This window comes from Capsicum annuum, chromosome 4, assembly GCF_002878395.1.
Source record: "Capsicum annuum cultivar UCD-10X-F1 chromosome 4, UCD10Xv1.1, whole genome shotgun sequence".
Taxonomy (NCBI): Eukaryota; Viridiplantae; Streptophyta; class Magnoliopsida; order Solanales; family Solanaceae; genus Capsicum; species Capsicum annuum.
In genome coordinates this window covers 163,135,375-163,207,463 of record NC_061114.1, presented here as the reverse complement: position 1 = coordinate 163,207,463, position 72,089 = coordinate 163,135,375, and the positions used below count along the sequence as shown (strand labels likewise).

The window sequence follows — 72,089 nt, the reverse complement described above, 5'->3', positions numbered from 1 at the left end:
TAAGTATATTGATACTGAATTACTGATAACTGAATGATTGTATCTGATAGTCTTGATTTTGTGGAACTATACTGAGTTTCGTACTGAATTGAGTGACTATGTCTGGCAGTCCTAAATCTGTAGAACTGACCTGAGTTCTGTACTGAGACTAAATCTGAAACTGAGACTGTGGGTAGTAATCATCTAACCGATATGCCCCTTTCTAAATAGATTGGGGTCTAACCTGTAACCCTAGTTGGAAGGGTATTAGTACCGTGCCACGAGTAAAGACAAGCTGAGTCACCCTCATCTGACAGGTGCTCTGAACGAGAATAGTGGTACCCTCAACTGGCAGGTAGACCACCTCATCAACCCTCAAGTGCCAGGTTAATATCTTAACCTATGCTGGCTACGTAGTTCTGGAACACAAGGACTGCTTCTAAGGCCCACACCCTTTACTGGCAGGTGAGTCTTCCTCCTTGGGTTCACTCGGTGCTGAATCTTACTCCCAACTGAATAGACACTGGACTAATTTCTAAACTGTTCTAAGATGGACTAAACTATTACTGATCATACTGTTTAACTAAACTGAATTGAGTTCACTGAGTTCCGTTGACTGATGGAATACTACTGAATTCTATTAACTGACTGAATTTACTTAGGTCTGAACTGAATACTGAACTGGAATGGATTGATACTAAGTCTACTGAGTTCTTCCTGAGTTCTGTAAGTGACTGAGAGTACTACTGATCATGACATGATTGATATTATCCTGAGACTGACCATGGTTCTAGGTAATCAGCTAAATTGTCATGTATTAAATACCCCCAGGACTCGATGGCATAAATTATAAGAAATAGAAAAATCTTAAAACATGATAAATAACTACTAGATCATTATTTATTCATTGGGACATTCTAGCAAACACTTGCATAACATGAACTTGAATACATGCTAACATGATATAATTTCATTATTTACTTCTCATGAACAACTCATCAAACACTTGGAAGGCATTGTATATGCACATAGTACTAATCAACACATGAGAATCACAATTTCAAGACTTTAACATGGATTCATATGATAATATATACATAATTGTTGTTTTTACATAAATCTTAGACTTAATCATGGAATATAAATCCAATCAATATTATAATCATGAATACACTTGAATCCAAATCATGGAAAGAATGAAATTAAGATTTGAAGTTTAAAAGAGTTTCTTGGACTCCAAGAGTGGAAGGGACCTTTTGATGAACATTTGACATACCTTGGTTGCTAAATTCCTAAAGATTAATGGTGGAATCTTGAGCCTTGAATTTTAAATTTAATCTCTTAGGGTTTTTGTTCTTGAGTGTTTTGAGAAACAATGAATATAATTTGCTAACTAAGGGCTAAATCTCGTGTTATGGGGGCTGAAAGATGTGGGAAAAAGACCCAATTACCCCCAAAGACGCGGCTTTTTAATGACTGAAAATTAAACCATTGACGTGCAGACCGACGCACCGCGCCATTGGAATCGACGCGATAGCCAATGCACCACATCGAGTCCATGCGGCTCACTAAAAATTGCAATTGGGAGCCAAGGAAAATATTGATCAACGCGATGGCTGACGCGCCGTGCCTAGATCGCATCGATACACTATTTTGGATTCCCAAACGTGGTTCAAACAAGGTCAAAAAAATATAAAACTCATCCAAAAAAATCTACTGACATTCCTGATCATGAATTAACCTAAAGATTGACATTTTAAGGTCATAGATGTCATGAAATAGAGTTGCCAACTTACGAAGGCCAAAATGACACTAAGTTTTAATACTTAGCTAAAATTTTCTAAGTCTGGGACATCTTAGCAAGCTTGAAAGACTGAGTTAAGCTTAGAATTTTTGGGGTCTTACAATATCCCCCCTTTGGAAACATTCATCCTCGAATGAGATTGATTAAACTGAGACTACTGATAGACTGAATTTAGACGCTGAACATGCACAACTGAAGCATGATTCCATGACTGAAATTACTGATATACTAAATTATCATACTAAACATGCATATCTGGTGCATGAGTACATAGCTGAACATGATTCATAAATGCATGATTGAGTATGCAACGTTAATTGATACTACGTTGGTAGCTATATCTGAACATGAGACAGAGTAATTTAAAGGAAAATTATTACATTGGGCTGTATTTGAGTTTGCTGAGAAAAAGTGAGGGTACTTAGTCCACATGTCTGCTTCTGCTTCCCAAGTAGCTCCCTCAATGGACTGATTCCACCAAAGAACTTTGACTAGAGAGACTTTTTTATTCCTCAATCTGCAAATCAGATAGTTAAGGATTTCGACTGGAACCTCTTCATAAGAGAGGTTGTTCTGAATGGCTATGCCCTCTATAGGGACTACAACTGCTGGGTCACCTATGCATTTCTTAAGCAAGGAGCAAATCAAACGGAGCCATCTGAATGCTGGAATGATAGTTGTTATTATATACGAATTCAATCAAAGGAAAATGATCAACCCAACTACCTTTAAAGTTTATCGCACACACTTGTAGCATATATTCTAAAGTCTGAATGGTCCTTTCTGCTTGACCATCTATCTGGGGATGAAAGGTTGTATTGAGGTAAACTCGGATATAAATGAAAGGTGAAATGGGTACCCCTATCTGAGATAATGGACAATGAAACACTGTGCAATCTGACCAACTCCCTGATATAGAGTTTGGCATAATCCTCGGCTGAATAAGAAGTATGGACTGGTAGAAAATGAGCTGATTTGGCCATCCTGTCTACGATGACTCAAACCTAATCATGCTATCAACGAGTACGAGGCAAACGCATCACAAAGTCTATGTTCACTTCTTCCCACTTCTAGGTGGGAATTCTGAACTCCTACATGGACCCACTAGGCTTCTGATGCTCAATCTTAACCTGTTGACATGTTGATCACTTGGACACAAACTCTGCAATGTCTCTCTTCATCCCACTCCATCAATAGATCTCCCACAAATCATGGTACATCTTAGTGTCCTCTGAATGAATAGAGTAGCGTGCACCATACACTTCTGCAAGGATTCGCTGCCTCAAGTAATCTACACGTGGCACACATAGCCGACCCTGGTAGCGCAACACACCATCTTCCCCATAGGAGAAAACCTTTACTTTCTGATATCTAACTAATTCCTTCAAATTGACTAGACGGGGATCCCTATCTTGCTTTTCCTTTGCCTCAGAAACCAGGGATGATTTTGAACTACTCAGCACCCATAAACTACCCTCTACTGAATCGACTAAGCAAACACCTAGTCGAGCAAGCTGATGAACCTCCTAAACTAACTTCTTCTTACCATCCTCCACATGAGCAAAACTTTCCATAGACATCCTACTGAGAGCATCAACCACTACATTGGCCTTACCCAGATGATATAGGATGCTTATGTCATAGTCTTTCATCAACTCCAACCACCTTCTCTGATGGAGGTTTAAATTTTTTTTGAGAAAACACATATTATAGGCTCTTATGATCAGTGAACACATCAACATGCACCCCATACAAATAGTGCCTCCAAATATTTAAGGCAAATACTACTTCTACTAACTCAAGATCATGAGTAGGATAGTTCTTTTCATGGGGCTTAAGCTGTATAAATGCTTAGGATATAACCTTACCTCTCTACATCAAAACATACTTTAAACCGATTCTAGAGGCATCACAATATACCACAAATCCATCTAAACCATCTGGTAGGGTCAAAACTGGAGTTGTAGTGAGGCCAGTCTTCAACTCCTAAAAACTCTTTTCACAAGAATCTAACCATTGGAATTCGACTTTCTTCTGAGTCAATTTGGACATAGGGTATACAATAGATAAAAATTCCTTAAAAAACCATCAGTAATAGATAGCCAAGCCCAAGAAACTCCTGATACCTGATGGAGAGATGGGTCTAGGCTAGTTTCTCACTACTTCGGTCTTTTGGGAATCAACTCTAATTCCATTAACGGAAATGATATGGCTAATAAAAGCTACAGACCTTAGCCAAAATTCAGACTTACTAAATTTGGCGAATAGCTAATGGTTTCTAAGAGTCTGTAGTACTATTCTGAGATGGTCTGCATGATCATGCTCACTGCGGGAGTAGACAAGAATGTCATCTATGAAGACAATGATAAACATGTCCAAGTACTGCTTAAACACATAGTTCATCAAGTTCATGAAGGTTGCTGGGGCATTGGTAAGACCAAATGACATGACTAAGAATTTAAAGTGACCATACCGAGTTCTGAAGGTTATTTTTGGGATGTGACATTCTTTGACTCTGAGCTGAAGATAACCCGATCTGAGGTCTATCTTGGAGAAGTAACTGGCACCCTAAAGTTGGTCAAACAAGTCATTGATTCACTTGTTTTTTACCGTGACTTTATTTAGCTGACGGTAATCAATTCATATTCTGAGAGAACCATCTTTCTTATGCACGAATAAAACAGTGCGCCCTACGGGGACACACTGGCTTTGATAAATCCCTTATCTAAGAGATCTTTTAACTGTTTTTTTAATTCTCTAAGTTCTATAAAAGCCATTCTGTATGGAGAAATAGATATGGGCTGAGTATCTGGAAGAAGGTCTATTCTAAAGTCGATTTCCCTTTCGAGAGAAACTTCAGGAAGATCTTTGGGAAACACATCTAGAAATTCACATGCTACTGACAATGATTCAAGAGTAGGGGTTTTTGAACTAGAGTCCTGGACTCGTACGAGATGGTAGACACATCCTTTAGATATTATTTTTCTCGCCCGAAGGTAAGAAACAAGCTGACCCCTAAGTGCTGAAGTACTACCCTCACTCTAGGACGGGCTCATTTGGAAACTAAAACTGGACAATTCTATTTCTGTAGTCGACTGAGGCATAGCAGGAATGAAGCCAATCCATGCCGAGAATAACATCAAAATCAGTCATCTCTAATTCAACTAAGTCTTTTGTAGTGACTTTCATAGATATCATAACCGGACAGTTCTTGTATACCGGTCGGGCTATGATATATTTACCCACTGGGGTAGAGACTAAGAAAGGCTCTACAAGAATTTTGGGACTGACTCTGAAATCAACTGCTATATATAGAGTAACAAAGGACAAAGAAGCTCTCGAATCTAGCAAAGTATAGACTTGTAAATAAAAAAACATGTAACGTACCAGTGACCAAATCAGGAGAACTTTACTAATCCTATCAGGACTAAAGAACATAGAGTCTGTTTAGGCGTTGCCCACTGGTGGCATTAGAAGCAGCACCCTGCTGATTCAGGCGATTGGACTGAGCAGGGGGATGTTTATACTTACCCTGAGAACCTGACTGGGGGCAATCTCTAACTTTGTTTCCTGGCTTGCCATACCCAAACACACGTTACTGCCCATTCTGCAGATACCCTAGTGTTTTCTGCTATATTTCTGACAAAGGATATTGGTTTAGGTGTTGCTGATACTACCCTGGGGTTTAGGGCCTAATGCCCTATCTCTGTTGCCATATCTAAATTTTGACACTAGAGCACTTGCTGAGGATAGAGCTGGAACTGAGGATTTTGGGTGGAACTGAGAACGATTCCTACCCTCTGACTTAGGCTGAGCAAAGTTGAAACTACCTATTCTCGTTCTCTTTTTCTCTCTCTCCTTTTCCCTATTCTTAGCCTTGTTTATCTGCTGAGCATGGACCATAAGCCTAGATATGTCCATCTCCTTAATCAACATTGCGGTCCTACACTTTTTGACTACACTATTAGATATGCCAGACACATCCTTACTCATCCTGGATCTGCTATCTGCCACAACATGAGGAGCATATCTGGCTAATTGAGTAAATTTAATAGAATACTCATTCACTATCATGTTGTCCTGCTTCAGCTTTATAAACTCCAAAACTTTTACTTCCCTCAACTCCAATAGGAAGAACCTATCTAGAAAAATAGTGGCAAACTTCCCCCCATTCTATAGGCCTTGTACCGGTAACCCTTTATGTTTTCCATTGTTTGAACTATGAGTGAGCCATATCCTACAACTGATATACAGCTAACTCAACACTCTCAACAGCGATCACCACCATAATATCAAAAACTTTCTACACTTGGTCAAGAAATTCCTGAGGGTCTTCATCTGACTTAGACCCAGTTAAATATGGAGGGTTCATTCAGGTAAAGTCCCAAATTCTTGCAGCAGCAGTATTGGCCACTAGTTTGGCTAGAACAGTAGCTGAACGTTCATTCTGGGCTGCCACAAAATGAGCTAGGGTGGTAAAAGCTACTCTAAACTCAGCATGGAAGACAGGTTCGTCAAGAGGATCTGGCTGAACGGGTTGGTGTTTTGGCTGGTCTCCCGTTCCTTTTATCTTAGTCCTCTTTGGAGGCATGTTCTGTAAATGGAAGAGAAACTTGGATTAGATAAAAAGTTTAACTAGAGCTCATGATCACTCGTACGACATGAATATTAAAAGAATGGAAAATTTTCCTAAAAACATCTAATAGCCTCTTTCCTATAAGTGTGGTCCGCTACGGCTTTCAGAATTTCTAGGACTCAGTTGAACCTTAGGCTCTGATACCAAGTTTGTAATACCCTAAGACTGTACCCCAGGCGATCACGGTGCTTATAATCCCGAAGGACCACAAGCTAACCCATAACTGGTACCTGTTGTAATAGATAAATAATAATACTGTAATATGCAAAAATTAGGTAGAAAATATGGTATAACAATACAAAATTAAAACATCTGTCTGAAAATACTCTAGCCTAAAAAGCCTCTAAACTGCCTAAAATATGGATTTGATGGGACAAGTCCCCAATGAACTTTGGCTACTGAAATAAAACTAAAATAATGAAATAATAATCATGTCCTCGAACTATGAGGACTCACCACTATCTATGACTACTGAGAATCTATAACTTCTAGGGATAATCGGGAGCTCGTGCATCTGAATCTATGATATAAAACATCATAGTGCAAAAAAAAGGTAAGCGTCAGTACTTTGAATGTACTAGTATGCTAAGTGAGGTAGGATGAAATGCATGGGTTTATATGCATGAACAATACTGATGAATAACATGAATATAACTGAATGAGAGTACATACATGAATACATAAACTGTAACTAAGATCATGATAATACTAAATACTGAGTCTGAATACTGATTAACTAATATTTAAGTATACTGATACTGAATTATTGATAACTAAATGACTGTATCTGACAGTCTTGATTCTGTGGAACTATATTGAGTTTTGAACTGAACTGAGTGACTGTGTCTGACAGTCCTAAATCTGTAGAACTAAACAGAGTTCTGTACTGATACTGAATCTGAAATAGAAACTGTGGGAGGTAATAATCTAACTGACATACCCCTTTCTAAATAGATTAGGGTCTAACCTGTAATCCCAGTTAGAATGGTGTCATTACCGTGCCACGGATAAAGATAAGTTGAGTCACCCTCAGCTGCCAGGTGCTCTGAACAAGAAAGATGGTTCCCTCAACTGGCAGTAGACCAACTCATCAACCCTCAACTAGAAGGTTGATGTCTCAACATACACTCGTTATATAGTCCTGTAACACAAGGACTATTTCTAAGGCTCACACCCTCTACTGGCAGGTGAGTCCTCATCCTTGGGTTCACTCGGTGCTGAATCATTCTCCTAACTGAATAGACACTAGACTGATTTCTATACTTTTCTAAGTTGGACTGAACTGTTACTGATCATACTATTTAACTAAACTGAATTGAGTTCACTGAGTTCCGTTGACTTATGGAATACTACTGAATTCTATTAACTGACTGAATTTACTAAGGTCTGAACTGAATACTGAACTAGACTAGATTGATACTGAGTCTACTGAGTTCTATAACTGACTGAGATTACTACTGATCGTGACATTACTGATACTATCTTGAGACTGACCATGGGTCTAGGTAATCATCTAAATTGTTGGGTATTAAATACCCCCAGTACTCGATAGCATAAATTATAAGACATGGCAAAATCTTGAAACATGATAAATAACTACTTGATCATCATTCATTCATTGGGATATTCTAGAAAACACTTGCATGACATGAACTTGAATACATGCTAACATTATATAATTTCATTATTTACTTCTCATGAACAACTCATCAAACACTTGGAAGGCATTGTATATGCACATAGTACTAATCAACACATGAGCATCACAATTTCAAGGCTTTAATATGGATTCACATGATAATACATACATAATAGTTATTTTTACATAAATCTTGCACTTAATCGTGGAATATAAACCCAATCAACATTATAATCATGAATACACTTGAATCCAAATCATGGAAAGCATGAAATCAAGCTACTTGAAGTTTAAAAGAGTTTCTTGTACTCTAAGGGAGGAAGGGACCCTTGGATGAAAACTTGACATACCATGGTTGCTAAATTCCTGAAGATTAATAGTGCAATCTTGAGCCTTGAATATGAAATTTAATCTCTTAGGATTTTTGTTCTTGAGTGTTTTGACAAAGAATGAATATAATTTGCTAATTGAAAGTTGAATCTCGTGTTATGGAGGCTGAAGGATGTGAGAAAAATACCCAATTAACCCTAAAGACGTGGCATTTTAATGACTAAAAATTAAACTATCGACGCGCAGACTGATGCACTGCATTATTGGAATTGACATGACCAACACGTTGCGTTGAGTCCATATCGTTTCACTAGAAATTGCCACTGGAAGCCAAGGAATATATTGATCGATGCGATGGCCGACACGCCGCACCAAGATCGCATCGATACATTGTTTTGGATTTCCAAACGTGGTTCAAATGAGGTCCAAAAAATATGAAACTCATTTGGGAACACCTACTGACCTTCTTGATCATGAATTAACCTAAAGATTGACATTTTAAGGTCACAGAGGTCATAAAATAGAGTTTCCAACTTATGAAGGCTAAAATGACACTAAGTTTGAATACTTAGCTAACATTTTCTAAGTCTAGGACCCCTTTGGCAAGCTTAAAAAACTGAGTTAAGCTTAGGATTTCCAGGTCTTACACGAACCCCAAGGTAGTTTGTGGCTTCTGCTTGTTTTTTCCTATTTGACCCTTTCATTGCTTTGGTTTTGTATTTCTGACTTGCATGGATAGATAGTTTGCTTTCTGAGGTAATCAAATGAGTGTTGGATGAGTTTTTGAGTTTTGAAACTTAAGAAGTTTGATCAAAGTCAAAAGTTGATATTTGAGAGATTGGATTCTAGTTTTGATGGGTGCACTAGATTTAGAGGGTGATTTTTGGTCTAGGTAAAGGGCTGAACCAAGATGTGATGGCAATTTACTAAAATAATTAATGGGTAACGATGAAAAGATAGTTTAGAGTCTTACCCTATGTTGAAATATTTAAAACCACCTATGGAAACACTCAAAACCGAGTTCTCTAGCTTTAAAATGGATAAAATGAGGTTTTATTGCAAAATCTACATTTTTAAAAGTTGCAGTGATAGGTTTCATGCCATTCACAGTCAATCCATCACGATCGTGAGTTGATGACTAGACCCACCGCGATCGCAATAGACCGCTTACAAAAATAATGATCAAAATTTGACCCGATCAAACCCAGACTAAGTTACTACAGCGAATGTGATCTGCACGCAAATGTAACACTTATCATTGTGAACGCAAAGACGAGAAAGACTTTTTTCTTCATAAACACGACCTTCTTTGCGAACGTGAAGAAGGAATTTACTACACTAGATGACAGATGAAAACAATTCCAGCTGATATATAACTCTAAAATTTCCATAGACGAATCCTCGTATCGCATTTGGGAACCCAGAATACAATCTATACTAGACCAAATTCAACATGTCAGACTCAAGGATGCCATCAAAATTTCCAACTGAGATCGCTATCAACGTATGTTAACCAAAGTCAACTCTAGTAATAAATTCTAACTTCTAGTTTAAACACTCAAAATCACACTGAAAGCCCCATAACCCATACCAACCATGCTACCAAACTATTTTTGACATTCTGATGCTAATGAAATTGATGAATTCTAGTACAGTGCTCGAATTTTCAATTGTTGACCAAAGTAAATCATACAGACTTAGAAACCTTTCAAAACCAAAACTGACTTAAATTATCAACTAAATGCCTCGAGAATAATGTCATCCGCATTCATATTCCATGAATATCAGCAATCACGAAGAAAAGTAAAATAGTCAAATCACACAGGAAACTAAAATTCAAGGTATGTGTCGTTACAGTACATCCATTTCAATTATTAGTTGGCTTTTCAAGATGTCTTTTAATAACCTTTTTAATGGGTGTGCCACACTCCAAAAGTTCTATTCAATTATTTTATACTAAATTCAAGGTAGTTTTGCAATTCCGCTACTTCTAATCAGTTAGGATAGAGCTTGAACAATTAGATCATTTTATATTAGCTTGTTAATAAGATATAAAAGTACTCAAATAGAGAAATAGAAGTGTTGCAGTGGGTTTCTCCTCAACTCTGGAACCTGTTCCCAGATGAACTCAACCAACAATAACTAGGAGAAAGCAAAAACTATAAAGTGAGTGGAGAAATTAAATAGAAGACATAAGATTTTTATGTGGAAACTCCTTGCTCAAGGGAGAAAAACTACGATCTGCCTCCAGGATTTCTAAGCTCCACTATATCCAAGCAACTTCTTCAATACGGACTCCAGACCTTATGATTAAACTCTTAATCCTTAATCTTCTATTAATAACTCTATAACAAAGAAAACACGAACAGTTTCTCTACTTCTTCAGCCTCCAGCTAACTCTAACTAGACATACCAAGCTAACTCTAGCTTGAGAATCACCTAACTCTAGATTATTACAAGAAATGAGGTTTACACCATAACACTTAATAACAACCATAACTTTAATTAAAAAAAACTTAATAACAATCATAAGAAAATGTAGGCAAATATTTAAGAGCACATTTACAAAAATTCAAATACAACTTGATGAACCATCAGTTTCCTATTGCAAAGTGGAATCTTTGATTTCAGCTTCATAGAAATATTTAGTTGTAAGAATATGGAAGCAACGGTTTTCTTGTTTAGGAAGATGAGCAATACATAGTATGGCACAAGATAACCTAGGAGAGATCCTACTGGCTGTGACAAAAAGGTAGCAACAACTTTTTCACTAAGTTTTGTACTTTACGTCATCTGTGATAGTTGACTGTGATAGTAACAGGCGAGCCCACTAGTTCCCTAAGCGATAGCAACTTTATCATCACACAATCTCCAGGAAACAGGTCCCAGCATATAAATTGTCAATCATCAAAACTAAGGACTTAAAAATTTCTCCTTTTTTGATAATGACAAACCCATGCAAGCATTTATCTTTAAACATCCATACAATGTACATCCTACACAACAGGACATATAAACACAATCCATAAGAGTTTCCTCTATCACTGATATCTCTAGGCACTCTTTACCTTATTCTCCCTATCTATGAGCATTATGTTCCCCCTATCTCCGCTCATTCCAAATCAACAATATGAACACAATATGCATAACTATATTTTAACCTCCCCCTTTTGGCATGATCAAAGAAGTTAAGTAGTAAACCAAGCATAGATAAGCAACATGCTAATTCAAATCCATTGATACAACACTTACACGAACAATGAAATATCATATAGAAATAAGAGAAGTGATAGCACAAAGAAAATTTTATTCATTCATTGATCAATACCAAAGGTCATTCAAAAACAATAACCATAAAACATCATAATAATTGTGCCAGTTACACAACAAAGACAATAAAGAAAAAGAAGAATAAATTTTAATAGGGCTTAATAGTATGTCTAAGAGGGGAAATAAGTAAGGACCAGGTTAGAAAAGAGTCAGAAAGAAGGGTCGGAAGCTTGAGACAGTTGCCTAAGGAGTATGGTCATTCTTTCACTTTCTGCAGCATGATTATTAAGAATTTGTTATTTCAATTCTTCATTCTTGGTAGTCAAGGCTTCAAATCTAGCTTCAAACTTCTTCACCCTCTTATGTAGGGAAGCATTTTCATCTTTCAACTTTTCACTAGAACTGGTTCCCTCTTCTCATACTTTTACTGATGTTGCCTTCAAATAGCAATCTTAACATCCTTTTGGATTACCATGGTTGTCATGATATCCAGCTCTTTTCTCAGACCCTTCTGCATATTATAAACTCAGATATAATAGACTTGGATTTCCCACCTCCCCTTCTATAAATATATTTTTTTAGGGTGGTGATGTTGAACATCTTTTTTAGAAAATCAGCCTTGCCCTTACCATATTTAATATTAAAGTAGGCAAATACTATGTTCAGCCAAAAACTATAAGTTAACCCTTATTTGCCATCTTTTACAGTCATGACTGTGTTGATGTGTTTAATGACAACTGTCGGAAGGTTTACTTTATGGTATGTAGAAAATACTTCTATGAAGTACATAACAGGTCCAGTCACAATAGTCATCTTCTCACACCTAGGAAGTAGGACCTTATTCACCATCTCAAACAACAATTGATATTCCCCTTTGAGAGCCTTTTTGTTGATATTTTTAATGTTCAAGTCATCAAGTGTACCATAAATTTCCAGAAACTTTAGAGACCACTCTTCTGATCTTATGGACCTAATTTATTTAGTGGGAGCCCCAAGTATTTTAGAAAATGTATCTTCATCTAATCCCATATCTGCTCTATTGACCTATAATGTTAAATACAAACCATCATCAGAAATAGTCAAGTTATGATAAAACTTCCTCACTTCCTCTTCATATAACTAAGGCACAAACAATTCAAACAAGTACTCTTAGTGCTAAAACTTTACCCAGCCAATTAACTTCCTCATTCTTGGGACGTCAGCCATAATTGTATCAAAAACTCCCTTTTAAGACTTACTGAGTCTAAAGTACCTTTTGCCTTGTCTCCTTAGACAAACCTTTCTCTTTTCCAGATGAAGCAATAACCTTCTTTAAGGAACCAGTGCCCTTGCAGAAAATTCCAGGAGTTCTTGAGGTTCTGAATGATTTGGAACTAGGACGTGGTCCCTTACTAACATCCTCTTTAAACCTTTTCCTTTTACCAGCAGTTGTTGACACTAATTTCTTAAGTAAAACCCCCTTTCCCTTATTAGGAGATATAATTCCCTTTCCTTTAGCCTTTTTTCTTGTGGCTTCTATAGCTCTTTCCATATCAGAGTCAACATTATCACTATTGGGTACACTTTCCAAACCCATTTTAGCAGTATGCTCTACCACAAGATGAACCTTTCCTTGAAGAAAACTGAAAGCCTGATCCCATCCTTTGGGCTTGCTATTCATGGGAGGCAATTATCTCATTTACACCTTGCTCTCGAGTGGAAGCTACCTCGAGTAGTTCTTGTTGCATCTCTCTTTCACGTATCAACAGATACCACTCTTGATCGAATTCTGCCTGTATATTTTTTTTCAAATTCTTACGACTGTTGGTAGCGAAATGCAGCAAGTTCTGCAGTGTATGTCCCCTAGTTATGGCCAACATGATTTGTCATAGAAGTGCAACCTCAATATCTGTCAACTTAGCTCTATCCTCGTCAAATTACCTCTGTTGTTATTCAATTCTTTCCCTGGATCATTATAAATTAGCATTTAGCACCTGAATAGTGGACTACCTCCAATCGTGCTTGTTTAACTCTCGCCTTATTTTTTGCATCCTTATCTACTTGTTGTTGAATTAAGGTTGCCCTAGCATGCTCTAATTCTACTCTTAAAGGTTGATTGACATCATGATGTTCTCGCATAGCCATCTCGATCCCTATCCTTATTACAACCTCTTGATCTATGGGTCCCATAACCGATTTTTTTGACTGGTGAAGGTGGTTGTGTATCAAACTATTCACAGTAGCCTGGGTGTACTTATCCTTTCTCATGTTCTATGACCATTGTTTCAATTCCCATAAGATGAAAACCATCCCAAATATACTATGCCAACCCCTCTCGAAGGGGAATCTCTTATCTGACATCAAACACAAACTTTTTTATATTTTCTATTATGGGAATTATTTGACATCTGTCGAGCTGAAGTAGAACCCAAAATGGCACATAAGTTTACGAGCTCTGAGATAAGATATAAAGTTCCCTCTAGGTGCTAAAGAATGCCTCTCCCATTCTATCACTGGATAATACCCCTCCCATTCTATCACCGGATCATTCGAAAAAGAAAAGGTGACTCTTCGGGTTCTATAATTTAATGTGGCATAGCACGAATGAAGCCAGTCCATCCCTATGATAGCATCAAAATCAATCATATCTAAGTCTATGACGTCTTCCACGGTATCCCGACCATAAATAATCACCACACAATTTCTATACACTCTTTTAGCCACAACAGAATCACCCACCGGAGTGGAAACAGAGAAAGGTTCTAAAATTTCATCGGGCTCAAACCCAAAACAGACAGCCACATAAAGGGTCACATAGGATAAGGTAGACTCGGGATAAATTAATACATAAGCATCACGGGAAAAGATTTTTAACATACCGGTGACTACATCTAGCGAGGCTTCTTCCTCCTGGCAGTTGGACAAAGTATACAGTTGATTGCGACCACTCCCACCAACTGAGGTGGCACACTTTTAGGGCGGTGGTTGTGTAGAAAAATTTGTATATGACTTAGCTCCACCAACATTCCTCCTAGTGGAGGGATAATCTCTTTGAAAGTGACCCGACTTAACACATGAATAACACACCAGCGTGCCCAACTGACACCTTCCTAGGTGTTGCTTTTCGAAAGTCTCACACCACAAAAAAAGATAATACTGCTGAGACACACTGCCATGTGGCTGAGTATCCTAAGCTTTGGATCCATGAATAGTTTGAAAACTCTAAGATCTTCTATCAACTGGGGGTCTGGGCACTGGGGCGCCAGCTTAAGACTGTGCATTACTCCAAAACTTCTTCTTTTGCTATCTATTCCCCCAATTACCACTCTGTGGCTAACTGTGGTTCAGATCCGTTGTTCTGGCTCTCTTTGTCTGTCTGTCCTTCTCCCTAGACTCAATGATTCTCTTCTTCTGCTCCTCTACCTGCTGCATATACATTGACAGCCTAGAGAAGTCCATGTCCCTGTTCAGCATAGCCCCCTTATATTAAAGTACTAAGTTATCTAAAAGGTCGGATGTAAATTTTCTCATTCGGGCTCTCATATTACCAGCCATCTCCGGAGCATAACGAGCCAATTGGTTGAACTTTAGAGTGTACTCCTTGACACTCATTTTTCCTTGTTTAAGGTTTATAAACTCCTCGGTTTTGGCCTCTCTTAACTCTAGGGGAAAGAACCGATCAAGGAAGGCTTCACGAACTCGCCCCATACTGTGGGCTCAGTATTCTCACCTTTAGAATCCTCCCACTCATTATACCACTGGTTTGTAACTTCATTAAGATGGTAGTCTTCCAATTCTACCCTTTATACCTCATCTACATGCATTACCTTGAAGATCTTCTCCATCTCATCCATAAACTCCTGTGGATCCTCCTTTACTTTGGTCCTCAGAAATTTAGGCGGGTTCATTCTCATGAACTGACCCACCTTAGTATCCTTAGATATAACTGATACAGACCCAACATCTTTCGACCGTTGAGTCTATGTGGCTACCAACTAAGCAAGCATGTGAATGGATTGTCTAAATTCTGCATTCGATATGTCCCTCTAAGAAGATTGAGGACGATTAACATTTGTTCTTGGAGCTCAAGGAGGACTGGTCGGAACTGAAGGTACTCTCGGAGTAAGGACAGGTTTTAGGGTGTGCGCTCTATTACGAGTTTGCATCCCATGGGTGGGGAAGACTTCATCATCCTGAGTATTCTGATTGTTAGAACGACGAGGAGGCATGACTATTTTCTGAAATACAATAGATCACTAATTAGGGGACAATTCTAATTTAGACTCTAACCCACAAACTAAATTACAAAGAGGGGAAATACTTTCCTAAATGCCTAGTAGCCTCCTGCTTATAAGTATGGCGTGCTACACACCCATAAACAAGACCCTACCTGACGTGATTTTGCAGACACCCTGGGACCATGAACCGTGTTTTGATGCCAAGTTTTTCATGACCCGAACAAAGGCCAGGACATGACAGATATCCCAAACTAAAAAGGTTCGGTGTCCTACTCTATCTGGTAATCATGCACAATATTCACATAATAAAAGAAGATGCAGAAATATAATCTGATACAGAAACATGGTCATACTCTGGATTACGTTTAACAATAAGGAATGAAATCCAAAAATCACTAACAAAATCTGGAATAGTCTGTGAAATCTCTACTACATGATATAAAGATAACTGTCTGAAAAGCTGGGACAAGGCCCACAGTAGACCAAAACTATAACTGATAATAAATGTATGAAAATAACTAGGCCTTCTGAAATATAGAAGGCTCACTAACTAGACCCTGCACTTCTGTCTAAAGAAATCTACTGCTTATAAGGACCCCCAGACTGTGCCTTAGAACCTGAAGGTAGCGAGGGTCAGTACAGATATACTGGTACACAGAGCAATGTAAAACAAATCTTTTAATATAAATAAAATAGTTGAGAGCTAGTCATAAAACATCCCATACGATATAAGTTCCAAAATACATAGGCATTGGATAATCATAAAAAACCTTTCTGTCAGTGCAATTTCTGATATTTGTATTACTTCTTAGTTAGGTGATACACCCCTACAATTCTAAAACCCCACGGGCTATATGGATTCCTCCATTGACTCGGTGAGGAAGCCCCCAAGACAAGTGTGCCACAAGGGTTGGAGTGTCTGAGTCTAATACGCCACAGGGCACTAAGCCAGCGTAATATAATATACTCGGATCGACAAATCACGATTTTGGACAATGAGTTTTTTGAAATCATTCCTTCTTCGGGGGACCACCTATCATCTATTTATGCCCAATTTTATCCATTTCTAAACATGTATCATTCTGAAATCTTAAGTTATGAAAATCGGGTTTCTATGTTTGTCTGGGTCTGTTATGGCATTGTCTATTTTGGTATCGTCATACCAAGACTTTGCAAGTCATATTTTCTGAGCCATAATACAATAAGCATGATCTTTTTATTAAAACATAGTTCAGACTACCCAAACATGCAATTCGCATAAGAGATTTCATGTTCCGAAAACAAAAGTCAAAGCTAGGCAAAAGTTCTCATCCTTTCAGTAAACAAGTGGTCGTCATTTAATCTTTAACAAACCATGCAACTCTTTTAATTATATGATTATGTTTAATATTTAGCAACATAAACAACCCTCTCTCTTTTGGAATCAAAATCATTAACCAAATATAACATTATTCAAGACATTTCATGACATGCTTTTCAAGATGCATTCAAACGATTTTATAGTATATCATAAGTAAATGAAAATCATCACAAGAGAGGAATTTTTTTCATGAATCATGCTCTCAATTCAATCATCAACCTTAAAACACATGCTTACATATATATAAAATTTCAAATCAATTTTGGGGGAAGGCCTAAAGGCCAAACAATATCATCAACGCTTCTAAAACATGAATATGTTCATAAATCCGAAACTCTTTTCATAAAAGCATGATTTCTATTCCCATGAAATTTTAGGAAAATCCCACGTACCTCAATCTCAGAAAAAATAGATGATCCATGAAGCCTATGGTGTAGGGATTCCAACTCTCTAATTATCTTCTAAAATCTACGGTTTAATCTTGAGTTATTTGGGATTCTTATTTGAAACCCTAGAGAATGTTCTTGATGGTTTTTGATGAAAATATTAATAATGAGGTCATTTGGGATTAAAATCTCATGTTTAAGCTGATAAGGGGGTGGAAAATACCTTATGTACACTTAATGAGATGGAATAAAAATATAATTGGGAGCTCAATTTTATGGACCACCGTGATATGCCACAATCGCGGTGGCTCACTGGAAATTGACGAATGGGATTCTTAGGGTCATCGCGATGCAGAGCCATCGCGTTGATCCACTGGTTGGGACCTGGAGCTTCAGCGCGATGCGCCATAATCACGCTAGGCTACTGGAATTTGAAAATTGCTAAATAGACCCACTCTGTGACACGCCAATCACCAAAATGATGGTTTTTTATAATTAGGATTTAAATTAGCCATAACTTCTTGCCCGGGTATCGAATTTAGGAGAATCTTATATCGACGAAAAGCTCATTAAATTTTCCATATGATAAAAAGGTCAAAATTAGGGAAATTATATATGGTTTAAACTTTACTCAATTTGAAAGCCAAAAATAAGACTAAGTCTCTTTGATACTATTCTAGTCATTTAACTCTAATAGCATATTACCACGAGCTAACGCATGGTCGATTTTGTGGGGTGTTACAGTAGGAGTCTCTTATGTTTTGAATTTACACGTATATCAATAAGATCTTAATCATATATCTCAAATTTAAGGTAATTATCCATAATTGCTATCAAACTTAATTTTCCAATCCCTAGAGGACCATACAACAAGTAGCCACGTTTCTATGCTTTACCAACTTTTTTGTAAAAATCCTGTCTTTTAACAAACCTCTCAAGGTCACTCACAATTCTTTCCTTAATATATCTGTCTATGGCCAATGTATCAAATGTTGCAGGATGATCTAGCTTGATAGAAGTCCATATGTAATCTCTCAAACTATACAAGTATCTCATCCTCATGTGTTTACTATTCATAGTGAAAATTTGGAGCGTTTTCTTCTCTTCTTTCACCTTTTTTTGATGCCTTGAGGACTAAAGGGAAATAGGATTGAAACACCATAGTCTTGTATTTGTTGTGAAAAAAGAGCTTAAAGTAGCGAATTTCAGCTTGAGATGTCGATGATTGACCTACAGAGTAATTGGGCTGCTTTGATTCAACATGCCTTGTAACTTGCCTCCATTTGAACATAACACCATTGAACTTATCCAAGACTTGTTGGTCTTTAGCTATCAAGGTAGATATCTTAGTCTCCTTTACTGGCATGCTCACTTTGTAGATACCAGCAGAAATATTGAAAACCTTGCTGCCCAAATATATTTCAGCAGCCTTATAGATTTGGTTACAAGCTAGGCCATCAAATTCTTCAATGATCAAAACTATTTCATAAGAAAATGATTTGAAGAAGCCATGGATGCTCAAGTAAGCATAGTGTTGGAGTTCATAAGGGATAAGGTCTCAGGCTACGAACCAAACTACCATGGCTATAGCAGCTATGGAAGCTGTGGAAGAAATAATTATTTTGGCTGACAGTATGTTAATATCAGATAGCACACTTGAAATCATATTTCTTGGAAAATGGTATCGATCGTTTGGTCGGATAATTGCTTTCTTTATTTATCTGATAAAAAATGGCTTGATCACTGGTTTTCTCTCTAATGAAAACAAGCTCTTTTTGCGGGACTTCCTCTGTCCCTATTTATGTAACTTCTAAACTTTTGTTGTGAATTTGGACACAAAAATTTGAAGTTTTTTTTTTATTTTTTTATTTATAGATATTTAAAACTATTAAATAAATCACGACAATTAAAAACATAGATGTTTAATCTTAGTGTGCCATAAATTAAAATAGGAAGTATATTAGTTATCCACATTGTTCTCTTGAAAGATAATGTCGTTGAAAGCAATGCATTGGAGCTAAAAGTCATTGTATTTGACCAATGAGCTAAAAGTCGTTGGAAAACCAAGCATGCTTTTGACTTGTTCTTGGGTTTGTTTCTCTTGGAATTGCACGACTTAGTAGATGCCTCCTTTTAAACATTTGTTAATATAGGAGTATTTTTTGGTTTTAATTTGAAAAAATTAAAATTAAATGTTTCTTATTTTATTAGAAAAAAGAATTTTATCGTTATCTAAATAAAAATCAATGATAATTATTTTGATCATATATAAATCACTTATATTATCCATTAAAAAATACATGAGATTATTCAATTCGAATTACTAAAATGAGATTAAGAAGAAAAAAAATTACTTCCACTCTTTTTATTAGTTAAAGGGATTTTGAAAGAAATAAAAGAAAAGATTTTAGAATAATATATATTTCTTTAAAAAGTGTTTAAAAAGATTTTTTTTTTTAGAATTGGACTTTTTTGACCCAATTAAATAAAGATAAGGGCATTCTTTGGCCAGATTAATAAAGAAAAGAATCTTTTGGGATCAAAATATTAAGGTATGACATTTTTGTTCAATTCACGTAGGGCATTTATCCTTTTCTGAAGTGAGGGTAATAACTTCAAAAATAAGGCCAAAACTTATAAAATAGTCGAATTCAACTCCCTTATTGATAACATGCTTCAAAATTATGCATATTCAATTACAAAATCTTAGCTAGGAATTTAAAAATAGTGGTTAGTAACTGATAACAACTATACAAATTTAGATTTCATGGCTATTTATAAATCGTAGAATTTTTTTGCCAAGAATATTAAATTTTCAAAGCTAAATTTCTCATTTTTGTAATAATAATAAAAAAGTGTGGCAATAATGTAACGGACCCCAAGGTTGTTTGTGGTTTCTGCCTGTTTCCCTATTTGACCCTCTTATCGCTTTTGTTTTGTATTTATGACTTGCATGGATAAATAATTTGATTTCCGAGGTAATCAAATGAGATTTTGATGAGTTTTTGAGTTTTGAAACTTATGAAGTTTGACCAAAGTTAACAGTTGATATTGGAGAGATTGGATTCGAGTTTTGATGGGTCCACTAGATTTAGCGGGTGATTTTGGGCCTAGGTGGAGGGCTAGTTCCCGAAATTTACAATTGAAAAACCAATATATGATGGTAATTTAATGAAATAACTAGTGGGTAATGATGAAAAGATAGTTTAGAGATTTTTTCAATGTTGAAATCTTGAAAACCACCTACGAAAACTCTCTAAAACAAGCTCTCTAGCTTAAAAATGGATAAAATGAGGTTTTGTCTCGACATATACAATTTTAAAGTTGCGGTGATATGCTTTATGCCATTCACGGTCAATCCATCACGATTGTGAGTTGACTGATCCAGACCCATCGCGATCGCAATGGACCACTTACGAAAATGATGATCAAATTTTGAACCTCTCAAATCCTGACTAATTACAGCATGCGAGTGGGACACCTATCCATGTGAACGCAAAGACGAGAAGACTTTCTTAGTCGCAAACACGACTTTCTTTACGAACATGAAGAAGGAATTTACTACACTATACGATAGATGATAACAATCTTAGCTGAAATACGACTCTAAAATTTCCATAGATGAATTCTCGTATAACAGTTGGAACCCTTGGATAAAATTTGTACTAGAACAAATTCAACATATCAGACTCAAGGACGCCGTCATAATTTTCAACTGAGATCGCCATCAATGTATGTTAACCGAAGTCAACTCTAGGCATAAATTCTAACTTCTGGTCTAAAATTGCACCGAAAGGCTCAGAACCCAAACCAACCATGATACCAACCTATTTTTGACGTTCTGAGGCTAATGAAATTGATGAATTCTAATACAATGCTCGAATTTCCAACTACTGACCAAAGTAAATCATACCAACTTAGAAACCTTTCAAAACCAAAACTCAGTTAATATCAACTAAACGCCTTGAGAACCATGTCATTCTTATTCCAGTAATATCAAAATGCAATTATAAAAAAGAGTAAAATAGTCAAATCACATAGGAAACCAAAAATCAAGGTATGCGTCGTTATATTACATCAGTTTCAATTATCAGATAACTTTTCAAGATGTTTTTAAATAACCATTTTAAAAGGTGTGCAAAAGTTCTATTCACACTACTAAAAAAAGGGAAAAACCGACCACAAAATCGATCAAAGTGTGTGGTCGATAAAGTAGTGGTAGTTTGTTAAAAACCGACCATAAGTGGTCGATTTTTTTTAAAATATATATATATTTTTAAAATTTATTATTATTTTATTAAAACTTTAAAAAATAATTTTAGAAAATAGAATCGACCGCAAGTGGTTGATTTTTTATTAAATTAAATATTTAATTTTAATATTAAACCGACCATAAGTAGTCGGTTTACTAATAAATTAATTAATTAATTTAATAAAATATCGACCACTTGTGGTCGATTTTCTGCAAAAAAAAATTCAAAAATCGACCACTTATGGTTGATTTTTCTGGGATTTTCTTTTTAAAAAATAAAAATCAAAACTCAAATACAGCATGCAACAACAACAATGCAATACAGCAGTAACCAAAATACAGCAATAACAACAACAAAAAACCAAATGTAAATACTTTCAAAAGTGTACAACACATACAAAATGTCCAACAAAAGTGAGTATCAAAAAACTACAATAATAGTTTCAAACAACAAAATGTCTAAATTCAAAGTACAACACATACAAAAAAAAAAACTAGAAGTCATCATCATCGAATTCATCCTCGTGTTTCATATCCTCATCCGTACTGAAATCATCCAGGGGGCCTAGACCTTTTGCATCCCGAACTGCATCACCAGGACATGGAGGAATAACCCCCACAGTTTGAATAAAAGAGCTGAATTGCTGCTGCAGCATCCTAATTTGTGATGATGTTGCCTCCTTCGTCTTCTTCTGCCTCTCTCGCTGTTTAGTAGCAAACCTCTCTCTTGTGCAGCAAGCTCTTTAGTGAGTTTAATAACCATATTTTCTACTCTTTCAATGGTTTCTCTATCAACTGAAGAGCTAGAGTATGCAGCATCGGACAAACACCTAATATTATCGCCAAAAAAATATTTGTGGTATCCGTAGAAATGGCCTCTATTTGCAGGACCCACAACTTTTGCCCATAAGTCCTCCTCTACATGTTGGGGTATTGGGTCACCTGACTTTTAGGAGGCTGACTATTACGATACTCACCAACAAGACTCGTATATTCGTCCTATATTCAAAGTAAAGTTAATACTAAAAGTCAAAAAATATTAAAGTAGTTATAATTGAAAAATATCAACTTTGAGAAAAAGATTCATAAATTTAAAATTTATTTCTTATGTAGACAGCTTTTGCACGAGCTTCAACCCATACATCTTCATCAGTCGGGTTCTTTTTTTTTCTCAGATGAGTCTCCTCGAATAGCTCATCAATTGGTATTTCCCTACCCTTTTCTTTTTCCTGCATATGAAAAAATTATCAATGTTCAAATAATAAAAAAATTTAAATAGAAACAAACAATTAAAACTGTAAAAGTTACATACCATTTTTCCAGCACAACAAGAGTACTTCTGGCACCCGTAGTATGTAGGGAGCCACCCTTGGATGATGCCCGGGATTTCTTTCCTTTTTCTCTCAACAATTGGTATTCTTGGCTACTCCAATAATGAAGATACAGTTGCCATCTGACTTCAGGAATTCACTTATGTTTTACCAATTTAGTTCGAGCATCTGGCTCTACATCTTATGAAAAAGTTCCTCTTTATAAGAAATGTATTTTCATCATCCCACCAGTAAAATTTCTACAATAAAAATATAATATTCAATCTTTTGTTCGAACAAAGTGTTAATAAGTAGTCGATAAGTTAAATCCTTACTTTAAATTCTTCAAACATTCTTTCCTTGTCAATTTCTGGAATCTTTTGCTAGCTGGTCCAGTAGCCATTTAAATGCCGAGAAATGCATATTCACGCCTTTTTTCCAACTCCAGCATCCGGCCTAACCTACAACACAAGATCAAACAGTAATTTCATAGAGCATAATAATACAGTAATGAAAAATGAATAACGTTATTATAGTTAGAAATCTTACCCTCTCACAAATAGAACAAGATAAATCCTCTCAGAATCATCTCTGTCTCCTGCCTTCCTATTAAGTGATGGTGGATGGACTGGCGTTGGCGGATCTGAAGAACCAGATGGAGTGCCTCCAAGTTGAATATCCGATAACCTAATAGTTCCAAAAAAATCACTGTGCGAAGCTACGTGACTACTGTAGGAGGGTATCAATGATTATAGATGTCTGGATGGGCCAACGGCCATTCGATAGTACCGTGCTGGCGGTGGCACGGTCATAGGAGCAGAATGAGTCAATGTAGATCCATGAAGTGGACCTACATGCATTGGAGTAGGTATCGAATCCTCGGATGACCTAGAATATGAGGGTCGTGTTGTCGCGTCAGCAAACCGACCCTCAGATATATGAATACCTATCGGTCGTCTATAAGGCAGAGGTTGTCTTCTCTTTTTTGGTTTCGTAGTATCAAATTTTTCCTTACCCTTGTCACGTCTGCCTGACATCTAAATTATGTTAAGTTAACAAGTAGTTAGTTCCTACAAAATGAATATTTAAGAAAACATTCCAATTAACTAATTTCAAGTTACTAATTCACATTTTAAATCGCTCCAACAACACGAGATATAGACAAGAATATTTTTATTACTATATAAATCATGGAAAAGTGAAAACAACAATCTTAAATAGTATATTACATATCAATCTTAAACAAAAAACATAAAGGTAAATATATGGTATCATAAAGACATCAATTTATAATAAATACAACCTACACAACTAATCCTCCTCTTCTGAAGACTCTCCACTAAACCGTTCTCCCTCTTTGAAGGTTTCCTCATCTCCTACCCACTCAGACTCTTCTTCCATAATATTAACTTCTTTAAATATATTTTTCGGGTGATTCAAACCGTCCACTAATTCAACTTCCATTGGCTGGTGATCAATCTGCATTTCATTTTAATATGCAGTCTCCAGCACATTCTCAACTTCCACCCGATCTATAGGCTTTGTTTTGATTACAGCCCACCAATCAAACTTGTCATTGTGCAACGGATAAAGAGCATAATATACTTGTTTAGCATTTTGCGCTAGAACAAATGGATCGTAAATAGAATACGACCTATTGTGCTTCACTTCAATGATGTTAGGCTCCTTATGTACTCTTGTGCCTCTTGTGCTTGGATCAAACCACTTACATCAAAAGAGGACAATTTTTTTATTGGAAAACTAGCATACTCCAGTTCTAAGATCTCGTGTATGATGCCAAAGTAATCAACATCATCATTACCCTTAACCCAAATGCCACTATTGTTTATTTTTCTTGTTCTAGAGTGTTGTTTGGTAGAAAATTTAAACCCATTTACTTCGTATTAGGACATTGCATTAGCTTCAACTGGACCCAAAGAAATATCTCTCAAGAGTTGATTGTATACGGCTGCATTTGGTGAATGGTGTACCTAAAAATATTATACATATATATATTTTAGTTGAGGAATATGTAAATGTTTAAACTTTGTAGAAATATTAGTACACTTACGAACCTCATTTTAAAACCATTTTGCAAAGGATGCATACACTTGATTTTCGTGGAATTGAGTCTTAAATGAACTGAACATCCAACATGCGAAACACAATTAGTTACTTTTAGGGAATGAGTAAACAAATAAAATATGTTAAAATTTTAATCTCCTTACTTCAGAAAAGGCTCAATTTTTGGGCTATTCAACAAGAGATACAAAGTTGCTGATTTTCGCTCCATGGGTGTGAGCCAGCGAGGTATGGTCTTTTTATCCTTACAAACAGATTCATTGAAAATTGATATCAATTGCAAATGAGGATCATTCACATCATCCTGATGATGATTCAGTCGGTTTCTTGAATAAGCAACTTCATCACGAAAGTAGTATGAACAAAATTGAGAAGTGTATGTTGTAAGATATGCCTCAACTATAGAGCTTTCCACCCTATTTTTGTTTTTGGGACCCTTTTTCAATTTTCTAATTGCCCTGTACAATCTTAAGGTTAGATATTTACTATATTTAAAAAAAGATATGTACGAATTTAAATATGTTGCAAATGCTTACCGTTTGAATGGATACCTCCACCTAGTTTGAACTAGACCGCCTAGTCGAGCTTCATGCGCAAGGTGAATGGGAAGATGTTCCATCACATCAAAGAACCCTGGCGAAAAAATCTTCTCCAGCTTGTTGGTGATAACAACAATATTACTTTTCATTCACGCTAGATTTTCTTCTTTTAATGTGGTGGTACATAAGTCTTTGAAGAACAAACTGATCTCTGCTATTGGTTTTCATATGTTTTCAGGTAAACCAATAAAAGTAATTGGAAGTAATTATTCCATGAAAACACGACAATCATGTCTTTACATTCCATGCAAGATTCCTTGTGCCATATCAATCCTCTTTCCCAAATTTGAGGCATATCCATCGGGCATCTTCAAACTTTGAACCCACTCATATATTTGATGTTTTTGATCCAAATTGAATGTAAAACTAGTCTTGGGCTTAAGAAAATCATAGTTGGGCCCCTGCTATAAGTGTAATTCTCTGCAGTTGCAATATTCTGGTAAGTCAAGTCTGGCCTTAGGATTATCCTTTGTTTTGACGGTGCCATCTATAATTGTGTTGAACAAGTTGTCAAAATGGTTTTCTCAGTATGCATGACATCAATATTATTTCTAAGTAAATTATCTGGCTAATATTCTAACTCCCAGAATATACTTTGCTTAGTCTAGTTATGCGAAATTCCATATCCATCAAGCCTGTACAATCATTCCTCACTGGCTTTAGGCAAATCCTAAACTATTTCCCAGACGTCATGACCAGACAGCCTTGGAGGTAGACTATCATGTTCCCTTCTATTCCTTCTGAATGCATTCTTGAGTCTCCTAAATTCATGATCAGGTGGCAAGAAACAACGATGACAATCAAACCATGAATTTTTCTTGTTATGTCTCAATGTGAAAGATTTTGTTTTTTCCATGCAGTATGGACAAGCCAATTTTCCAGCTGTCATCCACCCAGAAAGCATTCCATAAGCAGGAAAATCATTAACAATCCACATTAGATATGCACGCAAATTGAAATTCTGTTTAAGTGAGATATCCCAAGTTTTAACCCCCTCATGCCATAAAATTTGAAGTTCATCTAATCGAGAAGAGACCTTACTTTGACACCAATCTTTTTGTCTTATAAAAAGAATCAGGAACCTCCAAGACAGGGTTAACTAACTATTTAATTAGGTCTATCATTGAGTCAATTCCTCCTTCAACAATATTCTAGTCAAAATCAATACTTAATAATCTAACAGAAATAGACAAACGATAATGCGAACACCCGTCAAACAAATGATGACTAGCAGCACGCAATTGTTCATAGAATTTGCCCGCTTTGCTATTAGGAACATCTTCGACATTTTCCCTAAAGTCGCCCCCGTGTTGCATCCCAAAAGTATCGTGCACCATTTCTGTTATCCTAGTATCTTGATATTTACTATGCCCTGTAGACCTACTTCTTTCTCCAACAACAAAGTTATTTTGGGCAACATCACCATGAATACCACGTAATCTAAAAAAATCCTCGTGAAACCCCTTTCTATAAAGATGTTCCTTTACAACTTCTTCACTTACAAGATTTATACCATCACATCTAACACAAGGACAACTAATAGCCCCAAAACGTGTCCAAACATTAAGTTTCTTAGCATGTTCAACAAATCTTTTGACACCTTCAACAAATTCCTCTCTAATACCCATTCTATTATCATTGTTCCGTTGATATATCCAACATTAATCAATATCCATCTACGCAATCAAAAAAAATTCAACCAGCTATAATCAGGTTCAATCTACGCAATCAAAATATTTTCAACCAACTAAGTCGCCTACCAAAATGCATTCAAAATAAAAAAAATCCCCTTTAAAGTCCCTACACTTAACCATTTTCAACCAACTAAGTATCAAAATAAAACCACATTCAAAACACAAACCCACTTTAAATTTCCTACACTTAATCATTTTCAACCAACTAAGTCACTTGCCAAACCACATTCAAAACAAAAAAATCCCCTATAAAGTCCCTACACTAAACTATTTTCAAGCAACTAAGTCACCAACCAAACCACATTCAAAAAAAACAAAACAAATCCCCTTTAAAGTCCTCACACTTAACCATTTTCAACCAACTAAGTCGTCTACCAAACCTCATTCAAAACAAATAAATCCCCTTTAAAGACCCTGCACTTAATCATTTTCAACCAACTATGTATCAAAAAAAAAACACATTCAAAACACAAAATCCCCTTTAAAGTCCCTACACTTAACCATTTTCAACCAACTAATTCACCTACGAAACCACATTCAAAACAAACAAATCACCTTTAAAGTCCTTACACTTAACCATTTTCAACCAACTAAGTATCAAAACAAAACCACATTCAAAACACAAAACCAACTTTAAAGTCCCTACACCTAACCATTTTCAACAAACTAAGTCACCTACCAAACTATATTCAAAATAAAAAATTGTCTTTAAAGTCCCTACACTTAACAATTTTCAACCAACTAAGTATCAAAACAAAACCACATTCAAAACACAAAACCCACTTTAAAGTCCCTATACCTAACCATTTTCAACCAACTAAGTCACCTACCAAACCGCATTCAAAACAAAAAAATCCCCTTTAAAGTCCCTACACTTAACCGTTTTCAACCAACTAAGTCACCTAGCAAACCACATTCAAAAAAAAATTCCCTTCAAATTCCTCACACTTAACCATTTTCAACCAACTAAGTGTAAGACCCCGCAAAATTCCAAGCTTTACTCAGTCCGTTAAAGCTTAAAAAGAGGTCCCAGACTTAGAAACTTTAGCTAAGTGTTTACACCTAGAATCTTTTTAGCCTTCATAAGTTGGCAATCTTATTTCTCGACCCATAAGACCCTTAAAGTTCGATATTTAAGTTGATTCATGATCATCTATGTCAGTGGCTATTTTCAGACGAGTTTCAGATTTTTTGGACTGCATTTATACAATGTTTGGTATCCCAAAATAGTGGACCAACGTGATCTAGATGTGCCATGTCGCCTATCACGTTGGTTAACATTGTTGCAAGTTGCCAGAGTCAAAAGTACTGAGGCTCGATGCGATCATGACACGATGCGTCGGGTATCGCATCGATGCCATCGACGCGCCGCATCGACCAGCATGTCGACACCCAATTTTCCAGTCATTAAAATAGTCGTGAACCCAGGGTTATTTCAGTCCTTTTCCCACTCTTATATAACCCTAAAACACGTGATTCAACCATATTTTACCCGAACTATAGTGGTTTATCTCAATTTTTTTCAAGAATAAGTTTAGGGTTTCCAATTGAAGATCTAAATAAAAGAAAATTCCACTGTCAATCTTCGTAAAATCAAGAACTAAGGTATGTTAGATATTGATTCTTGGGTTCCTTCCACCCAAGAAGTTTAAGAATCCTTTTCTAAATTCAAAGATTATATATTTATGAGTTTTCATGATTCATGTGAATTGAAATTAAAGTTCATGTTGTTATTGAGTTTAAATTCATGTTTTATTTACAAAGTTCCAAGCTTTGATCCTAGTTTGTGATATTTATGTTATGTTCATGATAAACCTCTTCAAGATGCATGTTGATTGATGTAACCATATTAATTAGGTGTATTGAATAAAGTATGCACCCTATATGTTTGATAAAATGCTTATGTGACAAAAATAGAGTCATTATAGCATGTTGACAAGAAATCCCTAATTGTGTATAATTTAATGCATGCCAAGTGTTTGTTGAAAGGCCTTAGTGAATGAATTATGATATGTTGCATACATTCCTACTCATGTGCATTCCTTACTGAATGAATTATGAGATAATAGTATGCACTCCCTATACATTTACATGTTTAAGACTTCCAAGTGCTTGAAGAGATGCCTCATCGATTCTGTTGTGAATGATAGCCTATTGCCATGTTATGTACGAGTTGTCCTGTCTTGTATTATTTATGTTATCGAGTCCTGGGGGTATTTATACCCGACAAATTAGCTGCTTGTCTAGATACAATGTCAGTTTAATAATAATCTCAGTCATGTCATGATTAGTAGTACACTCAATCAGTTACAAAACTCAGTAGAACTCAGATAGTTATAGAACTTAGGAAATCTCATTAATCTCAGTATCAGTATCATTCTAGCTTCAGTTTGGTAATTGATTCAGAACTCATTATATTCCATCAGTCAGTGGAACTTAGTGATTCAATTTAGCTTAGTCAAACAAGTACAATCAGTAACAGTTCAGTCAAGCCTAGTATGAATTAGTAATCAGTTCAGTGTCTTCCAATTAGGAGTAGGATTCAGCACGAGCAAACCTAGGGATTGGGGCTAACCTGCTAGATAGGACTGAGGTCCCTAGAAGCAATCCCTAAGTTCCAGAACTACATAGCCAGTATAGGAATGAGATGTCACCCATTAGATAGGGGCATACTCGGGGATCACCCGCTAGTACAGGACTGATCTCAAGGGTCGCCCGCTAGATTAGGAATGACCCCATAGTAGTTGTCTTTACCCGTGGCATGGTACTAACACCCTTTCAGTTGCAGTTATTGATTGGACCCTACTAGTTCAGATTTGGGGCATGTCGGTTAGATGACTACCTCCCACAGTCTCAACTTCAGAATTAGTCTCAGTAAAAGAACTCAGCTCAGTAGCATAGATTAAGGACTGTTAGATACAGTCACTCATTAGTATTATCAACGGATTTAGAGATCACCCGCTAGATATGACTGATCTCAGATTTAGTCAAATAGTATTAGTATTAGTACCAATATATTCAAAGATCACCCATTAGATAGGAATGATCTCAAATACAGTCAATTACTATAAAGTACCATTAGATTTAGAGATCACCCACTAGATAGGACAAATCTCAGATTCAGTTAATCATCTTCATTATCAATATATTCAAAGATTACTCGCTAAATAGGACTGATCTCTACCTCAGTTAAACAAATATCATTATCAGTAGACTTAGTTATCAGAAATCTAGTTATTAGAATTCGGTATTCAGTGTTCCTATGATTTCAGTTATAGTTTGTGCATTCATACATATATCCTCAATCAGTATACTCAGATTATTCAGTCAGTATTGTTTATGTATATGAACCCTTGCATTTAGCCTTACCTCATCTAGCATACCAGCACATTCCATCATATTAAAACATACTTTTCTGCGCTATGGTATTTTATACCATAGGTTCAGAAGCACAAGCTCCAAAACATCCTTAGTAGTCTAGATTCAGCCAGCAGCAGTAGATAGCAGTGAGTCCTCATCATTCATGGATGGTTCTTATTTCACTTTATTGCATTAGATTCAGTATTTTCAGTAGACGGAGTTAGTTGGAGACCTATCCCATCAACTTCATAGTTTAGAGAATTTTCAGATAGATGTATCATTATTTAGTGTTTAGTTGTATTTGAGATATTTAAACCTTATGGCAAGCTTTCCGCCTGTTTTCTATATTTTTATAGTGTATTATTCAGTGCTCAGTTATAGATTTCAGTCAAGGGTTAGCTTGAAGTCCTTTGGGATTATGAGCATTGTGTAGCGTCCGGGGTACTAGACTCGGGGCGTTATAAAATTGGTATCAGAGCCTAAGGTTCAACAGTGTCCTAGGAGGTCTGAAAAGCCGCATCTAGTAGAGTCTTGTGCATGGGTGTATTGCGTGCCATATTTATGTACAAGAGGCTATAAGATGTTTTAGGAACAATTTCCCTTCTTTTAGTATTCATGTCATACAAGTGAGTATGAGCTCAAGTTAAGACTCTCAGTCTAATCCATTCTTTCTTTTATTTACAGAATATGCCTGCTTACAGAGATAATGCCCATAGAAATGATAACCAGCCACCTCAGCTCGTAGATCTTTCGAATGAGAATGTGTCACATGCAGAGTTTCGGGCAGCTTTTCAAGCGCTAGCCCAAGATGTGACAACTAGTGTTCAGGGTAACCATCAGGCTACAATCCAACCTCAGCAAGATGAGGATTCAGCCATAGCTAGGATAAAAAATTTTATGAGAATGAACCCGCCAGAATTCTTTAGGTCAGTAGCAGGTGAGGACCCATAGCTTTATCTTGAGGAGGCAAAGAAGATCACCCAGTTTGTGCATGTGTACGAAGAGGAGAGTGTAGAATTGGCATCCTATGGGTTGAAGGATGTTGCTCATATTTGGGTAGTGATATGGAAGAAGAGTAGAGAGGAGAATGAAACCCCCATGGCGGATATTTTAGGACGAGTTCTTAGATAAGTTTTTCCCACTCGAGATGAGGGAATCTAAGGTAGAAGAGTTCATGAACCTAAGGCAAGGCTCCATGATAGTGAAGGAGTATTGCCTCAAGTTCAATCAGTTGTCTAAGTATATTCTCGAGTAGATGGCTGACCCTAGATCAAGCATGAGTAAGTTTGTGACCGGTGTGTTTGGTTTGCTGGTTAAGGAGTATAGGACTACTATACTCAATAAAGACATGGATCTTTCTAGACTAATGATGCACGCTCCGCAGATAGAGGTAGTAAAAGCTAAGGAGAGACAGAGAGTGAATAAGAAAGCCAGAATAGGTAGTTTTAGTTTTTCTCAGCCAGGATCGCAGGGTGGTAACCGTTCTCAGCATAGTCAGAAGTTTTCAATCCCAACTCCATCCTCAGCCAGTGCACCGGTACCAAAGTTCAGGGATGGCAATCTTGATAGGGCGCCAGGCTCCAAAGCCCAGGGTAGTGTGAGATGTGAGCGTACCTATCCGCTTTATGAATAATGTAGTAAGAATCACCTAGGTGCATGTAGAGCAGGCAACGAGGTATGTTTTTGTTGTGGTAAGCCAGGCCATAGGATACTAGAGTGTAGAGTGCTAGCTCAGAGGGGTAAAGATTTGCATCAGCAGGGCGCTACTTCTAGTACCACTACTGGCTAGAATAAATTTTATCACTCCAGACTCGCCATGATCAGGGAAGTTCCCCTAACATAGATTCGGGTACGTTATAAGTCCTTCATTTTTATGATCTGTATTGTTAGATCCTTTTCTCCCATTTGAGCTTAAGTTTTTAGTATGAGGTAGTTACTAAAGCTAGAAATTCAGTTTAACTGTCAGTCAGATTTGTATAGTTTGTTTCTCATCTTTCCATTTAGTCATACTATAGAAATACCAGAAATGAAACTATTCTAAGATAGAAAGTCCCAGTAGTTGCAAGATTAGCTCAGTTCATGTATCATGCATTAACTTCAGATCCCAGATGTTCAGTCATGATCCAGTTCGTATGTACCTTGTGCATCGCCTCAGTTTTCCCAGTATCTCAGTAAAGTAAGCATTCTTAGAGGGACATAGTGTCCCAAGTGGGAGATACACTATGATTCCCCGATGCTTTCATGTCCTTAAGCCCATTTGGTTGCATGTTCAAATGTTCTTACAAAGTCAGTATCGGTTATCATTACATATTCAGTCATGCATTCGAGAGTCGGCTCAGTCAGATATTCATGCATTAGATATACATGTTCAGTAGAAGAAGCTCAAGCTTATCAGTAATTTCAGTCATACTTTCATGATAATAGCTCAGTCAAGTATCCATGCATCAGATATGCATGTTCAGTATGAAATTTCAGTATATCAGTAGTTCCAGTCATATAGCCATGTTTCAGATGTTCATGTCCAGTAAGTAAGTTCAGTCTATCCATATTTTTTGTCTAGTCAGTCCCATTCGAGGACGAATGTTTCCAAGGGGGAGATATTTTAAGACCCCGCAAAATTTCAAGCTTTACTCAGTCTGTTAAAGCTTAAAAAGAGGTCCCAGACTTAGAAACTCCAGCCAAGTGTTTACACTTAGAATCTTTTTAGCCTTCATAAGTTGGCAATCTTATTTGTCGACCCATACAACCCTTAAATATCGATCTTTAAGTTGATTCATGATCATCTATGTTAGTAGCTGTTCCCAGACGAGTTTCAAATTTTTTGACCTGCATTTAGACCATGTTTGGTGTCCCAAAATAGTGGACCAACGTGATCCAAGCACGCCACGTCTTCTATCACGTTGGTTAACATTGTTGCAGGTTGTCAGAGTCAAAATTACTGAGATTCGACCCAATCATGACGCAACGCGCTCGGTATCGCATCGATGCCATCGATTCGCCTCGTCGACCAGCGCATCGGCACCCAGTTTTCTAGTCAATAAAATAGCCGTGACCCCAGGGTTATTTCAGTCCTTTTCCCACTCTTATATAACCCTAAAACACATGATTTAGCCATATTTCACCCAAACTATAGTGGTTTCTCTCAATTTCTCTCAAGAACAAGTTTAGGGTTTCCAATTAAAGATCCAAATTTAAGAAAATTCCACCGTCAATCTTCTTAAAATCAAGAACTAAGGTATGTTAGATATTGATTCTTGGGTTCCTTCCACCCAAGAAGTTAAAGAATCCTTTTCTAAATTCAAAGATTATATATTTATGAGTTTTCATGATTCTTATGAATTAAAATTAAAGTTCATGTTGTTATTGAGTTTAAATTCATGTTTTGCTTACAAAGTTCCAAGTTTTGATCCTAGTATGTGATATTTAAGTGATGTTCATGATAAATCCCTTCAAGATGCATGTTGATTTATGCAACTATGTTAATTAGGTGTATTGAATAAAGTATGCTCCCTATATGTTTGATAAAATACTTATGTGACGAAAATAGATTCATTATAGCATGTTGACAAGAAATCCCCAACTGTGTATAAGTTAATGCATGCCAAGTGTTTGTTAAAAGGCCTTAGTGAATGAATTACGATATGTTGCATGCATTCCTAATCATGTGCATTCCTTATTGAATGAATTATGAGATAATAGTATGCACTCCTTATACATTTACATGTTTAAGAGTTCCAAGTGCTTGAAGAGATGCCTCATTGATTGTGTTGTGAATGATAGCCTATTGCCATGTTATGTACGAGTTGTCCTGTCTTGTATTATTTATGTTATCGAGTCCTGGGATATTTATAACTGACAAATTAGCTGCTTGTCTAGAGCCAGTATCAGTTTCACGATAATCTCAGTCATTCCATGATTAGTAGTACACTCAGTCAGTTACAGAACTCAGATAGTTACAAAACTTAGGAAATCTTAGTAATCTCAATATCAGTAGAATTCCAACTTCAGTTCAATAATCGGTTCAGAACTCAATAATATTCTGTCAGTCAATGAAACTCAGTGAATTCATTTTAGCTCCGTCAAATAAGTACGATCAGTAGTAGTTCAGTCAAGCCTAGTATGAATTAGTAATCGGTTCACTATCTTCCAGTTGGGAGTAGGATTCAGCACCGAGCGAACCTGTGGATGGTGGCTCACCCTCTATATAGGACTGAGGTCCCTAGAAGCAATCCCTAAGTTCTAGAACTATGTAGCCAGCGTAGGCATGAGATGTCACCCATTAGATAGGACTGGCATACTCGGGGATCACCCGCTAATACAAAACTTATCTCAGGGGTCACCCGCTAGTTTAGGACTGTGTCTTTACCCGTGGAACGGTATTGACACCTTTCCAGCTAGGGTTACAGGTTGGACCCCACTAGTTTAGATTTAGGACGTGCCGGTTAGATAACTACCTCCCACAGTCTCAGCTTCAGAATCAGTCTCAGTAAAAGAACTCAGACCAGTAGCACAGATTCAGGAATGTTAGATCCAGTCACTCATTAATATTATTAATGAATTTAGAGATCACCCACTAGATAGGACAGATCTTAGATTTAGTCAAGCAGTATCAGTATCAGTACCAACAGATTCATAGATCACCCATTAGATAGGACTAATCTCAAATACAGTCAATTAGTATCAAGTACCATTTGATTTACAGATCACCCGCTAGATAGCACTGATCTCAGATTCAGTTAATCATCTTCATTATCAGTATATTCAGAGATCACCCACTAGATAAGACTGATCTCAACCTCAGTCAATCAGCTATCAGTATCAGTAGACTCAATTATCAGAAATTCAGTTATTAGAATTCGGTATTCAGTATTCCTACGGTTTTAGTTATAGTTTGTGCATTCATGCATATATCCTCATTCAGTATACTCAGATTATTTAGTCAGTATTGTTCATATATATGAACCCTTGCATTTAGCCTTACCTCATCTAGCATACCAGTATATTCTATCGTACTGACACATACTTTTCTACACTATGGTGTTTTATACCATAGGTTCAGAAGCACGAGCTCCAGAGCACTCTTAGCAGTCCAGATTCAGTCAGCAGCAGTAGATAGCAGTGAGTCCTCATCATTCGAGGATGGTTCTTATTTCACTCTATTGCATTAGATACAATATTTTTAGTAGACAGAGTTAGTTGGGGACCTGTCCCATCAACTCCACAGTTCAGACAATTTAAAGGTTTTTCAAACAGATGTATCAGTAATCAGTTTTTAGTTGTATTTCAGATATTTGAACCTTATGCCAAGTTTTCCACCAGTTTTCCGCATTTTTACAGTGTATTATTCAGTGCTCAGTTACAGATATTAGTCAAGGGTTAGCTAGGGGTCCTTCGGGATTACAAGCATCATGTAGCATCCGGAGTACCAGACTCGAGGCGTTATACTAAGTATCAAAACTAAACCACATTCAAAACATAAAAACCCACTTTAAAGACCCTACACCTAACCATTTTCAACTAACTAAGTCACCTACCAAACCGCATGCAAAACAAAAAAATCTCCTTTATAGTCCTCACACTTAACTGTTTTCAACCAACTAAGTATCAAAACAAAACCACATTCAAATCACAAAACCCACTTTAAAGTCCCTACACCTATCCATTTTCAATCAACTAAGTCACCTACCAAACCGCATTCAAAACAAAAAAATCTCCTTTAAAGTCCCTACACTTAACCATTTTCAACTAACTAAGTCACCAACCATACCTCTTTCAAAACAAAAAAAATCCCCTTTAAAGTCCCTACACTTAATCATTTTCAACCAACTAAGTCACCAACCAAACCGCATTCAATTAAGGAAATACTTCTATAAATATTTAGATGCACGTTAAACTAGAGAAGAAACTAATTTACTTATTGAAAAATATATGATTGATGCTCATCTAACTTGATTCGGTTGCATGTCTAAACTGGTGGATACTTAATTTTCTAACCCTCAACTTCTTCACTATTTTTGTCAACATAATAGACTTCAATGTGTGTTATATTTATATTTTTTGTTTTCATTCAAGTCATTCTTTAGTGTCACAATTTTCGCTCAAACAAATATTATTTTCATCGAAACTGAAGCTTTGTGATCACTATAGTATTATTTTGTTGTACTTTACATGTCGTAGATGAATTTACAAGTGGTAGATAAATGTCGATCGACTTTGAGAAATTTTTTTTGGCAAAGTTTAAGTTTAATTGTATTGTTTTTATATCTTTATTTTATTTTATTGTGTAAAAGTAAAGTTTAGTTGGATTATTTTGATACCTCTATTGTCGTATTATTTAGTTATAGTTTAGAGGTGGTAGATGAGTGTCGGACGGCTTTGAGAAAATTTTTGTGTAAAAGTTAGATTTAATTACATTGTTTTGATATCTTTATGATCGTATTGTTTTGTTGCAGTTTACAGGTAATAGATACACGCACAAAGCGCGTACACCTAAACTAGTAGCTTAAAAATAACGCAACTCTTTAGTAATTTTTTGATTATGTAAAATTCTTTTTATTTTTCTTTTAAAAAATAAAGTCAAAAAAACATCATTAATTATCTAAAAATCATTTATTTAGAAACAAAATAAAAAGACTAAAAACCACTTAGGTTGAAACGAAGAGTCTATAGTTGCCTCCATCATGTAGCCTTATAGTTCAATGGCTAATAGTTTGGCATCTCCATGGCTTCAAAATTGATTTCAGTGATTAGCATGTAAATAAATGTCATATTTTAATGTATTATTTGTCTGCTTTTATGACATTATAGCTCTTAATATTACAATAAAATATTTTATGTCTCTTCTATTCAGATTCAGACAAACAAGAAGTTAAGAACACAGGGTAAAACAATTTACTATTTTGCGTTACTTCATGCATAAATATATTTGCTGAAAACTTAATGAAAGATCTAAACTTTAGCAGTAAAGTTTCAGGAAAAATATAAACTGCGATTAAATTCTTAAATACACTCATACTATATATAAAAACAAATCAATACTTAATTATGAAGATTTATTTCACTGCTTTCATAATAATTCGAAAAAATATAATCTTAGCATGTTGGCCATGCTCAACACGGGCCTATAAACAAGAAAAAAAAAAAGAGAAATATATTAAAGTACTGATTCTGCAGTAATATATGAGAATAGACAAGTAGCAGTAAAAATCTTTACTGCATACTAATGAGTCACAGAGGCTGGAAGGGATCATAATGGCAGACTTGTCTGACCAATACGTCTGCTGCTGTAATAGGACACATAATGAAATGGTCCAAGGCATAAAACTGAAAAATTAAGCGTTGAGCAACCAGTTAGGAGGAAATGAACCCTCGCATGTCTCACTCAGGCTAGTTTTGCTACTTCGCCACACTAAATAATAACGGCGAACACAAAGCCAAAAGCAGATATACTAGAATGTGTGTCTACATACAAACAAGCGAAAAAGAAAATTGTTAGAAGTTACACTATTTTTAATAGGAGAAAAACAAACAACAGGTGTTACAGAACTGCTCTAACATCACTTTTATCATCTTCAGGAATCAATACATCAAAATCACTGACAGTCCATTCAGCTGTAGCCCCTTGGCTGCTAACATATATTTCCGTACCAACATTAAGTGAAGACCACACACGGCTTGCTGGTTTGGTTCCTGGATCCTGTGTAAGTAAGATCAGTAGAATCAATTGTCTCCGAATATCCGCAGCAGATCATCTACCAGAGTACTGCAGCAGTGTATATCTGCCATTAATCTATACACACGAACAGATGCAATATACTTCAAATGGGTTCAGCTGAACTCAATATCTTTTCCACTGTGTGTGTATCATTAATGTGTGTGAAAAATCCACCGACACTTCATCAGTTCCAGACCCATAAGTGCAATGAGTTGAGTGGTTGAGAACATAAAAGTTGAACCCATCAAGTTCAAATTTTGTTTCCGCTTTTGTATGCATCTGATGAATTGGGTCAGGATTAACTTATTAATTCACAAGTACAAAACAAAATCCATCTATGTAATGACCTGAAGTCATTACCTGCGCTTCCGTGCCCTTTTGACGCTTAGAGCTTTTCCATAGCTGCCCCAAGTCATTTCTAATTGGCTGGGACTGCCAGTTTGGTCGCCTGGCAGTTCCTCTGGTTTTTAGAGTCAATTCCATGTTTTGGAGCTTTCATTGTTAAGAAATGCGTATCGGACCTAAACTTCAGTCAAACGGTACCGGTTGTCCATTTGACAATTCCATTAGCTCCAGAACGTCGATTGTAGGGTAGGGGGACCCTTGGTTTGAATCACGAGGCTTCCGGACTCGTTCTCGGCTATTGGATGGAATTTGGTTAAAACAGCCTTTTGGGTGTGCGACCCACATTCAATCAAAACGACCTCGGATGGAAATTTTGATGTCGACGCGCCATTAAGTTTGAAATGTCGAATTTGATAGGGTAACATAGTTCATTTCCATTCACAGAATCCCGAATGAATTTCGAAGGTCCGACCGCAAAATTGGGACGTAGCCAAGTTTGTTGCTACAGGCCAAAAATGGCCTTTGCGTTCACGAAGAGTAATCTTCCAACGAGACTAAGTTTCCTCCTTCGCGATCGCGGTGGACCAATTGCGTTAACGAAGGGTTAGTCAGGTCAGAGATCGCGTTCGTGAAGGGGTCCCCACGAACAGCATCATTTAAAGTTGTGGAACCCAATTCTCTTCTATTTTTTCTTAAGTTCAACTACCATAAAAGCCCTAGAGAGCTAAGAAATTGTGGAGATCAATCATTGGGTGTTGGGGGTGAATTGAAGAAGTCATTGGAGTCATTTTCTCACCTTTATTTTCGTAAGTTTTCATTTAATTTCTAGCTTAATTCTCCGATTAACTTTAAACCACTACTTTACGTTAGGGCTGACTTGGGGGTTCATTGATGCTCGAATTTCACACATTTTGGGGAATAAATGACCCTCGAGTTTAGAGGGACATGTTGACGATTTCAAATGTATGATTTCGCTAGCGATCTCCACGTGAGATTTTTAGTTTGAATTTTTACCCAGAGCATTTACATGCAATATAGGTATCATTATTCTCGTTGTAATGCATAGACTATCATTTGATAGCGTGGCAGCATTCGGAGGCTTCGCGGAAGGGAAAAGCTCCAGAGTAGTGGACCTCCTCGAGCTTTCAGCGACGTCCACGTAGACTAGGCTTATCCCTCTCTTAGATTGAGCTTTATTATGATATTAGTGTAGTATTATGCTAGAGTTGAGTGGATATTTACAACTTGGTTGATAACTTTAGTAATTATTAATTATTTAACCAATTAGAGAGCCCTTTTGGGTAGATTTCAGCCTATCTACACTTTTATTGGATTAGGTTGATACCCTAGGACTAGTTTTAACTTAGTACCTTGGGATGAAATTATAAAGTCTTAGCCTAGGTTTGGGTAGCTGCTTGCCTTAGTGGTAATTTTCGAGGCTAGTAGCGGGTCCCGTCAGCCTTCCTTCGGGTAGTATGCTTAGTTTGTTATTTTCCACAATACGGGTACGTAGAATCTGTATAATAGAATAACAACTTCAACTCGAGTTCAAGTATGAGCAAGACCACAACGAAGTTGAACAAATACCCTAACACAAGATCAAAATGATCTTTACAAGAGGTATATTTTATATTTCAGAAATATAGATGAAACAGAAATTGTTAAGGCCAAGTCGTCCGAATTCACGGACTTTCCTTAAGGAATAATTCCCCTCACTGTACCCGAGGTTATGGAATCTTCCTCCCAGGATAAAATGACCTTCAATCCGACTATAGCAGTACCTCAAATAGGCGGATTCTTTGAACACACTCACGGTTTGAATGATCACACTTAAGAGTATTTTTAAGAAGAAGAAGCAGCTCGTAATTCTGAAAATTTTCTGTGTCCTAAACCTGTGGATGAAATCAGGTTTATATAGCCACAAGATGCCCCTTTGAAAAGGTGGTAATGGTTCAATCTTAAAGGTGTGTCTATTCTGAAAAATTACATGGCTGCAGTATTTTATTAGTGTTGAACCAGTGTGCAGTATTTTACTGCAACAGTGCACCTTTTCACGAAACAGTGGCACCATTTCGATGAAGTGTTGCAGCAATTCATGAAGCAGTATACCAGTTCACTTGAACCAGCACCTGTTCCTGCATTTCTGCATGCATCAGAAAACGTTTCAGCATTCCACGATGAAACATCACAACTGTTCGCTGAAACAGTGTAAACAGTGGCATCTGTATGCATTTATGGAGTCGAAAACATTGTGCAGAAAAATTCTACTGCGTTTCCCTTTGGCATTCTTCGGAATTCAAATAAAGTTTGTCTAAAAAATAGATCCCATCGATCGATCATTTGACAAATCCGAATCCGAATCCGAAGCCAAGGCCGAGCCGAGCGACGACGGCGGCGCGAGGCATCTCTTATTTCTTGCCTCATTTGCCATGTGGATTAAGTATTCATCATTATAAATACTCCAAAGTTCCATTCTCTCACCAATGTAGGAGAATTAGTGAACTTTCTAATTTGGGAGTACACCTTCTAATTGGTGTTTCCTTCTTCCACCATTTTTTTTTCCTCTCCATTTTTCCATTCACACCTTTTCATTACTATGAACCCAACAATCCCCCCACATGAATGGGGAATGGCTATTTTTTTGTAAAAGTTTTACGGACAAGTATGTGATCTTCAAGTAAAGACTGATTGCATCTGGATAAATGGGTTTCCCTTTGAACTTTTCGTAGTGAACATGCATCGGATGCACTCGGTCAATCGGTAGATTTGATATCTTTGAACCGTCGAGCTTTAATGTACACCTAGACAACACATGTCACACAACCAGCCTTTTACCGTTTATGGTTCTTACGGTTTTGTTCTTTTCAGCCATGAACACGTCCCGGTTTTCATGAGATCTTAGAGAATAGGCCTTTACTAACATTCTCTTTGAAGCGGCTTTCACTTCGCCCACACATAGGTGATTTCTAAACGTTCAATCCTATAGATTAAACTATTTGGTCAAATCTGCCAAATTTAGATAATCATTAAAAGACTTTTCACCTTAAGTCTTATCTTTGTTTACTATACATTGTCTACATCATGAGAATGGGTTGGGTAATTGACAATGTTGAACCTGTCAGACACAACTTTGTTTGATCTCCTTGAACCTAGCTCTTGGGATCTCCAGTCTTCTAGGTAGAGTTACCGCCATGCTGACTTGTCCTATGCCTTAAACCCATTCCCTTGGATGTTCTTTCCACTCCTTCTCTAGATAGGCCTTTTGTAAGTGGATCCGACACATTATCTTTTGACTTTACATAGTCTACAGTGATAATTCCACTAGAGAGAAGTTCTCTAACGGTATTATGTCTTCGTCTTATATGAAGAGATTTACCGTTATACATCATGCTCCCTGTCCTACCTATTGCCGCTTGGCAATCACAGTGTATACATACTGGTGCCACTGGCTTGAGCCAATAAGGAATATCTTCTAAGAAATTCCGGAGCCATTCTGCTTCTTCACCGGCTTTATCCAATGCGATAAATTCAGATTCCATTGTAGAGCAAGCGATACAAGTTTGTTTGGATGATTTCCGAGAAACTGCTCCTCCACCGATAGTAAATACATATCCACTTATGGATTTTACTTCGTTTGATCCGGTGATCCAATTTGCATCACTATATCCTTCAAGTACCGCAGGATATTTATTATAATGCAAAGCATAATTTTGAGTGTATTTAAGATACCCCAAAACTCTTTTCATTGCCATCTAGTGAGTTTTGTTGGGATTACTCATGTACCGACTCAATTTACTGATAGCGCATGCTATGTCTGGTCGTGTACAGTTCATTATATACATTAAACATCTCAATACTCTTGCATACTCCAATGCGAGTCACTTTCACCTTCATTCTTTCGAAGTGCAAAGCTCGCATCCAATGGAGTCTTGGCAATACCAAATTTCATATACTTGAACTTGTCAAGTACCTTTTCGATATAATGAGACTGTGACAATGCCAACCCTTGTGGAGTTCAATGAATTCTTATACCTATGATCACATCTGCAACTCCAAGGTCCTTCATATCAAACTTGCTCTCGAGCATTCGTTTTGTTGCATTTATGTCAGAAATGTCTCTACTGATGATCAACATATCATCCACATATAAACATACAATGACTTGGTGATTTGGAGTGTCTTTATATAAACACATTTATCACATTCATTTATTTTGAATCCGTTTGCCAACATGGTTTGGTCAAACTTCGCATGCCATTGTTTTGGTGCTTGCTTTAGTCCATACAATGACTTAATAAGTTTACACACCTTGTTTTCCTTTCCTGGAACCACAAAACCCTCAGGTTGTTCCATGTAAATTTCTTTCTCCAAATCTCCATTTAGGAATGCGGTTTTTACATCCATTTGATGAATTTGAAGATCATATACCGCCGCCAAGGCAATTAACATTCGAATCGAGGTTATTCTTGTTACTGGCGAGTATGTATCAAAGTAATCAAGGCCTTCCTTTTGTTTGAAGCCTTTTACTACAAGTCTTGCCTTGTATTTGTCAATAGTACCATCCGCCTTCATTTTCCTTTTGAAGATCCATTTAGAACCTAAAGGTTTATTTTCGGGAGGAAGGTCAACCAATTCCCATGTATGGTTGTTCAAGATTGAATCAATCTCACTATTGACTGTCTCTTTCCAAAAGGACGAGTCTGACGAAGACATCGCTTCTTTAAATGTTTGAGGCTCATTTTCTAAGAGAAATGTTACAAAATCCGACCCAAACGAAGTTGACGTTCTTCGACGTGTACTACGTCTTGGATTTTCTTCATTATGTACATTCTCACTTGGTTCATCTCAAGGTCGTTTAGATCCTCCTCTAGACTGTTCATGTCTAATTTTATACGGGTAACTGTTTTCAAAGAATTCAGCATTATCTGATTCAATTACCGTATTTTCACTAATATCCAGATGTTCAGATTTATGAACCAAAAATCGACATGCTTTTCTACTTTTAGCAGATCCTATGAACACGCAATCCACCGTTTTAGGTCCTATCTTAACCCTTTTAGGTATAGGAACTTGTACCTTTGCTAGACACCCCCACACTTCAAAATATTTCACGTTAGGTTTCCTTCCTTTCCATTTTTCGTAAGGAATTGATTGTCTTACTATGGGGAACTCTGTTGAGTATACGATTGGCCGTAAGGATAGCCTACCCCCATAAGTTTTGCGGTAAACCAGAACTTATAAGTAAGCCATTCATCATTTCCTTCAAAGTTCGGTTTTTCCTTTCCGCAATTCCATTAGATTGAGGTGAATACGGGACCGTAGTTTGATGGATTATTCCATTCTCTACACATATTTGCGCAAAGAGAGACTCATATTCTCTGCCCCTATCACTTCTTATTATTTTGATCTTTTTGTCTAACTGATTTTCAACTTCAGTTTTATATTACCTAAACGCATCTATTGCTTCATCCTTACTATTTAGCAAGTAGACATAACAATATCTAGTGCAATTGTCAATAAAAGTTATGAAATACTTTTTCCCACCACGAGAGGGTGTTGACTTCATATCACAAATGTCAGTGTGTATTAAGTCTAAGGGATTGGAATTCCTTTCAACGGACTTATAAGGATGCTTTGCATACTTCGATTCCACACACGTTTGACACTTTGATTTATTGCACTCAAAGTTTGGCAAAACTTCTAAGTTAATAAGTTTTAGTAACGTTTTGTAATTAACATGGCCTAAACATTCATGCCATAAATCATAAGACTCAAGCAAATAAGACGAATTCGAACTTTTCTTCATTTCAACAGTCATTATATTCATCTTATAAAGACCCTCCGTGAGATGGCCTTTTCCTACATACATTTCTCTTTGCTAACTACAATTTTCCTAGAAACGGTTACACATTTGAATCCGTTCTTATCTAGAAGTGAAACAGAAATTAAGTTCCTACGTAACTCCGGAACATATAGCACGTTGGTCAGTGTTAAGACCTTGCCGGAAGTCATCTTTAGGCAAATTTTTCCTGTTCCCTCCACTTTAGCAGTAGCGGAGTTGGCCATGTAAAGCATTTCTTCTGCTTGAGCCGGAGCAAATGACGAGAACAACTCTTTATTCGCGCAAACATAGCGTGTGGCACCAGAATCCATCCACCATTCGCGTGGATTCCCCACCAAGTTGCATTCCGTGAACATAGCACACAAATCATCATATTCTTTGTTGGACTCAATCATGTTCGCTTGGTCCTTTTTCTTGCCTTTCTTCGAGGCTCGATAATCTGTGGACTTGTGGCCAATTTTGCCACAATTGAAGCATTTTCCCTTGAACTTTTTCTTGGGTTGATTGCTTCCATGTTCAACTTTCTTTCTTTTCTTCGAGTTGTTTTGGTCATCTTCTACAATATGTGCTCCACTCATTGTAGAATTTCCCTTTGACCTTCTTTCGGCAGCTTTATTGTCCTCTTCAATACGAAGACGAACAATAAGATCTTCAACGGTCATTCCTTGCGCTTATGCTTTAAGTAGTTTTTGAAGTCTTTCCACAAAGGTGGTAGCTTCTCAACTATTGCAGCTACTTGGAAAGCATCATTCACAATTAAACCTACAAAACAGTTTATGTGAGTTTTAAGAACATTTTTAATTTGTTCAACTACGGTATTTTTCAAAAATATACCTTCTGCTAGGAGATCATGTATGATGACTAGCAACTCCTGTACTTGAGAGACAACAGATTTGCTATCAATCATTTTGAAGTCCAGGAACCGTGCAACAAGGAATTTCTTAATTCCCGCATCCTCCATTTTATATTTCCGTTCAAGTTCCCCCCACAGTTCCTTTGATGTCTTGGTTCCACTATAGACTTTATAGAGGTCGTCTTAGAGACCACTCAAAATATAGTTCCTGCAAAGGAAATTCGAATGTTTCCAAGCTTCTACAACAACGAAGCGGTCTTTGTCCGAGGTTCCCTCGGGCACCTCGGGAGCGTCTTCGCTAGTGAACCGTTGTAGACATAAAGTGGTGAGGTAAAAGAACATTTTTTGTTGCCACTGCTTGAAGTCAATGCCAGAAAATTTTCCGGGCTGCTCCGCCGGTGCCATCGTTGGCGGAGCATTTGTGCGACTTGATGTGGCAATATTATTTGCCCCCATAGACGTTGTCGCATCCATCATTTGACTTTCAGTTGTCATTTTTCCTATCACCACAAGACAGAACAATTAGTATTTTTCAGAATACTATTAATAAAGTTAAATAACTTTAAACTCTTCTTCTTCTTGTTTCTAGTTAACGATGAAGTTTTTATTACTTCGAATCGTCAATCGAGTGAACCTTAACTTGTGATGAAGATTTTATGTCTTCTAATCACTAGTTAAATTCAAGCGGAGTAGAAAGTATAAGCTTTAATCTCCAAAAACAAGTAATACAGATTCTGTAAGATTATTCATTGTTATTTTCCACAATACGAGTACGTAGAATCTGTGTAATAGAATAACAACTTCAACTCGAGTTCAAGTACGAGCAAGACCACAACGAAGTTGAACAAATACCCTAACACAAGATCAAAATGATCTTTACAAGAGGTATATTTTATATTTCAGAAATATAGATGAAACAGAAATTGTTAAGGCCAAGTCGTCCGAATTCACGGACTTTCCTTAAGGAATAATTCCCATCACTGTACCCAGGGTTATGGAATCTTCCTCCCAGGATAAAATGGCCTTCAATCCGACTATAGCGGTACCTCAAATAGGCGGATTCTTCGAACGCACTCACGGTTTGAATTATCACACTTAGAGTATTTTTAAGAAGAAGAAGAAGCTCGTAATTCTGAAAATTTTCTGTGTCCTAAACCTGTGGATGAAATCAGATTTATATAGCCATAAGATGCCCTTTTGAAAAGGTGGCAATGGTTCAATCTTAAAGGTGTGTCTATTCTGAAAAATGACATGGCTGCAGTATTTTATTAGTGTTGAACCAGTGTACAGTATTTTACTGCAACAGTGCACCTTTTCACGAAACAATGGCACCATTTCGATGAAGTGTACAGCAATTCATGAAGCAGTGTACCAGTTCACTTGAACCAGCACCTGTTCCTGCATTTCTGCATGCATCAGAAAACGTTTCAGCATTCCGCGATGAAACATCACAACTGTTCGCTGAAACAGTGTAAACAGTGGCATCTGTATGCATTTATGGAGTCGAAAACATTGTGCAGAAAAATTCTACTGCGTTTCCCTTTGACATTCTTCGGAATTCAAATAAAGTTTGTCTAAAAAATAGATCTCATCGATCGATCATTTGACAAATCCGAATCCGAATCCGAAGCCGAGGCCGAGCCGAGCGACGATGGCGCGAGGCATCTCTTATTTCTTGCCTCACTTGCCATGTGGATTAAGTATTCATCATTATAAATACTCCAAAGTTCCATTCTCCCACCAGTGTGGGAGAATTAGTGAACTTTTCCATTCTCTCACCAGTGTGGGAGAATTAGTGAACTTTCCAATTTGGGAGTACACCTTCTAAATTGGTGTCTCCTTATTCCACCATTTTTTTTTCCTCTTCATTTATCCATTCACACCTTTTCATTACTATGAACCCAACATAGTTTAGCTCCTTGTAGACTTGAAAAACTTAAGCTATCAACTTAGATTGAATATTAAACCTTGGGATGACTTAGGCAATCTAACGAACTTCGGTTAGCCTTACTATTCCGGATAAAGTAACCTTTCGGCCTTTCAGACCGTACATCTAGACTTGGTGGTTAATATCGTTTCTCTTATTGAATTGACCCTATAACTTAGTTGTTCATACAGAGTGAAGTTGAAGGAAACTTATGACCTTGGAACATTATGATACTTGCTTATTTATCAGAGAGTTTCAAGTATCTCGGGTCCGTGATCCAGAGTAACGGTGAGATTGACGAGGATGTCTCGCACCGTATTGGGGCGGGATGGATAAAGTGGAAGCTCGCGTCGGGGGTGCTGTGTGATAGGAAGGTGCCGCCTAAGCTTAAAGGCAAATTCTACAGGGCGGTAGTCCGGCCGGCCATGTTGTATGGAGCGGAGTGTTGGCCAGTTAAGAACTCCCACATCCAAAAGATGAGGGTGGCAGAAATGCGGATGTTGCGCTGGATGTGTGGGCTGACTAGAGGGGATAGAGTTCGGAATGAGAACATCCGGGAGAAGGTTGGTGTGACACCAGTGGAGTGCAAGATGCGGGAAGCCCGATTGAGATGGTTCGGACACGTGAAGAGGAGGGGCGTGGATGCCCCGGTCCGTAGGTGTGAGAGGCTAGCGTTGGATGGTTTTAAGCGGGGTAGGGGTAGGCCGAAGAAGTACTGGGGTGAGGTGATTAGGCGAGACATGGAGCAGTTACAGCTCACCGAGGACATGACCCTAGATAGGAAGGTCTGGAGGACGCGAATCAGGGCAGTGGACTAGGGCCAGTCTGAGTCGCTAGTATAGGGAACTACTTGGTGGGGGTTTATTCCTGTTAGGAGTCCGTGTCCCATGTTTTATTATGAAGCTGTGTGTTTTCCTCTGTTTTATATTACTTATGGGTGCCGTACTTATGTTATGTAATCTTGTAACCTTGTGCTGTGCTTTACTATGTGTTTGTGTGGTACCGCGTGTCTCGAGCCGGGGGTCTATCGGAAACAGCCTTTCTACTTCTTCAGAGGTAGAGGTATGGACTGCGTACATCCTACCCCCCCCAGACCCCACCAGGTGGGAATACACTGGGTTTGTTGTTGTTGTTGTTGTTGCTTATTTATCAAGTTCTGGTTCAAATCTGGCGATTGGTAGCTCCATCGTTACTTATCATACTGGGTTCATTTATGACATATTTACTACATGACACTTAATTACTAGTTTCGGTTCAAGTCCCGCATCTATGATCTATATGCGGCACCTTATTATGATGATACTTTCCAATTCTTGTTCGAGTCCGACATTTATGGGTCGAAAGGAGTTCCAGGCATGTTATCACATATAGGCCACACTTAAAGATTACTATTGTCGGTATTTCCTCCTTGTTTGCTTTCGCGGGGCTTGTAGGGGCTCTATCGGGTTATTTCTCTCTTGTTTGTGCCTTCTAGGCTTATGAGGGCCAGTTAGGTGGTAGTTAGACTGCTTTTACTTTGAGTTAATTATTCTGCCTATTTACTGCTTTATCCTGACTTGGAGTTTTAATTCAAATTTGGCCTTCACCATGACTTTAGTTTACATTCTCGCACTTAATTATACTTTTATTGTAATTTAGCTCAGTCGATCAATGATGCCTACTGAGTACCCGTTGCTTTGGTACTCATACTACACTTCTGCATCTTTTTCTGATGCAAAGCCGAGTACGAGTTACCGTACGATGACGCTCCATTCAGGCTTGTTTTTGGAGATTCGAGATAGGGTGAGCTTTCATAGCCGAAACTGATCCTCTCTCCTATTGTTGTTTTAGATAGTCTTTACTTTTCCGAGGCTACATGTATATTTGATACCGTCTAGTACTCTATTATTTGAATTGAGTGGCTCTTGTATAGACTTTACTAGGTCAAAGGATACTCTTGCACAATTCTCTTTTTTCTTGATGTTTTGTATGATCTTACTTAAATATTCCGCTACTCAGTACTTCTATTGCATGTCTAAATTATATTTTCTTTTATCTTCCGTCATTTAGCCCATTAGTCATCTTTCCGACCTATAGTTTGGCTTACCTGGTGGGTTAAAGTAGGTGTCATCATGACTTGAAAAATCGAGTCGTGACAAATTGGTATCCAAGTCTAGGTTTACTGGTATTGTTGGTATAGGAGTAAGTGTCTAGTAGAGTCCCGCGGATTGATACGATGACATCCGTATTCTACCTTCGGGAGGCTAGCGGATATTCTTAGGAAAATCTCACTTTGTCCAATTCATGCAATGAGTGCGTGTTGGTTTCCAAATTCTTATTTGTTTCACTCTTTCGTAGATGGCTACGACGTGAGCTACGACGATCGGGGATAAGGACCTAAAGCCTGTAGCTAGGGCACCTATTAGAGGTCGTTATCGACCAATAGGTCGAGGCCAGGCTAGAGCTACAGCACCACCTCTAGGGGTCAGGACAGGAAGCCTTCACCAGACCTATTATTGCTCCCGAGTAAAAGGTAACTCCTGAGGTTCAGCTGCCCTAGCTGCTGGTGGGTCGAGGGGCAACCCAAGCCCTACCAGGGTTTATTTCTTCCTTAATTGTCAGAGATGCCTTGCTTCAGATATTGGGATTGGTAGGTGGTGCACTGTTTTATGGTGCTCAGTCAGCGGATCTGAGTGGTACTAATGTAGGGGCGCAACCTGCATTGCGGCTCCCACAGTAAAAGATCCTCCAACATCGGTAGTTCCAAAGCCGACAGTAGCTCAGCCAGTTATGACCGTCAAGAAGCAGAAGATGTTGGGTCGATTTATGAGATTAACTCCATCTTAGGGGCCCAGGCGAGGATGCTTTTGAGTTTCTAACTAGTTGTGAGGAAAGACTCCGTAATTTGGGGTTGATTAAGGCGCATGGAGTGAATTTTACTACTTACCAGCTAGACAAAGCAACTAGGCAATGGTGCAGCAGTTATCTTGATTCCAGGCTAATTGGATCTCCACCTATGACTTGGACTTAGTTCTCTGAGGCTTTCTTGGGATGTTTATGCCTCGCAGCATGCACGATTGCCTCAGGGATGAGAGTTTACTGGATTGAGATAGGGTTCTATGACTGTGACCGAGTATGAGGCAAGATTTGACAAGCTAGCCAGACATGCCACCATGATTCTGCGTACAGAGTACGAGAGGATTCAATGTTTTGTTAGAGGGTTGAGGCTACCACTCCACAGAGCTACTCAGGGTTTGGTTTGGTGACTCCAGGGAAGTACTTTACTGAGATTGTTTGGTTTGGTGACTCCAGGGAAGTACTTTACTGAGATTGTTGATCATGCCTACACAATTGAGAAGATGGATCGCGAGGCCCAAGGGGGCAGTTATAAGAGGTCGCGTCATCGGGCAGTTATAATGGGAGCCACAATGGCTCACAGTTCAGAGACAGAGGATTTCAGGAGAGATACGTCTTATCAGCACCAGGGTCAGTCTAGTACACCCATTTAGGCAACACTTCATTTCTGATGGGGTCAACCCGGTTACAGTGACTTCAGTGGCCGAAGCAGTGGTCTGTCTTTGAGGGGTGCACAGTCAGGGTCTTCGGCCCCTGTTGGCCATTTTGGGTCAGCCGGGACCTACTGGACAGAGTAGAGTGCCCGGGTCATGCTATGATTGTGGGGCCGTCGATTATTTCTCAAGAGAGTGTCCCCGGTGTAGGATGATTTAGCCTGTAGCGCAAAGTGTTCAGCTGATTAGATCAGTGTCGCCTCCAACTAGAGGGGGTGCACAGGGTCACAAGGGTGATCCCCAGGGTTCTAGAGAAGGTGACAGGTGGTTAGTCAGGTACCTAGTCCGTAGGCGGACGGGGTCATTAGTATGTAGTACCTGGTCGGCCGGAGGTGAAGTCTTTAGATGTTGTTGTTGCTATTATAGAAATAATTTCAGTATGTCATCGGCCAGCTACTGCTTTGTTTGATCCGGGATTCACTTATTCATATGTTTCTGCTTATTATGCACCGCAATTAGTGTTGTCTTGGGAGCCTTTATCTGTGCCATTATGTGTAGCTACTCCAGTGGGTGATTCTTTAGTAGTGAATCTGATCTATAGATCTTACATTATGACAGTTCAAGAGTATGACACTCAGGCTGACCTTATTGTGCTAATCATAGTTAATTTTGACGTAATTCTGGGCATGGACCGGTTATCCCCCTACCATGCGATCTTGGATTGTTTTGCCAAGACCATTACCTTAGCCATGCCTAGCATATCCCCCGTTGTGTGGCAGGATTCTTTCAGCCACGCACCGACGGGGATTATTTCGTATATTCGGGTCAGGAGACTGGTACCCAAAGTTTGTAAGTCTTCTCTTGGTTATGTTTGTGATGTTAGTGCAGCGAATCATTTGCTTGATTTTGTTCCTATTGTTTATGGTTCCCTGGCGTTTTCTGTATCGGCCTACCTTGCCTTCCTTATGAGCGTGATATTTAGTTTGATATTGACCTTGAGCCGGACACCCGACCTATCTTCATGGCACCTTACCGTATGGCTCCTATCGAACTTAAGGAGCTAAATTCTCAGCTTCAGGATCTTCTGAGTAACGATTTCATTAGGCTTAGTGTAACGCCTTGAGGTGCTCCTGTCTTGTTCGTGAAGAAAATAAATGGTTCTATGTGTATGTGTATCTACTACAGGTAGTTGAATAAGGTTATAGTGAAGAATAAGTATCTTATGCCCCGTATTGATTTATTTGATCAGCTTCAGGGTGCGGCTGTGCTTTCTAAGATTGACTTAAGATTCAGCTACTATTAGTTGATTCGGACAAAGGACATCCCTAAGAAAGCCTTCGAGACTCATTATGGCCATTATGAGTTCCTGATGATGTCTTTTGGGTTAATCAATGCCCCGACAGCGTTCATGAACATGATGAATCACATTTTCAAGCGTTATTTGGATTCCTTTGTGGTAGTTTTCATTGATGATATACTGGTGTATTCGAGGAGTAGGGAGGAGCATGAGCAGCATTGAGGACTCTGCTCCACACTTTGAGAGATCAAAGGCTTTCTTCGAAATTCTCAAAGTATGAGTTCTAGCTAGAGTTTGTGACATTCCTAGGACATGTGGTGTTTAAGGATGGGATTATGGTAGATCCGAGCGAAGGATTGAGGTTATTCATGATTGGGCCAAACGTACATCTTCGATCGAGGTTCGCAGTTTTATTGGTTTAGGAGACTACTATAGACGGTTTAACGAAGGATTCACTACTATTGCAGCACCTACGACTGGACTGACCAGGAATGAAGTCCCATTTCAATGGTCCAGAGATGTGAGGCGAGCTTTCGGAAACTCAAGGGCTTGCTCATTTTAGCCCTTATATTGACTCTTCCAGTTGAGGGCGAGGGATTCGATGTGTACTGTGATGCTTCTGGTGTTGGCTTGGATTGTGTTCTGATGCAACGGGGCCAAGTTGCTGCACATGTGCCGAGGCAGCTGAAGGCGCATAAGCGCAACTACCCCATCATGATTTGGAGTTGGCGATGGTAGTTTTCGTGCTTAAGGTTTGGGGGCATTATTTGTATGGTGATCGTTGCGAGATATTTACGGATCGTCGTGGTCTTTAGTACATTATGACCCAGAAAGAGCTTAATTCGAGACAACGCAGGTGGATTGAGTTGCTGAAAGACTATGATATCTCTATTTTATACAATTCGGGTAAGGCGAATGTGGTCGCGGACGCCTTGAGCCAAAAGGCGGTTAGTATGGGTAGCTTAGCCTTCATTTCAATTTTTGAGCGTCCGTTGGCTTTGGACATTCAGTCCTTAGCCAACTTAGTGGTCCGGCTTAATATTTCAGACCTCGGGAGGATTCGTGCCAGTGTTGAGGCTAGGTCTAACTTGTATTAGCAGATTCAGAATTGTTCGTGATCAGGTAATGAGAGGCGAGTCCAGTGGGGCTACCTTAGATTCTGAGAGCATCTCAAGATTTGGTCGTATTTGTGTTCTGAGGGTTGGAGACTTGATTCAGTTGATTCTTCAAGGGGCTCATAGCTCCAGATATTCTATTCACCCTAGGACAACTAAGATGTATAGAGATTTGAGGCAGCATTACTGGTGGAATGTATAAAAAGGATGTAGCGAACTTTAAGGCTCGTTGTTTATGTTGTCAGCAGGTTAAGACCGAGCATCAGAGACTTAGTGGCTGGCTTCAGAGACTATCCATTCCTGGGTGGAATTAGGAGCGGGCTACTGTGGACTTTGTGAATGGGTTACCTCGCTTCTCATGGTTCTGACAGCATTTGGGTCATTGTAGATCCCTTGACCAAATCTGCTCATTTCATCTCTATTCAAATTTCCTTCAGTGTCGAGAAGTTAGCCCGTATCTATGTTCGAGAGATAGTTCGCCTTCATAGAGTACCCATGTCTATTATCTCAAATAGATACTAAGTATTAACTTCTAGCTTCAGGAGGAGTTGGGTACTCAGTTGATCTTAGCATCATTTTCCACCCCCAAACCGAAGGGCAGTAAGAGCGGACAATTCAGGTTTTGGAGGATATGCTCCGCACATGTGTTATGGATTTTGGAGGTCAATAGGAGCAGCATTCAGTCTTAGCGGAGTTTGCTTATAATAATAGCTACCATTCGAGCATTCAAATGGCTCCATTCGAGGCCCTATATAGTAGGCGTAGTCGATCTCCGATTGGTTGGTTTGAGTCTTTCGAGGTTAGTCCCCGTGGTACCGACTTGCTTCGTGAGTCTCTAAATGGGGTTCGAGTGATTCAAAACAAGCTACGGGCAGTTCAAAATAGGCAGAAGAGTTATGTTGACCGTAGGCTTCGTGCCTTGAAGTATGGAGTTAGTGATCGGGTTTTCCTTTGAGTATTGCCCATGAAGGGCGTGATGAGGCTCGAGAAGAAGGGCAAGCTCAGCCCCAGGTATATCGAGCCATTTGAGATACTTCGAATAGTTGGAGAGGTAGCTTATAAGTTGACCTTGCCCCAGAGACTTTTTTTCCGATTATTCAGTTTTCCATGTATCTATACTGCTGCGCTACATTCCAGATGAGTCTCACGTGCTTCATTGAGACTCGATTCAGTTGGACAAGAGGTTGACCTTTGTGGAGGAACCAGTTTCTATATTGGCCAGGGATGCCAGACGATTACGTTCCTAGGAAGATTCCAGTGGTTAAAGTTCAGTGGAGACGTCGTCCAGTCGAGGAGGCTACCTGGGAGATTGAGAGTGAGATGCAGACCCAATATCTCCAGCCTTTAGGTATATCTTGATCCTTTACTTTCGCAGACAAAAGTCTTTTTAGTAGTGGATACTGTAATGACCCTCCAAGTCATTACCTCAGTTCTGTGCCTTTTTGACGTTTAGAGCTTTCCCATAGCTGCCCTAAGTCAATTATGACTTGTTGGGACTGACAGTTCTGTCACCGGATAGTTCATTTGGTTTTGAGAGTCAATTCCTTGTTTTGGATCTTTCGGTGTTAAGAAATCGACATCAGACCCAAACTTCAGTCAAACGATCCCCGATGCCACTTCTAACAGTTCCACTAGCTCTGAAACATCGATTTTAGGCTAGGAGGACCCTTGATTCAGATCTCGAGGCTTTCGAACTCGTTTTGGTCTATTGGATGGAATTTGGTTAAAACGGTCCTTTGGGTATGGGACCTACATTCAATCAAAACGAACTCAAATGAAAATTTTGATAGCCCCGTTGAGTTCAGAATATTGAATTTAGTAGAGTAGAATACTTTTTTTTATATTCATGAGATTCTGAATGAATCCTGAGGGTCCGATCACAAACTTGACTAAGCGCAAACTTGGCACTTAGCCAAGTTTGTTGGTGTAAGCCAAAAATGGCCTACACGTGGTCATCGCGTTCGAGAGAAGGCCTTCGCATTCGCGTTAGATTTCAGCCAAATGAGAGTGTTTTTAGCCTAACTTACAAAAATACAATTCATAGCTTCTCTTTATCTTTTTTCTCCGTTTCTTTTCTTCTTCTTCTTTTTTCTTTTTAGTTTCTTTTTTCTCTCTTATCTCTGGCCTCTATTTCTTCTTTTTTTTTTTTTGCTTTTTTTCCTCCCTTCTATCTCTAGCTTCTACTTTTCTTTCTTTTTTTCCTTTTTTCTTTTTCCTTTTTAGTTTTATTTTTCCATTTTATTTTTTTTTTACTTTTTTTTTCTTTCTCATTTTTTTGGTTGTATTTTATAGTTTATATTTTTTTATATTTTTGAAGAACATGACTAAGTCAAGTACAAATCATTAATGATGACGAAAAAATCATAACCGCTCATTGTATTTGTATTCACCATCATTTCTTTTTTTTTCCTTTTCTCTTTTCTCTTTTTTCATTCTTTTTTTCTTTTTGATTTTTTTTTGTATTTTTGTTTTCTTTTTTTCCTTCAATTTTTTCTTTATGCTTTTTTTTCTTCAATTTTTTCTTTACGCCTTTTTTTCCTCTCTTCTATCTCTAACTTTTACTTCTCTTTCTTTTCTTCTTTTTTGGTTTTTTCCTATTTTTGTTCTTCTTCCTTTTTTTCATTTTAATTTTTGTATGATAACGAAAATACCATAATCGCTTATTGTATTCGTATTCACCCAACATTTATAATTTTGTATTCATTAATATATTTGTATTTGTATTTATTTTTTATACTTAAAATTTATATTTGTATTTTATAGTTTGCACCATCATATATTTTATATATTTCACATATTTCACACTTGTATTTTAAAGAACTATTTTGTATTTGTAATTTATCATTGACTGCATATTTTATTTGTATTTTGTGGTTTTATTTTGCTTGTATTTGCATTTGTATTCTATTTTCATTGATGAACTTGTATTTTTTAAAGAACTATTTTGCGTTTGTATTCATAAGTTGACCGCATATTGTATTTGTATTTATAATTTTATTTGTTTCATTTGTTTGTATTTGAACTAGTAGTTGACTGTATAATTTGGATTTTTAAACAATTGGAAAATAATAGCTATTTTTCTTTTTACGAACACTTGTATTTATATATATTGATAAAAATTGTATTTTATTGATACAAATTGAACAATACAATTAAAAATGATAAATTATGCAAATACAATCGCTAAATTTTACAAATACAAATGTTATATTTGTATCAAATGATACATGTTTCCAAAACTTGAACCATACGCATACAAATGATACTTGTTTATATCCAAATATAAATGATAAATTTGATATACAACTGCTAATGATACATTTGCATTAAATGATACATTGTATATTTATATATTTTAGTCTCAAGCAAATACAACTAATTTATATACTTGTTTGTATATGAATAAAATGATAAATGTTTGTATATGAATACAAATGATAAATTGTACATATTCACGACTAAACTATTCAAATACAAATAATAAATTTATTTAAAATATATAGTATGATAGTAATAAATATATAGTATAAAAAATATACAAAATATAAAATGCAATGACAACAAAAAAAAAATGAGAAAGAGATACAAAAAAAAAGAAGAAAAACAACAAAAATGACGAAACAGAATGAAAAAGGGAAAACAAAAATACAAAAAAAAAAAGAATGCAAAGGAAAAAGAAATAAAAGCGAAAAAAGAAAAAACAGATGAAAAAAATGAGAAAGATAAAAAACAATATAAGAAACGAGTAAAAATAAAAAGGAAAAAAAGAAAAAGAAAAAATTAAAAATTAAATGAAAGGACAAAAGAAGGAAAAGGAAAAAAAGAAAAAAGAATTGGAAAAGAAAACAAAACTGAAATTTTAAGCATAGTTGGGTGATCTCTCTGTTTAAATGGATACCCATATTTTACCCATTTTATCCATATTTGTATGAGCTTTTAAAATGAGTTGAAACTCATATTTACCCATTTGAAATATGAGTGATCCAATTTAATAAATATGGATTAAATGGACTCTTTTCATAAATATGAGCTGAAATTGTTACCCCTAGTTATTTGGCTAACTGGTGTTACAAAAGGGGTTACACAATAACAAAAATTATTCGGATCCTTCTCATCATTGAAATTCGATTAGCTGTTATTTTTACAAAAATAACTATTATACATGGACTTTTCATCTCTTAATTGAGTATTATAGTTTCAGTACCATATATCAAGCACTCCATCTCGCTATAATAGTTTTAAAGACTTTAAACTAGCTTTAAGAATCACAATTGGTTATATGTTAGTAGGTAAATTAGTTAGTTGGGTAATTTTGATAGTTTTAAAAAGTTGAGGGTATAAGATTATATTTAAAAAAGACTTTTCAAAAGTCTAAAAAAATCTTTCAAAAAGACATGCTCAAACACAATTCCAACTACAACTTAAAAAAACTTTAGATTTCATGGTCAAACGCCTGCTAAGTGAAGTTGAAGGAAACTTATGACCTTGGAACATTATGATACTTGGCTTATTTATCAAGTTCCGGTTCAAGTCAGGCGATTGGTAGCTTCCTCGTTACTTATTGTACTGGGTTCATTTATGATATATTTACTACATGGCACTTAATTACTAGTTCTAGTTCAAGTCCGGCATTTATAACCTATATGCGGCACCTTATTATGATGATACTATTTCCAGTTTTGATTTGAGTCCACCATTTATGGTTCGAAAGGAGTTTCAGGTATGTTGTCGCATGTGGGCACACTTTAAGATTACTATTGTCAGTATTTCCTCCTTATTTGCATCCGTAGGGCTTCTGGGGGCTCGGCTGGGTTATTTCTCTGTTGTTTGTGCCTTCTGGGCTAATGGGGGGCTAGTTAGGTGGTAGGTAGACTACTTTTACTTTGAGTTAGTTATTCTGCCTATTTACCGCTTTATCCTGGTTTGGAGTTTTATTTTCAGATTTAGCCTTATCCCTGACTTTAGTTTACATTCTCGCACTTTATTATACTTCTGTTGTAATTTAGCTCAGTCGACCAATGAGTCGACCAATGATGTCTACTGAGTACCCGCTGCTTTTGGTACTCATAATACATTTCTGCATCATTTTCTGATGCAAATCCGAGTAATAGGTACCGCCATTGACGCTTCATTCAGGCTTGCTTTTGGAGATTCAAAGATAGCGTGATCTTTCAGTGCCGAAGCTGAACCTCTCTCCTTCTGCTATTTTATAGTCTTTACCTTTTCGAGACTACATGTATATTTGATACTATCTAGTACTCTATTTTTTCAAATTTAGTGGCTCTTGTACCGACCAAGTAAGGTCGTGAGATACTCTTTTGCACATTTTCTCCTTTTTCTTGACGTTCTGTATGATCCTACTTATATATTCCACTACTTAGTACTTCTATTGAATGTCTAAATTATGTTTTCTTTTAACTTCTGTCATTTAGTCCATTACTCGTCGTCCCGGGCTATGGTTTAGCTTACCTACTGGTGCGTTAAAGTAGGTGTCATCATGACTTGAGAATTCGGGTTGTGACAATCTAAATTTAAATCTGAATACATGCTATGTTGTTATCAAGCATTAAGATGTCTCAAATCTTTGTAGGTTAATAGGTTTCTGAAAATTAAATACAGTAGAACCGTTTTGACCATGAAAACCCTGATAGGATTGAGTTTTAGGTTCCTAGTTTCACAGAGTCAAAATCAAAGTAAAAAACAGTTGAGCTCCAAAAACATTGGATATAACCAACACAAACAACCAAATATATCATCCAAGATCCATGTCACCTACTAAGTGAAAGCACCGGACAATTCAGCAGCAGCACAAAGAAAACGGCACTCCCTTCCACAGAATCCACAGAGAAGATTATGCAAGAATTAAGGTTACCTGGTAAAAGTACAACCGATTAGATAATGCTCCTACATCAAGCTCCCAACTCCTAGCATCCCCAATCCACCCCTCTCCTTGTATTGAAGGATAACCATGCACGGCCCACTCAGGATGTGGCAGGATTTGTATCAGTTCTTGAGCTTGTGGATTGCTGTATGGGTCACAGATATCATATGGTTTCTCTAAATAATTTGCATTTCCAGGAGCACAGTATAGATGATAAGCAGAGTATGGGAACCGAGAAGTGTCATTTCTGTATACTACCTCCCCACTAGGGCTAATGTGGTAGGGTGGACAGGACACAAGGTTATCAGGACGACACCAACTTGTGGTTGCTGGATTGATGATCATCTCACTGTACCTCGTCACATCTGTTAAAACATCTCCATCACATGGATCTCCACTATTTTTCAAGCAGCTTCCGATGTCGAGAAGATAAAACTGGCTATTGGAGCCTCCTCCTTGTATAACTTCAAGGGTGAACTTTACCTTGAAGTTCGGTGACTCCGGAAGCTGCAAGGGGAAAAGCAAAAGGAATTTGCTTAAATATAGACTTACAGCTCTTATTCCATCTGAAAGTGAGAAAAAATTAAAGCATGAGACTGGTACCCTGTCCATAATAATCATCCATGATGATGAAACAAAATATAAATTTAGTTCACAATTTTTATAGTTAATCTTTTTGAAACCAGAAAAATACACATGGACTAGTAGCACATGGTTCAACACTCATTGATGAATGCCCCCCTCCCCCCCATTTACTTAAATACCAGGTTAACAAACCCAGGACTTGCACCTACCTAACCCACACATAACTTGTTCTGCTCATACAAGAGGTAAATAGGAACAACCAAGAAAAACAGGGAAGAAAGGATGTAATTCTTAAGTTCGAGAGTGGACAGCAGGAATATTCAGTTCCTTTATTTAGTAAAATTAACGATGTAATATTTTTTTAAATGAGTAAATTTGCACATTTATTTAGTAAGAGCTTTCATTGGGAAGAAAATTGTTGTCACAAACCTTATTCATAATTCCACGGCCACTATAGTGATATCCTCCATTAAACCCTTCTGCTGCATCTGATCTTAGATACAACATAAGCCATGGATACTTGGACGATGTCGTCAATTTATTTGAGATAATCCAACTACCCGTGCTTAAATTCTTCCGCCATGAAACTGAAAAAAAAGATCTTCCTTCTACACCGGCAGTTAAATTGGTATCAAGATCATACGTTCCATAGAAGCCTCCGATCAAAGATGAATGCTCCCCGTAGACTATCCTTGAGTAGTTATGGTAGACAAGTGGCTGATTCATGCAGCCCTCGCCAAAACATGGAAAAGTTCTACCCGTCACTATCTTAGAAACTTTCCTACCATTTTCAGGACAAAGAGTCGTGTTCTTGTCAAAATTTCCATTTTTAAGCATTATCATCCAATAATACCATGGGTCAGCAGAATCATGCACTTCACAAAGTGAACCAAGATACCACTCCTTTTCCACAGCATAAAGATCAGGATTCGTGTCAGCTTTATAACTCCCATCTGGAATTTTATCTCCAACTCCTAATCTATTGTCTACTTCCGTCACTTTGTGGTGTACTTTACAAGTGTTCCGTTTTCGAAGAAGCGGACCGCCTGGAATATATTGGTGACCTCACCATAAAAGCAAACCCAATAAGAGGTGGGCAGATCATAAAGATGTTCGATGCTAGCATTTACACAAGGCATTAAGTCTATGATTCATGTAAATGAGTTCATCAAAATTCAAATAATATCCTATCAAATCTTTCTGCTTTATCTTAACAGGGGGAATAGATTGTACAACAAAAGTACTACATCAAGAAAAGGAAAAAGAAAAGGAAAAGCAGAGAAGGATTGACACTTCGAGGGAAGATTAGACTGTTCATGTTGAAAGTAGTAGTAATGATGGTTGGTAGATAGGGAAACTAAATCAGATTCAATGTTCCTTTCAACCCCACTGACACTCAACAGATGGCAACAATGGAGTTATGACGGTAACAGCTTGGACCAGTATCAAAGCTTCTTGAAATCTGATGCGTCACAACTTTTTGTGATCAGTCTGAGGTATGACAATACAAATTCCAGCAAAATGTCCATCCCAATTTGGATAAATAACATCAGATTTGTTTTACTACAAGATGCCACAACAACATAGAGATTCAAATATTGACACGTATTTCCTCCATAATTTGCAGCTCTGGATCACACTTCATGGCTCATCCAGTCTTTTACTCGGATATCCCCAGGAATAAATTTTCCATCTTGCAATAAATTACGGATCCAAAGGTTAAATCTAGACCACATCAAGTTTCCAGTAGAATGACCCATAAATTCACCAATCTTTAAGCCAACTTATTAGTAACCTTGACAACTTAAGGAATTGGCACATTAACTTGTAACACAATAACGAAGAAACTAACAGTCATAGCTCTCATGGTTCAACAAAGGAACGTCTTGATATTAAAGATATACTGTGTTCAGTGTTAACTCCAAAAGCCTCTCAACTCTACAATTATCCTCCGATGTATAATCTACTGAATCAGAAAACATAATCAAACCAACTTCGGTATCAACTTATGTATCAGCCATGCTATCAATCTAGTAAATAGGGCCAACTTCAAGACATAATACAACATCAACCTCATACAAACTCATGGAGTTACGCTGAACGCACATTTGGGGAGTACACTACGAATTCAAGAGTTTTTCCTTACAGCATCTTTGTTTACCAGTATTTTGTCTTTCCAACATCTTTGTCATAACCACCAGGTAGTCAATCAATTGCATACCCATATGCCTTGTGCATGATATATTACCATTCTCCACCACTTAAAAAGACACAAAATGATCTTCTAAACAATGATTAGGAGTTCTTAATGCCATATGAATCAACATCATGATGCTTCAATCAACTCACTTATTTCTAGAGAAAAAAATTAACATCAACAGATACATGCTTCCTCTATATTTCCAATTTAAATTTTGTAAACTGCCTCCTTTAAAAACACAAATCGTCAGTGAAAGGGACACTTTGATTCTTTTTATTGGACCAAAGAAACGAAGATCTTCACTGATGGGTGGTTGTGAGAATCGAGCCAAGATGCGCCACTAAACTACTTAATATAGCACCCCAGGGGTATGAGCAATTAATGAAAACTATGTTCACAGTTATAGGAGGTAGAATGTAGCTGGTGAATAGTGGAGGTCGCAAGCTCTCCCAAACACCACCCTTATAAAACTAAAATATAAAGAATAAAAATTGAAAAGTTTAAAAGTTTTTAGATGTGAAAGTTTCTGTTATCAGGTGTTGTGTGCAATACACGTGTCATAACACAGTAAATAACTAGTGTAAACCTGTGACAGAAGGAGAACAGTGAAGATCGGCACAATCAGCAAGCCTGGGGCTACCCATATTGGGAGCCTCACTTCCAACTTCATTGCAGAAATTCCAGGCTTCAAATGCAAATCTAGCATTTGGGTTTTTCATTCCAGGGTCACCAATTGCAGAAACATATGAATCTTGGATTAAGGACGCTGCATAACCCAAATCACAAATATGAAGAAGAAGCAGAATCAAAACTAAACATGGCCACAAGTAACCCATGACTAGTTCACTCATCTAAACAGCAACAACCATGAATTTACGCTAACTCTTGTTTCATTTTCAGGGTGCTTTCGATTGATCATTAAGGAACAAAAAGACTTCCCTTTCAGTCACTGTCCATTTTGCCGTACAACCGAGGAGTCCAATTTAGAAGAAAAACAACATTTACACTGTTTTGGGGCATAAAATACCAAAAATTGAATTAGTAAATTGAATTGAAAATTTTGGTATTTGGGAGTAAATTTTAAAATTAGGATATTTGGGTTCAAGATTGGTAAAATATATTATTACCTTTTGGTATTTGATATTTTCCGAATATCCAATTATATAGTTAAGTGATCTATAGGCTACATACCTGGTCCACACTCCAAACGCCACATATTTGTGTGAATACTGCTCAAGCAAACTTTGAATTATTAAACATAGTAATAAAGTAGACTCTTAACTTTACAATGCAGACTTCCTTGCAACCAACATATGGCAACTTTTGATGAAAATATCATGCTAAGACTGAAAATCAGAATGTGGAAGGGAACAACAAAAAAAAAAAGTCTTCATGACATGATATATAACACCATTATTGGCTGTACTTGTCCAACTCTAATGCTCCTAACATAGGTCGGAATATGGCTTTAACCAAGGGGACTTGGTCAAACCTTCTTAATTCTTGTGTTCACATGTCAATAGTAGATGGAAGCAAAACTCAACACTTGGCAGATAACATAACATATATTGCTCTCCATCACATTTATAAGAAGTAATATTTTGACTTTACATCACATTTACATCCAGTTCGTATTGCATATAGTTTGATGTAAATGTTATTCGTGTTACATCTAGTTCTCCCTTTCTTAGAGTTGGATCAAACTACAATAACATAGGTTTTAAGGTGTTTCATTAATTGAGCCACACGTATCAACGTGTAATAAGATCAAACAAAATTGTTTTTTTCTAGGGTAAAACTGTATGTTCAGATGTGTAAAACTAGCAAATAAAATTGAATTTTTCTCAAAATGTTAGTTGAAAATCACCACTATTATCACCAAATAGGATCACTACAAGCATGTCCAACTTTAATATGGTAATACCGAATTCCGTACCAAACCAAAATTTTATTTACCGATTACTGAATTATCGAACCGAAGTTTAATGGTATGATATTTGGTATCTACCTTCAATTACCGATTATCGAATTACCGAACTCAAATTATGAAAATACCGAATCGAATACCGCATGCCTACCCTTACTCTCTAGTAAACAAACTATCCAGTTTGTCGAGTGGAGTGTTAATCTGCTGACAACTGTCCACTAATAAATCTAAGGGCTAGTTATTAATTAATTCAAAAAGCTTTTTAAACCATGGTTAAATCAAAGTATCAGTTATATATTTTATTTGTTTGCCTTATCAGCAACGTTAGTGGCAAGAATCTTGCTCAAGTTAGTTAATTTTTCTTTATCTGGAATCCTATTATCAGATTATTTTACAGATTTTCAATAAAGCTTTGATCTTTCGATTATCAGATTAGCTATGGAATCCACTTTACAGATTATGCTACCTTACTTTGATGATTTATTTTTTGTTTATTTTTTAATTTTAATGGTCTTCTTTTATTCATTATTTTCACCTAAGCTTCAACCCATATTCCGATTCTTTCAAATTAATTATTCTGAGATTGTAGTGTTTTTCTTATCCCAAGATTATAGCATTTTTCTTATTACGCCTTGAGGGTGGGATTAATAATCTCAAAATAGCTAAACTCTAGATTAATAATTTCGAGATAACTTATTTTCCAACCAAACGACCCCATACATGTTTATTCTTCAGACTCCTTATCAGTGACATTATGTGATGACAATGAAACAATATACTTGATAAATTTACACATTATATTCTAATACAACGCTTAATGTGACACATAAATCACATTTGATAAATGTGACTTTCAAATCCGTGTTGTGTTTGCTACTGCAATTTATAGATCATAGTTTTTAGATGTGCATAACTCAGCCTTACACATTTGGCTAGCTATAAATCATTGCAAAAAAGGAAAGTGAGATTGCTTCCTAATCTGACGGACTCTCATAATATGCTTACATCTAGCTTATTATTGATAGCTCTCATTTTCTAGAAAGGAGACTGATTTGTTCTTCCATCAAACTAAACAAACATAAAAGTGAATACAATAAAGGCTCATACTAACAACTTTTAGCAGAAAAATCGGTCATTATACTGCTGTACTAGAACGACTACAGAACTAATCTACGTATCCATAAGACAATAGATTAGAGACAAATATCAGACATATTCTCTTAAGCATAATAAAAGATATATCGAGAAAAATACTTATAATACCCATAAGAACTTCTGTGAGAAGGCGCACACAACTGAGCTAACATTCAACACAAATATCAAACAGCTGAAACTAGCGAGTTAAAAAAACACAAGCCAGACATGAATCCAAATAATCGTCAAGGCAACTTAGGTTATGCAAGTGACATCATTGATCCACATGCAACATTCCTTACCAGATTTTCAAGGCTTCAGAGTACCTCTCAGAAGACACATATCTGGCGCTAATAGACTTGAACATCTGTTGAGCTCCATAGTAATTTCCCTGTTTTACAACCTTTTCTAACTTCTCAATATTCTCTTGAGCTGGCGGCAATGCCGCATGTTTGGCTCTCTCTCGAGACATCCTATGAGGCTAATACTCATGAATTACATTACAAATTATGTTGAAATAAATATTTTCTTCATTGTTGCATTAAGAAATAATAACCAGAACCTCGATCATATTAAAATTGTCAACATAATTCATAATAACAAACACCAGACTGTCACAAAACAAAAGACATAAAGCTACTGAACAAAACAAATTCCAACATCCACATGTGGATTACAGCCTCTTAATGCAAAAAAAATGAAAAAAATTCAACTCATAGAAGTCAATGTCAATTGCGCTCGAATACAAAGTCCGAACTGAACCAACCTACTACTCCAGACAAAAATCATTATATAGTCTCTGCTTTTACGAATTTACCACAATCAATATTGATAATAGTTGTTTGAATTGGGAAAAGAAACATCCTGCAATTGATATAAACGACATCTTATGACGAATAACATTACTTACTAGAAAAATATATACACATGTGTAGTAAATGTGTTTTTCAATTACTCTTAAGAGTTGAGTCAGACTTCCAACAGATGATTCTTGAGATAAGTGTGAAGAGCACCATGAAGGAAAACTTCCTTCTGTCACACCCTATCAATTAAAAGATAACATGATTCTTTTACGTTAGACAACAACAATATTTCTAGTAAAATTTCACAAATAAGGTATGCGGAGGGTAAAGTTTACGCATATCTTATCGCTACTTCAGAGAGGCAGAGAGACTGTTTTCAAAAGAAAATATAAAACATCGCGACATACCATAGCATTTGAAGTGTTAGATAAAGACGGACGTGAGACCCGAAGATTTGGAAGGTCATCTAATTGCTTGCTAGTTTGACATTGAGAAGATAGCAATGGAGTCTTATTTTTCTTCTTGGATTTTTCCATAAAACTCTGTGGCCGAGTATTACAACGATGAGTTGGTTCCTTTTTTTTCAGCCCAGTCACCTTTGTGAGGTTGTATTGTCAATAAATATTATTTCACTCAATTCGTTTTGAATACTATTGCTTGTAGCCAACTTTTCTGCCGATTCATTCATCCTCTTAATATCTTTTAACTTGAAAATTATCTCATTTGCACCTTTTACAGCCAATTCATATCCTTCTTTGGATTCTAAAGCTTCACTTGAAATTTGAACAAAAGTATGACATAAATGTCTATACCTTGTGGTAACTTCAACTTTCGGATCAATGTCTTTTTCAACTAGACTGGCATCCATCTCATTTATGTTCGTAGCATCTTTGGTCCACCTCTTTAATATGTAATGTACATGAATCATATCCTTTATATTCAGTATGTACGGGATCTTCAAAGCATGTCTACACAATATACCCAACAATTTAAATAATTTACAACTGCAAGAAACATGAGTTACTGACCGCTTAACTGTTACAACATGCTTCTTAACACTTCCAAGACTGCTAACACTGTAGGTACACACTTCTCCTTCGTCATAACAATCCTTTATTGAAATCAGTAATGATCTTTCCCATTCATTTTGAAATATGTCAAATATAGTTGGGGTGTACACTTCCCTAGCGTGAATCCGTAAAGGAAGTTTAACCTTTAAATTAGGTATTTTTTGAGTCATGTCAAAATTTGACTTATTCTCATTCACACGTTTATCATCAACCGGTCTTTGAAAATATTTAAAAAACTGAACAATATCCAGATCAGATTTTAAATATCCCCTTAAAGATGCATTAAAGCTTTCACTTAATTGTGTGCTTCGCATACCTGCTGAGAATGTATTTCTCCCATATGTCATGGACCATTTCTCCCTTATTGCAAATGTATTTTTCAACCAATTATTATCCTCAAGATCATATTTCTGAAGCATTTCATTCCACGCCCTTAAAAATCCTTCTCATACTCATAATCATAAAGTAATTTGCTAAAATCTCTCGAAAATGACTCATTAACTCTAAAGATATGATTAAGATGTTTAAATGCATTTTTTTCCAAGTGCCATATACAAAGACGATGATATGTTTGTGGCATTACCAATGAAATAGCAGCAGCTATTATAAGATCTTGACCAGTAAAAATTGTTTGTGGTTTATCTGCAGACATAATCCTAAAGAATGCATTAAAAAACCATTCAAACGATTCATTTGATTCTTCATATAAAAGGGTTGCTCCAAATATAACCATTTTCCTATGATTATTCAAACCAACAAACAATGCCAAAGGTCGATGCTCTTTATTTGTTCTGTATGCCGTGTCAAAAGACACAATATCTCCATAAATCTTAAAATCTCTTATCATCTTTGCATCGGTCCAAAATATATTCGCTATCAAACCATCATCATCTAATTGTAAAGAATACCAAAAAGTAGGATCTTCTAATATTCTTTTCTCAAAATAATTAATCAAACTACGAGTCACTCCACATTTCAAACTATCTTTTCTTTTATCCTGAAGATAATTTTTCTGATCTCTCTTTGTGTAACCTAGAAAAGATTCCCCTCCAACTTGACGAGCAGAATAATCAAATGAAGCTTTAGGACGTATCTCTTGTAGACACGTGATTTTGACCCTCCCCGAGTTTAATATATATATTTTTCGATATTAAATATTTATATTTGGTCTAATATTATTTGAATTCTTATTTTATTTTAATAAATTTTTAGTTAAAAAATAAATAAATTTTATTTTTGAGATGTTTTATTTTTATTTTATTATATTTTTTTAAAAAATACAAAAAAATTAAAAATATTTTCTTTTTAAATTTTAAACAAATAAATTAGTAGTTTTAGTACTCTCTTAATTATATTTATTTTTAACTAATTCTAAGCTTTTATTATATTTTTTAAATATAAAAATTAATTAGTTATTATTATTATTATTATTATTATTATTATTATTTTATTTATTTATTATTATTATCTTTTAAAAAAAATTAAAATTTGAAATTTCTTCTTATCCTAAACAGCCCAACCACCCCCACATTTCTCTCAACCCCCTTAACTCCCTCAACTTCCCAACCCCTCCTACACACTATATTACACACAAGACAACACAAAAACATACATTCAGACACAAAACTTGAAGACACAGTAGAAAAACTCAACAAGAAAACTGTGAGAGACAACAACAAAAGAGGGAGACATCAACCAAAAACTTAGACAAAAAGTCAAAGAAAAATAAAGGGAGTAAACAAAAAAACAAGGAAAACAGTGGAGGGAGAAAAAGAAAAGAAAAAGGAAAAACAAAATTGGAAGAAGAACAACCGGGAAGAGAATTCTTTAAATTTGGAGAATTGAGGTCGGGTCTTCGTTCGAGTTTTCGGTGAGGATATCTTGCTTCGATACTTAATTTAATTTGTCGTACAGGTTTTTATCTCATCTTGTACAATTTATTTTATAAAGTTTCGTTATGGAATCGAAGCATGAATGAAGTTATTTCAATGGCTTCTATATTATTTAATGTGTAGTTTTGTCATTTTTTTTATGTAGTTCACGTCCTACGTCTCTATTTATAATTTATTTGTTGTAAAAAAATAATGATTGATTAGATTGGTTTTAAATTTTAAATGAGATAATTTTTAAAAGTTATTGGTGTTTTAATATGTAAAATTGTGTTAGTTGACATGCAATTAATTAATATGTAGTTATGTTATAGACCACAATTAATGACTCATGCATGCATGCATGTAAAAACCAAAATGAAATACACATCATGTTAAAGAGTATAGGTTGTTTGTTCATGGATTTTGAATAAATGAATTATTGTCTAAAAAAAAAAAATCATATTTTGAGTTTTAAGTTAATGTAAAATAAACATAGTTAGAATTTCAGTACGTTAGAATGATGGTTAGGTTCAAGGTTTGAATATTTAAAAAATTAAGGTGATAGTTTTTTTTTAAGCTATTGAAATGGCCCAGTGGATATTAAATGATTTTTATTTATTTTTTGAAATTTAATTCGTCGAATAGAAGAAATTTTTTCGGTTATGTTTTATTAAGTTGAAACTTATTTGTGTGTTAAAAGTACTGTTTTGTTCTTATGGCTTATAAGCAATTTAGAAATATCATCTTGATAGAGTGCTAATAATTCTAACCATGGTAATTTGATATTAAATCAATTTAGGTACATTTAATATGTGTTGGCCGTGTCTTCTATTATATTTTTAAATTAAATATCCCTTAGTTAAAAGTTTGTCAATTCTTTTGCCATTATAATTAATTATACTTTAGTCATGCCTGCGATTACGTTCCTTAATTTATTTCATAATTACAAAAATTTTGTGTATGGCTATATCCTTTAACAAAAATATAAATCAAATCTAGTCAGTCCTACGGAGAAGACTTTATTATTCTTTCACTAACAATAATTAAGGGTAAATTAAAGTTATGTCCTTGTTATATATTATATCACGTTAATTGTTTAAAAATACTTGTCTCGATTAAGAATGTGACATATGCATCTTTTCGAGACATTTAAAATTCAAGGATGCTATAATGTACCTTGGCATATATTTTTCAAAAATTATTTTTCACATAATTTATTTAATATAAGATAATACACAAGTTTTAGAATAATAAAAATGAGCAATTTTAGGCTTTAACATAATTTATCAGAATAGTTTAAGTTAAGATAAGTCAATAAAAGCGATCGTGCTAGAATCACGGGACTCGACGAGTGTCTCACACCTTCCCCTCGGTCAATAGAATTCCTTACCCGATTTTTTATTTTCGCAGACCAAAATAAAGAGTCATTTCCTTTTGATTAGGGATTCAATAAGGTGACTTGGAACACCATAACTCATTCCAAGTGTCGACTCTATAACTAAAATAATCCTTATTCAAAACCGTCACTTTAATTGAAAAAATCCTTCGACTCGAAGCCTCGGGCTGAAAAAGGGATGTGATATCTCTGGCAACTCTGCTAGGGACTAATAAGAATTTGAGCTTTTTATATTGACTTATACTTGCTTTAATTATTGTTGATATTGTGTTTGTTGGACTTATGTGCTACTTGTCGCTTATTTACTGCTTTGATATTGATTGAACTATATTATATATTGTCTTCTCTTGTGCACCTCCTCTGAGTCTCTGAAATAGAATAGAAGGATGCAACGCGTGCATCCTAATTTTTTTTGAGATAGTCGGAGTGTCAAGGCACCTGGTGAAGGATTATAGTCACACATATTAGGCGGGGTTCGGATCGGCAACGAAGGCGGTGTTGCCCTGCTACCGATCAAGTTGTCCCTCCACGGCTCGAGTGTCCGCTCGGGTAAGCCAGTCTAGACACCTATCCCTATTAAATTTAGAAGAACTGAAAACTCAAAATCTGGTCATCCCTATTAGGTGCCGCTTTATTTGCATCATATGCATTTGACTTAACGGGACTCGGCATAGGGGTCGGGTCTGTCTAGGACAGGTGACCTACTTTATAAAGACCAACATGTACATCTTACGTGTTCTTTGACATTTGTTTGGAAGGTTGTTTGTTTGTTGACCAGCTTTAGGCAACTTTAAAATGTAAGAGATTAAATTATCCTCACATTTAGTGAATCATTTACAAAAAAAATATTTTTAAAAGAAAAAAAAATTAGTATTTTTACGATCTTTATGAAATACGAGGGTCTGATTCTCACATTTTAGTGGGATACGTAAGAAGTCCTTCCCAGGATACGACCCTATCTTTTGAAAAATTATTCATAGATTTATCGGCGAATATTTTGAAATATGATTACTTTTATAATTATTTTTCTAATCCCCAAGTTTAGTTTTTATATATCTCAATAGCCCTGAATCTTTAGGGATCGTGAGGCTAAGTTTTTACAAAATAAAATATATATAAATCTTAACAGCTGTGAACCTTTAGGGGTCTTGAGGATGAGTTTTGTACGACGTATATTTCACGAACTACGCATACCTAATTCTCACATTGATGAGATACGTAGGTAGTCCTTCATGGATTTGTTAATTTTAAAGAAAAAAATATATTTGTGTTTCCTTCAAAACAAATAAAGAGGAGATTTTTTGATCTGTATATAAAAATAAATTAATTTATTTTTAAAAATAAAATGTGTTTTATCATTATTAATGAATTCAAAAAATAAAAATATTTCTCATTTCTCAAATTAAAAGAAAAATGGGTTTCTTCATATCTCCAGCTTCCCAAACTACATAAGATCTGATTCATGTTCTGGCATGATACGTAGGCAACCCTTCAAAGGGTTCGATCATAACTTTTTGAAAAAAAAGTGAACCTAGAAAAGACGGGATGAAACAAAAAGTCTCCCATGATAGGTTGAAAAACGCATATAGAAACACGACGTACAACGTGGCATTATAATGTGTTAAATACGTAACACTCATCCGTTTGCTACTTGGTCACAGAAAAATAAAGTAGTTGGTGGTTGGTTTGTGGTTTAAACTGGCATCACATCCGTACAACACCA

General features: G+C 36.6%; 2 protein-coding genes and 1 long non-coding RNA gene across 8 annotated transcripts; all 3 read right to left on the bottom strand.

Moving 5' to 3' along the window:
* Nucleotides 1–23,184: 23,184 nt before the first annotated feature.
* LOC124897545 lies at nt 23,185–24,255 on the bottom strand. The gene is made up of 3 exons (XR_007054266.1): nt 23,733–24,255; nt 23,519–23,644; nt 23,185–23,443 (listed from the first exon to the last, which is right to left on the bottom strand). It is a non-coding gene; the product is annotated as an uncharacterized LOC124897545 (long non-coding RNA).
* A 13,944-nt stretch (nt 24,256–38,199) lies between these two features.
* Nucleotides 38,200–63,300, bottom strand: LOC107852485. 6 transcript variants are annotated; one of them, XM_016697512.2, is made up of 4 exons: nt 62,752–63,300; nt 60,395–61,011; nt 59,372–59,887; nt 38,200–38,614 (listed from the first exon to the last, which is right to left on the bottom strand). In XM_016697512.2, the coding sequence occupies exons 1-4, from the start codon at nt 63,014–63,016 to the stop codon at nt 38,456–38,458; spliced, it is 1,557 nt and encodes a 518-aa protein (XP_016552998.1). In that variant the 5' UTR covers nt 63,017–63,300; the 3' UTR covers nt 38,200–38,455. The 6 variants fall into 6 exon arrangements, with proteins under 6 accessions (XP_016552998.1, XP_016553000.1, XP_016552997.1 ...); XM_016697514.2 differs by having other exon boundaries at nt 38,200–38,680; nt 60,395–61,029; nt 62,752–63,172; XM_016697511.2 differs by having other exon boundaries at nt 60,395–61,029; nt 62,752–63,171.
* A 1,908-nt stretch (nt 63,301–65,208) lies between these two features.
* On the bottom strand, nt 65,209–67,518 carry LOC124898002 (protein FAR1-RELATED SEQUENCE 5-like). The gene is made up of 6 exons (XM_047411621.1): nt 67,058–67,518; nt 66,626–66,997; nt 66,437–66,506; nt 65,529–65,707; nt 65,356–65,419; nt 65,209–65,262 (listed from the first exon to the last, which is right to left on the bottom strand). Exons 1-6 carry the CDS (start codon nt 67,516–67,518, stop codon nt 65,209–65,211), a joined length of 1,200 nt encoding a protein of 399 aa, XP_047267577.1.
* Between the last annotated feature and the right edge of the window lie 4,571 nt (nt 67,519–72,089).

Bases quoted from the DNA above. Each gene is read 5' to 3' on its own strand.
- LOC107852485 (XM_016697511.2), bottom strand. From the start codon at position 63,016: ATGAGTGAACTAGTCATGGGTTACTTGTGGCCATGTTTAGTTTTGATT. The intron at 61,030-62,751 runs GTTTACACTAGT...TTTTATGGTGAG, and splicing joins CTGTTCTCCTTCTGTCACAG to GTCACCAATATATTCCAGGC. The intron at 59,888-60,394 runs GTTTGTGACAAC...TTCCCCTTGCAG, and splicing joins GCCGTGGAATTATGAATAAG to CTTCCGGAGTCACCGAACTT.
- LOC124898002 (XM_047411621.1), bottom strand. From the start codon at position 67,518: ATGCTTCAGAAATATGATCTTGAGGATAATAATTGGTTGAAAAATACA. The intron at 66,998-67,057 runs GTCAGTAACTCA...TATATTGTGTAG, and splicing joins CATGTTGTAACAGTTAAGCG to ACATGCTTTGAAGATCCCGT. The intron at 65,263-65,355 runs GTATTATAAGTA...ATGGATACGTAG, and splicing joins TCTCACAGAAGTTCTTATGG to ATTAGTTCTGTAGTCGTTCT.